General features: G+C 37.7%; 1 protein-coding gene across 5 annotated transcripts; it reads left to right on the top strand.

Annotated features, from left to right (window-relative positions):
- Positions 1–29,424: 29,424 nt before the first annotated feature.
- Positions 29,425–70,648, top strand: NUP58 (nucleoporin 58). 5 transcript variants are annotated; one of them, XM_082700723.1, is made up of 16 exons: positions 29,426–29,768; positions 34,741–34,883; positions 36,345–36,380; positions 38,671–38,820; positions 39,477–39,614; positions 42,239–42,349; positions 46,748–46,772; positions 47,884–47,949; positions 48,268–48,442; positions 53,296–53,375; positions 55,632–55,750; positions 56,176–56,258; positions 59,797–59,998; positions 65,438–65,536; positions 67,138–67,233; positions 68,502–70,648. In XM_082700723.1, exons 1-16 carry the CDS (start codon positions 29,662–29,664, stop codon positions 68,669–68,671), a joined length of 1,800 nt encoding a protein of 599 aa, XP_082556849.1. In that variant the 5' UTR covers positions 29,426–29,661; the 3' UTR covers positions 68,672–70,648. The 5 variants fall into 5 exon arrangements, with proteins under 5 accessions (XP_082556851.1, XP_082556852.1, XP_082556853.1 ...); XM_082700725.1 differs by lacking the exon at positions 39,477–39,614 and having other exon boundaries at positions 29,425–29,768; XM_082700724.1 differs by lacking the exon at positions 36,345–36,380.
- The last annotated feature ends 1,441 nt before the right edge of the window (positions 70,649–72,089 follow it).

Here is a 72,089-nt window from a genome sequence, read left to right as displayed (position 1 = left end):
ATGAACTATTTTCATTCTGAGCTAGGTTTCCCATTTAGAAGCATGCCTTGAAAAGCAGAAACCATGAGAGAAATGTCTGGGGCCATGAGACACCTTTACATGCTTTCATTTTTCTGGATAGTCTACGTTTCAACTATTCTAATGGGCATATTATCAAATATTAAAATTATATCTTCAATATTCTCATTTCTTGCTAACAAGTTAGGTCATAAAAGAGTTCTTTAGGCTTTATCCAGACTGTTTATTTAGTAAATAATGATTTAAAGATGAAAAAAGGAAGGCATGTTCCTTCTACCAATGAATAATCCCCTATAATACACGGCATCCTTCTTCTCCGCCTTACCCTCTAAGTGTAGTGTGTGTGTGTGTGAGTGTGTGTGTGTGAGTGTGTGTGCGCGCACATGTGCGGACATGTATGTGACAGAGTGGGCCGGGGAAGGTTCCGGGGCTGTGCTCTTGTTCTTCCTTATGTCCCCTCAGTGGACAGACACTGTCGCTCTGTCCCCTTGGGCATTTTTAGTGACAGCATTCAGGAAACCCCTCTGTTGAACAACTAATTCATTTCCAGTTATTTGACTCTCAAAATGTAAGCGATAAGCACGTCTGTGCCATAAATGTCTGTTTCTTTAGGAATGATTCCTGTAAACACCAACACTGGAACACGCTTTACCCACATTTTTAGGGGACTGGCTGCTGGCTCCTTTATGCTGTCTGCATTAGGGAGAAGCATTGCTTTGGAAAGGAGGGATCCAGGATTCTATAGATGAGACCTGAAATCATGAGGAGGACAAGCCAGCAGTGATGACGTCGTGGCCCTGGGAGTGACCATAGAGCATTGGGGAGGCTGCCCACAGCACCCTCATATGTCCTCTCCCAGATGCTCCCCTGCCCCGTGTCCTGGAACACACCTCACCCATGCCCTGTCTGGTGACACGCTCCAGCCACTCCAACCCCCCCGGGCTCAATCACCCAGACTCTCACTGGAGCAACCAGACCCTGCTCCAGGCCAGCAGAGGTGCACAGGCCAGGCCACTCCTCTCGGCTTGCTCCCTGTCCTTCCTGGCTGAACCCCATCCTCTCAGGGACGAACCTCCAAGGACAGTGCCGGTCAATGGGTGACAGACAAGTGTTCATGCAGATGGAGTTTTAGTGGCAACAGCAAGAGCCACATGACCTGTGTGAGCAAGAGAGGCCTTTACAATGCACGTCGGCTGCTCATGGAAGCTGCAGGATGGACAGAGCCTCAACCAGGGCCTTTGGCACTGGACAGAGCTCATCCACACCCTCAGGATCTTCTGGCTGTGACCCCCTGACCCTGCCAACTCCAACCTTGGTATCCCTCAAGTTAAGCTTGTGTGAGAGAGGGGGCCGGGCTTCCTGCTGACACCCCTCCTCTCCCACAAAGTCGGGTAAGGGGGAGTCCCCTTGATCTGACACTCTAATAGAGGTCGTCGTCAGTAACTCCTGTCTTGCCCGCCAGAAGATGGAGCTAACCAGGCACACAAGATGGATCTTCAGAGAGAGGACATTTGGGGCTCTCCCTGCAGGAAGAGAGAGAAACACCAGCGAGTGGGACTCAGTGAGAAAGGGGAGCTCTGAGCACTAGGGGAGGGGCTGCCGTGGGCTGTGCGCTGCCTTACTGGTCAGGGGCTCAGGCTTCGTGTTGGCTTGCAGGGAGTGCCCAGGCTTCATCCCACCAACAGGTCCATCAAAAACCAAACTGACCTCCATCAAACATTTTCAACTCCAGCCACGAAAAGGCTCTGGGGCCCTGGAGCCAAGGAGGCCTAAGGCGCTATGTACCAATGGTTCCACAGTGGCGGAAGTGTGGGACAGGCGTGATGGAACTGGGGGGCAGCTCATTTCCCTGCTTTGTGGAGAAAGAGCCCCATCACAAGGCACCCCAATATTTGTTCTAAAAACAGGTGGCAGCACAGCGGGCTCCAGCTTGCCAGTCTCCACACGGAGGACTGTCCATGTCCAGGACACTAGCTCTGGGGGACGTCCTGCCCCAGGGCTGGCCTGGGTCTGATGGGTGAGCACCAGTGTAGTGGGATCCCATACTGGCGGGCAGGAAGGCTTTCTGGAAGGACGACTGGGTCAGGGGAGTCTGGATTGGCAGGCTGAAGGGACACAGTAGGGCAGAGGCCCAGAGCCCACGACGGCAACGTGCTCCCAGGGGGCTACTCTGAGCAGGTCAAGCTGAGGATTACTGAGTATCTTTTGAGAGCATGAATCATGACAGTCAATCCCCCTAACAAGCCCATGAGGAAGGGCAAAATGCTGTCTCTGTTGGACTCCGAAGGAAACCAAGGCTTTAAGAACCTGCCCCTCTCCATGCTCCCCATTGAGTCATAGGCAGGATTTGAACGCAGGGCTTGCCAGGCTTGTGGGCCCGACCTCACAAGAAGGTTGCGTCCAGATGCTTCAGAAGGGACTTCTCAACTCTGAGGTTCCATGAGCCTTTGTACCCAGGGAGAAACCTCCTCCTGCCCAGACACAGGCTGGCTGGGACTGGGAGAGTCCTCAGTGCCAAGGCACAGCGTCGTCAGACAACAGACCCAGGCCAAGCCCCAGTCAGAGGTGGCACCACTGCCCCTTGAGTTCAGGGAGGTCTCCAGGCCGGGGGTTGGATGTGGAATTTTGTTTCCAGCGAAACAGACTGCCCGACAACAGGGACGTTTTTTCCCAGCTGAAAACATCTCCCTGTTGAGAGAACATTCCTGGAGAGGTGACTGGCTGTAAACACATCCCTCAGTCAGTCTGCATCACGGCTGACTTTTAAGAGAATGGATTCTGCCGCGGGGTAGGGCAGAGGGCTACGGAGTAGATGCCGGACAGCTGGGGAGTCCCCGGGCTGCCTAGTTTGAAAATGTCACTCACGTAGCTGCTGGCATCTCTCCTTGCTGATAAGTGCTTTTCAGTGTTTTGAAGATTCTCTCTGTGCGTGTGATGTTCTGTCATCGGGCTCCACTATGTCCATATGTGGACTTATCTGTATCTATACTGCTTAAGACCTTGTGTGTCCCTTCAGTCTAAATGCTCACATTTGCTTTCTCTTTGCTTTGCTTTTCATCATTGTAACTATATCTTACATTCAAAAGAGTGCTTAGACCGTGTGAGTAAGGAACGCAGTCCCTGTGTATCCACCACCAAATTAAGAGCCAAACCTTCTCCGGTATCTTAGAAGCCCTTGTGTGCTTTTCTCTGATCACACCCCTTTCCTCCCTACGAGAGGTACACATCGCGTGAATTTTAAGTCAGTAATTCCCTTCTTTTGCTCAAAGGGTGCAAGGGTCTACCACAATTTTATGTGTTTCTACACATTTTTTAATTTTATGTATTATTCTACTTGGTATTATTGGAATCCTATATTCTCTATTCTTCTACGACTTGCTTTTTTCGTTCACCATTTAGCTTTTGAGCTACATCCTTATTAATGTATGCAGTTCTAGCAAGTATATGCAGTTTAAGCAAGTATATGGACTTCCATTATATAAACCTCCCAGCAAATAAATGCTTGTAGAGTGAGTGGACAAGTGAATAAACTTACCTTCACACATTGCCCCACTTTTGACAACCGAATTTTGCTCTCTCATGTGATCTTTTCCCAACCGTGGCCTCCAGCACAACTCCTCCGTCTTGCCCAGCCCCGTTCCTCAACTGGCATCTGACCCAGCTTCTCTCCACTATAATAAATCCCTGAGCTTTATTTCATTTTAAATCAAAGTTACACTTCTTTGGGCAATCTTTGTGATTAATCAATGAGCTAGTCAATTACTTTTAAAAGAAGACTATAAGGAGCATGTGACTAGGTGCCTATCTAGCAAGATATCCCCAGCGGATGGACTCATCTACTAGAATACATCAAATATTAAGGAGCCCACTGCTTCATAAGGACACCCACTCCACTGGTAGCTTTCACCTTGAAAGCTCTTCCTTCTATTGAGCTGAAACTCCCTCCCAGCACATGCACCTTGGATGGTTATTCTGCATCATAAGGACGCAGTCAAGGAACCTATCCCCACTTCAACTCATCTACTCAAATGCCTGTGAAGTATAAGGAGTCCCTTTTGTCCCACTTCCCTCTGTACACACTCAACCCAACTCAAGATCTTCCCTTTTCTGCGTTCACAATTTTTTCTTCCTTTTTCATCATTTCTTATTTAATAAGATTTCTAAGTTCTCTCAGTTGGCTGATCACTGTCCTCTGAACTCCCTCCTATCTATCAATATGACATATGATATGATCTCAGGAAATGATTCTCCTGTCCCCTGTTCCCAAGTCTCATGACTTGCAGCATTTATAGTCTGTATCAGTGCCTTGTGACACATGGTAGACTATTTTAGATGTAAACATACACAAGAAACAGTGGAACACCAAGTAATTCCTCTATAGCCACACCTTGGACATCCTGTGCAGTATATAGATCTGGGGAAGAAACAAGCATTAGAAAATCCTAAAAGTTCTATGCTGAACAGCCACGATGAAGTTCAGGCTCCCTGTTCTAGGTGAATTTGCTGTCTAATAGGAATTATTTAAAAGGAGATGAAAAGTAAGAAAAACCTGAAAAAATAAACAAAAGCCTACAAAATAAAAATACAAAGAATGCTACCTAGTGATTTCGTGAGCTCTGCAGCTTTGCAGCCCTCTCTGATCAGTGAACTTGAGAGGGGTGAGCTGTTCGTGATGGCCTTCTAGGGGAGGGGCTCTTGCCCTGATCCTCAGGTGGACTTCCCCTGGTGCAACTGCAGCTGGCCCAAGCAGCAGAGACGGGCCCTGGGTTCCAGCAAGTGCCGCTGTTTTACTCCCTGAAGGCTTGCAGCACCAATGGCTGAGGTGACTGTCACCGCACCCTGCTCCCTACCCCGGAGCTGAAAATTCACACCCAGCTCTTCAGTGAGCCCGCACAGAAAAAAACATTCCACCGGTCTTATCTCCTCGGATTCTGTCAGAACTCTGGGTTCAACCTGCCAGGGACGAGGCATTTTTATCATAGGCACGTGACTGAGTTCCAATTCCAATTGTTTTGTTTTGTTTTATTTTTAAAGATTTTATTTATTTGAGTGAGAGAGTGCATGAGAGCAGAGAAGGTCAGAGGGAGAAGCAGACTCCCCAAGGAGCTGAAGCCCTATGTGGGATTCGATCCCAGGAATCCGGGATCATGACCTGAGCTGAAGGCAGTTGCTTAACCAGCAGAGCCACGCAGGAGGTGGGAACCACCCACTCCAGGTTCTATGGATTCCAGTGACACAGACCAGCACCAGACCTGCGAGGTGTCGGAGGTCTCACCAAGCTCCTGCTTCTTCTGGACCTCTCCCAGGAAAGTGATCACCCAACTATGCTGTGATTCGGACTACAGGGCTTTACAAAGTAGAAAGCCAGGACGTAGCTTCCTGGTTTTCAGCCATTTTCCCTAACTGGTGTCTGGGAACTCGGAAGCATTCGGGCCCCACCTGGTCTTCTGGGGACCCCCGGGATCCTGAGATCATGCTGTCACCCCTGGGCTATCACCCCGCTTCACCCCTTGAACACTTTTAAGCCAGGAATGTCCCAGACAGGGGTAGACACCTAAGTGTTTCAATCATGCACCTGGCTGTCGATGGAAACTTTGTAGTAGGCTCCTTCAGGTAGGTGCCTCCCCTTGGATGTATCCATAGCCCTATCATCCGCATAACTTTTTCCCACCCAAGGGCCAAGGGCCAAGGGCCAAGGTCACTCCCTGACTAAGGGATTTCACTGAAAATTCGAAGCCTAAGTTCTTGAGAAGCTACTACCCAGCCCTTTGTAGGTGGCGCTGTTGTCTTCTGGGACTCCAGAATATGAGCACTGATGAACACATGTGTGCACACAGGAGCGAGTGTGCTTGTGCAAGTTACTAATTGATTTATATATTTGGCTGCTCCCAAGTTGGAGGTATAAATATTTGTAACTGTTAGAGCTTGTTGGATAGACCCCTTTATTATAATACAGTACTCTTCTTTATCTTTTACTACAGTCTTTGGTTTAAAACCTAGTTTTTCTGATGTAAGTATGGCTATTCCAGCTTTGTTTTGATGTCCACTAGCATGATTCATTAGCATGGTGTCCATTAGCCTGGTCCTCCAGCCCCTCACTTTCAGTCTGGAGGTGTCATTTGGTCTAAAATGAGTCTCTTGTAAGCAGCATCTTGGTGGTTTTTTTTTTCTTTTTTAATCCATTCTGAAGCCGTGTGTATTTTGATTAGAGCATTGAGCCTATTTACATTCAGAGTAATTACTGATAGATATGAATTTACTGCCATTGTATTACTTGTAAAATCGCTGTTCCTGTAGATTGTCTGTGTTCCTTTTAAAAATGGTTTAAAAAGTTCCTGTAACTTTTGGTATCTATTTCCTGCTCTAAGAATCCCTTTTAGTATTACTTGCAGAGCTGGTTTAGTGTTCATGAACTCCTTTAGTTTTTGCTTATCTTGGAAACTCTTTATCTTTCCCTCCATTCTTAATGATAGCTTTGCTGCTTGGCTGTGTTATTTTTCCCAGTCAGCGTGTTGAATATATCATGCTGCTTATTTCTGGCCTGCTATGTTTTTGTGGACAGGTCTGCAGCTAACCTTATGTGTCCACCCTTGTAGGACCTTTTGCCCCTAGCTACTTTCAGAATTCTCACCTTATCTTTTTTGTTTTGTGAGTTTCACTCTAATATATCTTGGTGTTGACCTGTTCTGTTTGGGTTTTGAGGGGAGTTCTCTGTGACTCTTGGACATAAATGCCGGTTTCCTTCCCCCGATTAGGGAAATTGTCTGCTATAATTTGTTCAAATAAACTTTCTGCCCCATTTTCACACTTTTATTCTTCTGAGACTCCTGTGATACAGATAATATTGCACATTGTTGAATCACTAAATTCCCTAAGTTTGTATTCATGATGTTTTCTTTCCCTCTTCTTTTCAGCTTTGTTATTTTCCATAATTTTCACTCTGTATCACCTATTTGGTTCTCTGCCTCTTCCATCCTCATTGTGATTACATCCAGTTGGTTCTGCATCTCAGCTATAGCATTTTTATTTCAGCATGACTAGTTTTATCTCTGCAGTGAGGATTTCTCTGGTGTCTTCTATGCTGCTATGAAGCCCAGGTAGTATTCTTATGACTGTCATTCTAAATTCTTGTTCAGATATATTGCTTATATCTGTTTTGAGAAATCCCTGGCTGTGATTTCTTCTGCTATTTCTTTTAGGGAGAATCCCTCTGTCTTGTCATTATGTCTAGGTTTCTGTCTTTTGCATGTCATGAAAGAAAGTTATGTTTCCTGCTCCGAAGAGGAATACTATATTAAGAAGGGGTCACACACTGTCCAGGGTCTTGCACTTCAGGAAGTGTTTCTGTTGGATGCTGTGTGCACTCTGATGTTGTGTTTTGGCTGCCCTTTTCCACAGGTCAGTTTGCTCAGACTTCCTCCTTGCTTGCAGTGGGAGGTGGTTGAACCTTTCACTAGGTGTGCTTTGATTTGTTTGTTGAGATAAGCCTAATTAAAAAAAAAAAACTAAAAAAGAGGGGGCTGATCTTAGAAAAGAGAAAAGGAAAAGGAAGAAAAAACAGACAGACAAACAACTATAACCCTGATTCCAAATAATGAGAAAGAAGGAAGGAAAAGGGGGGGTGGGAAGGCTGATCCTACAAAGGCAAAAAAGAAACAAACCAACAAATGAACAAAAAACTATAAGCCTAATGCCAAAGGAATAAGAAAATAAAGAATAAAGAAATAAAAGAATTCTTAAGAAAAGAAAACCTGGTCCTATTTCCACCAGAACTGAAGCTGATGCTTTAGAGCACTCTGTGATTAGTAGACCTGGTACATGTGGGGCAGCGTATGTTGTTCTGAGGGAGAGGCCCCCTGTGCTGGTTCACAGTCAGACCTGCCTTAGGAAACATGCCCCTGCTGGGTGCACAAGGGCAGGGTTTGGTGTAAGGGACTCCAGCCTCCCCTGGAGGTTCTGTTTCTCTCTTAAGTCCAACCATGGTGGGGGCGGGGGGAAGGGAATGTGTGGAAGATCCTATCACCCCACCCTCTCAACCTGGGGGAAAACTCACAGCTGCTACTGTTTAGGAGGCCCTGATAAAAAAGTGAACAACTACTTCTCCTGTGTTCCAGGCTTTCATCCTATCACTGCACCTCAACTTCCCTGTGCCTGGCCATCTGCACACCCTATGCCACAGTTATGTGTTTTATCTTTGTCCCATGGCTGGTATTGAAAACTCCAAATCTTAAAGGACCCAGCAAGGTGTGGACCTGCTTCTCTCCCTAGGAGGAGAGGCTTGCAGCTTGCCCAGCACCATTCTGTCCCATAAAAGCAGTCACACAGAGTGGAGTCTGTTGGGCCCCACAGTGGAAAGCTGTGACCAGCATATCTGCCCTCTACACATGCTTCTGTCCCCTGCTGCTAAACAGCCACTCAGTGGCTCCTAGGGGGCCTTTTGTCCTCAGAAAAGCAAAATCCCTCTTTCACATGTACTCCAGGAGGGGGACTGATTTCTCTCAGTGCCATTCAGGGGATCCCCTCCCCCCAGCATATTGCAGGAACCCTATATGCTGTTCTTTCTCCTGCCCTCTCCCTCTCTCCCTGGCTTCACTCTAAAAAAATGGCTCCCTCCCTTTCCCAGCACCACAGCTTTTCTCTCCCCTAGTTCATAGCTCCAAACCTCACATCTGCCACTTTCCCTCCAGTTATGCAGATTATTTTCTTAATCCTCAAATCTATTTCCTAGTTGTTCAAAATGATTTGATGTTGAGCTCCTCTGTTTGAGGGATAAAGCAAACCCAGGGTCCCCCTGCTACTCTTCCAATTTTATCTTTCTTCTCAGTGACCTCTTCTAATTGAGCATATTTAAAAGTGCACATAATCATTTTCTGCATACTTTTTCCCCACTCTGTACCGATGTTGATGCTACTGTTAATTCACTTGTTCAATCATTAATTAAACATATATTGAATGCCTACTATGTCCTAGGCCCTGAGGGTACAGTAGTGAAGTAAACAAATTAACAAATATTTACCCCTCAGGGAACACATCTGTAGTGGAAAAGACAAAGCAAATAAATATGTTGTGTGTCTGATATAAATTCTGTGGGGAAAAATAGAGGAGGGAAGAGGACTAAGGAGAGCCAAGATGTGGATAGGGTTATAATTCTAAGTGGGATGCTCAGGGAAGCCATCACTATAGCGTTACCATTTGGGCAAAGATCTGAGGAGGTGAGGGAGCAAGCCATGGGGACATTTGGGGAATATTTTTCCAGGATGAAGGAACAGCAGTTGCCCATTTTGAAGCAAGAGTATGTCTCACACTTTGGGAAAACTGAGGTAGGAGCAATAGGAGAGAGGTCAGAGAGAGAGAGTTTATAGGCAACCATGGTTGTGTTGTCCTACCTATTTTCTTAAAAATTGGTAACTATCCTTCACTACTTAATCTTTTTCCTTTTTTTCTTTCCTCTTTAACTCTGGTAAGTCACCAAGTGTTAGTGATCCTAACCCTCTTCAGTTCAGACCTTTATCATTGGTCACCCAATTGATCTACTGCTAGCTGCACACTTGATATTCAGCACCCATTCAAGAGCTATTTTTCAAACACTGTCTGTATTGCAGGGCTGCACAAGGTATTGTAGATACACAGGCCATCAAGCTTGCCCTTAGAAAATTCACAGTATCTGGAGAGAAAATCAACAGGCAGTTGGTCACGTGACAGTGAAGTAAGTGCTTTGAGAAGGGAAGTACAAGCAGACTAAGTACCACATGGTAGATGGGTAGCTCCAATTTTTGAGGGTTAGTGCAAGCTTTCCAACAGAAATTATCTTCCTGTTAAGCTCTAAAAGATAAGTTGAAGAGTTAGACCCTCAAAATGAAAAGAAAGAATTTCCAATCAAAGGGACCACTTGTACAAATGCCCAGAAAAGAGAGCCGAATGTGGTTTAGTGTTACCAGATAGAGGACAGAAGAGGATGACTCAAAATCAAGCTGGAGAAATACAAAGGAGCCAGATCAGGTATGATCTCTAGAGGCCCTTTTAGGGTGTTTGGTTAATCCATCTGTTACCAACATCATCAGTTTCAAACTTGAATATAATACATAGTTTATCTCCGAGAACTGAAACCCACCAATGATTCCTTAGTGGCTTTGTGCTGAATTCAAGCTGTAACAGGCACACGTGAGGTTCTTTAATCTGCCTTTGCCTCTTCAGCCTCAGGTCCCACAAGCCCCACTCTTACTTTATACACCAGCAGTGCGGGACAGTCTCCAGGACCAGAGAAGTCTCCAGGACCTACCAAATGCTTGGAATGCTCTTTGGCCCTTCCCAATCTCGTGAATTCATGTTTATCTTTCAAAAATAATCTCAGAGGTCATCCCTTTTTTTTTTCAATATTTATTTATTTGAGTTAGAGTGAGTGAGCCTGAGCAGAGGGGCAGAAGGAGAGGGAAAGAAAAACTCAAGCAGACTCTTCACTTAGTGCAGAGTCTGACACAGGACTCCATCCGTCAACCCCAAGACCATTAGCTGCCCTGCAAACAGGAGGTGGGTATTCAACTGACTGTGCCATCCAGGTGCCCCTCAGAAGTCATTTTCTATACGAATCTTCCCCAGAAAATTCAAACGAAGTTAATCCTTTACTCTTCCATGCTACCACCCCACTTCTTTGTGATCTTTTCATTGCAATCGCCTTCATCTGTAACAGGTTGTTTATATATTAAACTTCTCCACTGGTTTAAGCTCTTTGAGGGTCTCTGGGTTTGGTTTTGTCTGTGTATCCTTAGCCTGACAGTTAGCCACACTTAATAAGGCTCGGTTAATTTACACTAAAGAACAATGAGAATTATCTATAGGAAAGAATGAACACTAATTTATAGCTCATTTAAGTCACACAATTGTGATAGAGCTCAGCATATCTTAGCAAAGGAATCACAGACTTTTTTTTAATTCTTAAATTCAGTTCAGTTAGCATATACTGTATTACTATTTTTAGGAGTAGAATTTAGTGATTCATCAGTTGCATATAGCACCCAGTGCTCATTATATCAGGTTATGTCCTTAATGCCAATCACCCAATTACCCCTTCCCCCCACCAACCTCCCATCCAGCAACCTTCAGTTTCTTTTCTAGAGTTCAGCCTTTCTTATGGTTTGCCTCCTTCTCCATTTTCATTTTGTTTTATTTTTCCTTCCCTTCCCTTATGTTAATCTGTTTTGTTTCTTAGATTGCACATATGAGTGAAATCATACAGTATTTGTCTTTCTCTGACTTACTTCACTTAGGATAATACACTGTAGTTCCATCCATTGCAAAAGGCAAGATTTCATTCTTTTTGATGGTTGAGTGATATTCCATATAACACAGGCACACACACACATAACAAATCTTTATCCATTCATCTGTTGATGGACATCTGGGCTCTTTCCATATTTTGGCTATTGTAGGTATGGCTGCTACAAACACTGGGGTGCAGGTGATCCTTCAAACCACCATGTTTGTATCCTTTGGTTAGATACCTAGTAGTGCAATTTCTGGGTCATAGGGTAACTCTCTTTTTAAATTTTTGAGGAACCTGGGTGCCTGGGTGGCTCAGTGGGTTAAGCCGCTGCCTTCGGCTCAGGTCATGATCTCAGAGTCCTGGGATCGAGTCCCACATCGGGCTCTCTGCTCAGCAGGGAGCCTGCTTCCTTCTCTCTCTCTCTCTGCCTGCCTCTCAGTGTACTTGTGATTTCTCTCTGTCAAATAAACAAATAAAATCTTAAAAAAAATAAATTTTTGAGGAACCTCTATACTGTTTTCTGGAGTAGCTCTACCAGTTTGCATTCCCACCAGCACTGTAAGAAGGTTCCCTTTGCTCTGCATCCTCACCAACATTTGTTGTTTCCTAAGTTATTTATTTTAGCTATTCTGACTGGTGTGAGGTGCTATCTGGTGGTGGTCTTGATTTGTATTTCCCCGTTGGTGAGAAATGAGCATTTTTTCATGTGTCTGTTGGCCATTTGTATGTCTTCTTTGGAGAAATATTCATGTCTTCTGCCCATTTCTTGACTGGAATTTTTGTTTGTTGGGTTTGAGTTTTGTAGGTTCTTTTTAGATTTTGGATACTAGTCCTTTATTTGATATGTCATTTGCAAATACCTTCTTCCATTCCATAGATTGCCTTTTAGTTTTGTTGACTATATCCTTTGCCATGCAAAAGCTTTTTATCTTGATGAAGTCCCAGTAGTTCATTTTTGCTTTTGTTTGTCTTGCCTTTGGAGATGTGTCAATCATCCAGAGTTTTGTCTTCTCTTAGTCTCTCAGTTCTCTCATCTGCTAAATGAGGATGATAATACCTATACCCTAAGATTTCAGTGGTGATGAGATTTGGAACATATATGACATAAACTAGATACTTAGTTAGATGTTCATGATCCGGTGAGATTTTTATGAGTTGGACAAAATGTTATTTTATCCCTTTCAGACCTGTAATCACTGTGATCAAATTATTATAGATTGTCCCATTCAACATTAATAGGAGTCTAGGTATTATGGATTCCTAGCATCTGACTTATGAAGACATAACTAATGCTGTCTTTGTACTGTGCTCATGCTGTGTTCCTCTGGAGAGGCGGGCTTAATCCTGAGCCTCCATGTTGCCTTTATGCCAGTGGCCATTGTCCATGACAAAAGGAAGACAGTTTCCCAGCCTCCAAACAAGGAACCTAGAAAATATTTTCTTATAAAAACTGTGCTATGAATTCTATTAATTCGTTATTAAGTTTTCCCCCCAAAGCTATTTTATTTTTAACATAAACAGTTGTGCATTTTTAAACATACAAATGTATTCACCATATTTTTTATTGAAAATTGGTCTTTTTATCAAGGGGATCCAGACTAGTTTATCATCCTCCACATGTTGGTCTTTATTCTGAGCTAGCATTTCGAAGACTGAAACTTCCGTCGGTCTGTTCCATGTCCACACCAAAAGATTCTGTACCCAGAGGACTTGTAATGAAGTAGTATTACATTGTTGCTTAAAAACTTTGTATGGATTGAGGAAGAACTTTTCTCATATTATTTATATGTAGTTTGGGGGAAAGATGAGAAACAATAAAAATGGTAGGAGGGTAAAGGACTTTCAATTAGAGTGCTGGGTAATTTTCAAAAAGATTCATGTTCACTTCCCCTTTTCCATAATTTGCTTGATTTTAGAAGGTATGGCTTTTAGAAAATAGGTCTATCTTTGAGATTGATGGTTGCTGTAAATTTTTAAAATTGTAGTGATTCACATATATTTCATGTTAATGAAATTGCTAAGAATAGTCTAAGGCAGCATTCTTAATATATACCTATATACAAACAACTTTTCTTAACTGTTCTTAGTAAAAAAACGAATTAAAAGTAGAGAGGTACAGATTTGAAATATGTTCATGTTGGGATGTGGTGCAATGCTTATAATATATCCTACAAATATTATTTATGTGAAAATGTGTTGTGGAGTTCAAATGAAAAGCTCTGCAAATTGGAAAAGTTAATATTTCAAAATTATTTGTGTTAAGGACATCTGAGAGGAAATGATGAGACCTGGATCCTAGCCTTTTTATTACTGACTGTGACCTCTGGCAAGTCAACCTTTTAGCTCTTCTTAAAAATGAAGGCAAGGTCTAGGAGAGTACTAAGTTTCCTTCCAGCTGTAAATTTCTGTTATTGTTACTAAATCTTGATATGAAGAATTAGTCATGCTATACATAAAATTGTTTTACTCAAGAATTATTAACAGCATGAAATTTAATATTATAAATTGGTCTTTTAAAAAATAAAAATTTGAGGTTTTTTTTCCTAAATATTTGTTGTTTTATACACTATATTTCTTTAGCAGACTTACTTTTTCTGAGAAAGAAAAGAAAATATTCTTCTCCTCTTTTTTTTTTTTTTTTTGAAAATATTCTTCTTAGGTAAATCTCTTACTCTTCATATTTCCTGTTGCCTCTCCCTCTGCCTACCTCCCCCCCACCGCAAGCACCTTTCCCACGCATACACACTGAAAGTAATCCTGACAACCACACAACCCACAGAGTAATAGCAGAGGTACCCTGACAAATTCCAGGCATTATCTCTGCAGTAGAAATAGACCAATACTTGGCAACTGTGTTGTGAAAATATAATTCAGAGGAAGTAAATACATGCACAATTGTCTCAAATAGTATGATTTATAGCCTTGCGCAATTTAGGGGAGAAAAGGCATTTCTTCACTTACACACACACACACATTTTAAACCTTTTTTCTCTATTCTCTGTAAAAAATAATGAACAAATTAGTTTCACATCTACAAATATTATTTTGGGTACAGATACATAGTTTACATACACTTAGCTTTTACACCATGTTTAGCTTTCAGAAGATTATCACTCTTGAATAAACCCACTTTAGTGGGCAGTAAGTGACCAAAAGTGCCCTTAGGCACTTAGCCCATAGGGCTCAAGTCTTAGCCTTCTAGTCTGTTGTAGCAGTCCAGAGACTGGAAGGGCTAATCCAGTTTACAGGGTCAAGATCCAGAAATAATAATCCATCAGACTTGCATTTCATTAATTATGAATTAGGAGTTTTGGAATTATGGTGAAGCCAGGACTTGGACCTGAGCTCTCCTAGTTGCCACCTATCACCTGACCTTGAGAAACATAATTGCTATGGCACACTCCAAAGAAAAGACTTTGAGAGTCAAGTCAGACAAATACTGAGAGGAACCAGAAAAGCTTTAAAGATGAGAAATAATTAAATCAGAAAAATCCTACTTAGGTTGGAGAAGCATTTCTTGGAGAAAGTGCTTGTGGATTCTCCAAATGACATTAATCCATAGTTCATTTATTTTATAACATGTACCTTCAAGTTGCAATAGGACTGTACCCATTTACTAGTAAATAGTTTGGTTATTTGAGATGATGTTTCACATCTCTTGTTCTGGTGGGTGTTTGTCCTTGCTGTGGTTTGGTACATTATAGGGATCATGAGGATACTTGCATTTTTTCCTTTAATTTCTGGTTTATTAATTCTCTCATCAAAAATCTGCACAATCACCACAGATGAAGTCACTGCCAAGTGTTTCTCCTTCTGTTGTTGAATCTCCAGTTTACTTTTTGCCAGCACCATATTGGCTTTTTAGTCCCCCTGACTTTCTTCATTCTGCTCTTGCATTTCTTTCACTCTTTTCGTGAGGTCTTTTTCTTCTCATGCATCCTCTGTCTTGCAACTCAATTTTTGGGTTCATTTTTCTTTGCATTATCCAAGTAATCCTAAGTCATACCAAAGTCAGTTGTCTTGGCACCACTGAAATGGGTTTTGAATCCAAATACAAAGATGACATCTCTTGTGGTCTTATGCATTTTGGCTAGTTTTTCCCAAACTTTTGTCTCCTGTTCTGCTGCCTTTCTGGAGTGAAGAACATCAATGACTATTTGTTTCCACTGAGATAGTCTGATGGTGTGAACTTCCTGGTTCAGATAGTTATTGTGTCATTCATGATAGTTAACCAATCTTCAAAAGCCAAGGAGGAAACCAAGATTATTTCTTCAAAGAGTTAAATCATGGGCTGATATTATTCCTTGATCTTGTTTCCTAGTGTCTCAGTACCCAGCCTCCTGTTTTGTTAGCATTTTGAGTAGAGAAGTTATACACTATACACTATAAGAAAGTGTACACCCAGAGAGTTAAGCAGAATAGTGAAATTGTGGCAAAAGGGCCATTTATATTTCTTACAGGACATAAAATCCAGAAGTTAAAATCTAGGGCCTAATGAATGGGGAGTCTAATGAGGTACTCTTCCTACATAAAGCCAGGGACATATAAAAATACAACCAACCCAAACCATAGAATACATCAGAAAATTTGCATTGACATTGAGAAATTGCCTGTCTTGGATATATCACAACCACAAAAAAGTTAATAGATGGATTTGCAACCTATATTCTTACTACCCAAAAAACTTCTCCCAAATGTCAAACTGTGCATATAATTGAAAGTGTTTGCAATTAGTAGTGCCTAAGAATTTTATTACAGCAAATACAAATTCTTTTTGATTGGACTGTCTCTGTACGATAGGTTTCAAATAATTCTCACAATTAGTTTTCAAAGGAAAATAATTCATCACAACAACAACAACAAAACTAGTACACAAGGAAACAATTCTCAAGAGATCATTGGCAGTTACAACCTGATGGCAATAAAAGATTTTATAATTATCAGGCTTTGTTTATAAAGCAACTGTTTTATTTCAAGAAATTAAAGCCCCTTAAAACATCTGCAGTGTATGGGAAAATGATTTTTGAATGATATAGAAAATATGAAGAAGAACCAAATATAAGTTCTACAACTGAAATTCAAAAATTGGAGTGGAAAGCTCATTGGGTGAGTTTAACAGATGAGCCCAATTAGAAAAAGAATTAGAAAACTGGAAGTTACTAAAAGAAGATTATCCACAAAGAAAAGGAATACAGAGAGACAAAAAGATTATATGAAAAGAGGTTAAGAAAAATGAAGGATAGAATTAAAAGATCTAAAGCAAACTTGATCATAGTTTCACAAGAATAAGAGAGAAGGAGAGCGACTGGGGCAAAGATAATATTTGAAGAGACAATGCCTCATTTTTTTTTTCAGAATGCATGATAGACACCAGTCCACGGAATAAAGCAACCAACGAATTCCAAGTATATTAAAAAGAAATCCAACTCTAAACACAGGCTAGTGAACTACTGGTTCACTATGGTGAATTCATTATGGCAACACCAAAGACAAAAATGGGGATTTTAAAACCATCCAGAATAGAAGTACAAATTACCTCCAGCAGATCAGCAATTAAACTTCCAGTAGACTTCTTATCAGTGATAGAAGCCATGGAACATTGCAATGGTATCTTCCATATACAGAAAGAAACAACTGACAATCTCAAGTACTTTTCCCAGGGGCACCTGGCTGGCTCAGTCAGTGCGGCATAGGACACCTGATCTCAGGGTTGTAAGTTTGAGCCCCATGCTGGGTGCAGAGATTACTTGGAAAAAAAATCTTTCAAAAAATGAATATAAATAATAAATAAATAAAATACTTCTCCCAGTAAAAAATATCTTCCAGAAAATAAGAGTAGGGAGGAAAATTCATTTTTCCAACAAACAAACAAAAAGATGGAGTTTGCCATGATCCATACTAAAGCAAATTCTAAATTTATACTTCAGAATAAGTAAAATGATCAGAGATGGAAGATCTAAGCTACAAAAGAAATGAAGATTTTTTTTAATGTAAAGAAATGAATAAATGTAAATAAACACTGACTGCATAAAACAATAATACTCAAGTTTTATAAAATTGAAAAGCAATTTAAATATATGAGTGAGGACTGAAATAAAGTATCTTAGGATCCTTGCATCATCTTGGTAGAAATTAGGAATGCTAGTTAACTTTCACCTTAAAAAGTTGTGTGTAGGGACGCCTGGGGTACTCAGTCAGTTAGAGCATCTGATTTTTTATTTTAGCTCAGGTTATGATCCTGAGTTGTGAGATCAATCCTGCTTAAGAGTCTTTCTCTTTCCCATTTCCTCTGCCCCTTCCCATATATCCCCACCCTGCTCTCTCCTTCTCTTTCTCTTTCTCAAAAAAGAAAAGAAAAGAAAAAGGCTGTTTATAGCTTTTAATTGCTAGGGAAACTGCTTTTAGAAATAACATATAAATTCCAATTGAATAGAAGATGAAAATCGAATTGTATTTGCCACAGCATAAAAATAATGTCAGATGTCAATGAACAAATTTAACAAAATACGTGTAAGATATTTATAGAGAATGTTATAAAACTTCAAAATGGATGGGTGAAAAGGTATGTTGGGGTAGATCTATCTCAATTTCTCTCTCTCCCCCTGCCAACACACACACACACACACACACACACACACACACACGAAGACCTAACTAAATTGAAGGGATGCACTATATTCATGGAATAGAAAAGTCAATTTTAAAATATATCAATTCTTTCCAAACTAATCTATCTATAAATTCAGTGTATTGTCAATCACTATCCTAACAGGTTGATGTGTGTATATATTTTGGGGGTGCAGGGAAATTGTCAGTATGTATGTGTAATGAGCTGATTCTACAACCTATATGGTAATGTAAAGGGCTAAGAATAATTCTGAGGAAGAACAAGAAGGCAAGACTTTCCCAAATTATAGTACTTAAGGTGGTATGTTGCAAGTATTGCCAAACAGAATGAGAGTCTGGAAATAAAAGCACATATATGTAGCTATCTGGTTTATGAAAAAATGTGATATTACAGATCAGTGTGGGGAAACTCTCTTTTCAGTACATGGGGCTGAGAAAATTTGCTATCTATATGGGTCAAAAGATGAAATTTGATTCTGACCCCACACTATGCATTCCTATGTTGATTGAAGACCCAAGTGTGAAAGACAGCATTATAAACTTTTGGAGGATAAGTGAGAAGAGTCTCATGACTTTATTATAGAGGAAATTATTTAAAACAGACTATACAAACATTGTAGACAATAAATTGAACCGTACGTAAATTGTACAATTCTATTCCTTAAAAAAAAAAAAGACAACAATAAAGCAGTACAAGGACAAACCATAGAGTGTAAGGCAGGTTTTTAAAAACTATTTTATTTATTTGAGAAAGAGAGAGAGCATAGGGGGAAGGAGCAGAGGGAGAGGGACAAGCAGGCTCTGTGCCGAGCACAGAGCCCCACATGGGGCTCGATCCCAGGACCCTGAGATCACAACCTGAGCTGAAATCAAGAGTTTGAGGCATAATCAACTATCCCACCCAGGCACCCAGAGTGTAAGGCAGTTTTAATACATATAATATACAAAGGATTCATATTAAGAAAATATAAAGAACTTCTATAAATAAATTAGAAAAAGGCAGAGGCTCCACAGAAAAATGGGAAAAACATTTAAACAGGACTTCACAAAATAAGACAGACAAAAGTTCAGTAAGCATATATGAAAGTATTTAACTTTATTTTTAATCAGGAAAATTCAAAAACGTTGACACTAACATGTTTTGGCAAGGATGGATAACAGCATGGATTCTCAGACCATGGTTGCTGTTGGGGTGTAATTTGTTACAAAACCTTTCAAGAACAATTTATCTTCCTCTTATCCAGTGGAACACATACATAGCCTAGGAACCATCAACTCACTCCTAAATGTGGATGCTAGAGAATTTTAAACATATGCAATAAGATACATGTCTAATGTTTATAGCAACCCCATTCTAATAGCCCCAAACTGTAAACAATAGCAACAGTAAAATAGGTATATGGTGATATAGTCATAAAATGGAATGCTATGCAGCAGTGGAAAGGAACAATCTTCAGTTACATATAACAAGGATTAAACTTAAACATAAGGTTGAACAGGGATGCCTGGGTGGCTCAGTTGGTTAAGCAGCTGCCTTCAGCTCAGTTCATGATCCCAGCATCCTGGGCTCGAGTCCGACATCGGGCTCCTTGCTCCGCAGGGAGCCTGCTTCTCCCTCTGACTCTGCCTGCCACTCTGTCTGCCTGTGCTCACTTTCACTTGCTCTCTCTCTGACAAAGAAATAAATAAAATCTTTCAAAACAAAACAAAACAAAAGAACATAAGCTTGAACAAAAGATGCAAGGCACTGGGGCACCTGGGCGGCTCAGTCAGTTAAGCATCTGATTCTTGATCTCAGCTCAGGTCTTGATCTCAGGTTTGTGAGTTCAAACCCCACTCTGGGCCATACGCTGGGTGTGGAGCCTACTTAAAAAATAGTTTCAGAAAACTATACAAGACACCAAATGATGCATATGGTATGGTTCCATTTATATTACAGTTCAAAAATAGGCAAAAATTCAACTATGTTTAGGGGTGAGCATGTAGGTATTGAAACTGTAAAGAAAAGTGGAGAATATATCCTTACAATAGCTAGGATAATGGTTACCACTGGAGTGTGATTGAGGAAGTCAATCACTAGAAGTCACTTCTAAGTCTCTTGCAGCGCTCAGTTTCTTGATGTGAGTGTTGGTTACCATGTGACGTTTAGACATGAGGGTATCTAGTTATACAGTACTTGTACACTTTGTACTTTCTTCCTCAAGTATGATATTTTCACAATTGGGAAAATCTATATAGTAGGAAATTTGAACTTTTTCCCAAAATAATATACGATGCTTTTAAAAGTTCAAGAGTAGCATAAAACTTATAACAAAATGTGGTTATCTCATGCTTCATCGCTATTCCTACTTCCCCCAAAGCACTCATTTTGATTTTTGCCTTTTTCCTCTTTTTTTTTTCTTCACTTCTATATGTCTAAGTAACTTGTTATGGGACTCTTTCCTTTTTTTTTTTTTTTCCGTTTTTAGATAATCTTCATTTACTTACTTCAGTGAAGGTCAGAATTTCAGTATCTTACAACATAGGTACCTGCTCCCAGACTTATACCTATAAAGGTATTCCTAGAAAGGTATGCAGACACTTTACAGTGGAGAAGTTTGCTTAGTTTGCATGAATTCAGAGCAAGGGAAAAAATGGTGTGGATAGGCTGTTCTCATTCAGCCAAAGTCTTGATGCATCTGTAAATCCTATTGGGAGGAATCAAGTGCAGGACAAGATAGTAGTGTTTCTGGGCCAGGGAAACGTCTGGCGCAGCCCTGAAGGTTCATTATTATAGGGGTGTATCAAGTAAGCCTAATTTAGGCTTTATTGCCGAAAAAGTCTCCTTCTGAGGGTCCTGTTGTTTTTTTAACTACACATTTGGCCAACTAAGTTCCTGTAAGTCATGGTCTAGACACCAAACTGTGTCTTTCTATGGAGTCCTTAAATGTTACTTCTTTGATTAGTTTTGTTTTGTTGCATCTAGTTATAACTTCCTTTGTCACCCAAGTTCTAGGGGACACCTAAATTTTTCCTTGTATGTGCCAACAAAAACAACTTACAATAGGGATGTGACTATTGTTATTGGATGACTTTAATGAAATGGCATTTTCTTAATTAAAGATGGTAGTTTTTTGCATCAAAAATAACAAACACAATAAAGCATTAAATAAACAAAAATGATACTTTGAAATAATGAGGAATCAGAATCTCCTGCATTCCTTTCTCCCTAATGCTTGTTTGTCTGAACACTCTTAAAAAAAAAAACCAAAACACTTCCCCTACAAAATGTGTGAGAGTTGTCTGATACTATGATTCATGTGAGATAACATTAATATTTTAAAAGCAAATGTTGTTGCTTTTATAATTATGTTTACTATTTGCCACCTAATGAGATATCATAAGAGCAATTATATTTCTTAATTCGGTTGTTTCTTATATAAACATAAGTCATTGAAAGAATAAGAATATTTCCTTTGACTCCATTTCTTAACTTTTAGTTTTAGGTATATTTTTGCAGAAGATGAAATCTATGGTCAGAATTATTTCTGGAATCAAAGCAATCTAAATTCAAATCTCATTTCTGCTGTTCACTATCTGTGTGAGTTTAGCAAAATTATTTAATTTCTCTAACTCTCGGTTTACTTATTGGTAAGTAGTAGTACTTAGCATCATCTTCTCCACTAAGTTATTTGTGTTAGTTAAATGATGTAATGAAGAGAAATCCTCAAGCGTAGTGGCTGGCCTCAACGAATGCTCAATAAATAATAGGTGTGAGCACGTGTGTTTTAAGAATGCATCCCAGAATCCCTGGAGATGTCTGTGTACTTGCTGATCCTCATCCTCCTCTTCAGCCCTGGGTTTAGGAATTTATATGGATCAGGCTGTGTTCCTTGAGGAGAATGGGTGACGGAATAAACATTTGTTCTTATCAGAGTGACTGTACATTGTATGCAAGTGATCACACTCTGTATTCTATACCTGCGGGTGAGGACGTGCACCTGGCCCAGCAAAGTGCATGTAGCCAAGTTAACCGATATGCCTCAGTCTCATACTTGGAGGGAGAAATATTATATTTCCAGAGGTTAGTATAACTTTCATTGTCTCCGGATTTGAGAGTTCGGAGGCTGGCTTGCTCCTCATTCTGTCATAAAGATTACTCATCATTTTTCACTGTATCCTGAAGGTGTGACTTTCTCTCTGAATCCTTTAGATGAGCAAATATTGATGATTTGCCCAAGTGGTATCCATGTCTGATCTTTCTGTCCGTTCACACTGGTTATTAACATTGGTGGATACAGTGGTCAGTCATACTGTATTCTGCATAATCCCTTCATTGAACACTGGATTCTTATGGGGTGAAACAGGTAGTAGCTTTTTCTTCACAGTTACCCTTCAAGGCTGTTTTGTTGGTTCTCCTTTTACCTCTCAATAACTTTGCACGATTACTCTGGGTTTTAGAAAAAACTTATTTTTAGGAGTCAAGAATTTAGTTTAACATAAATATAAATTTGCCCCTCTATCCTATTCAAAGACTCTTTTTCCCTATACTTCCCTGGTTTGATAACAGTGGTGTTCGAGGTAGGGACAGGGTGGGGGGAAACTGTTCTGCTACGTTTGTTTCACTTTCTCCGCGTTTGTTTACTGGCCTTTTCTCCTTGAGGGCTGGGTCTCAGATTCTTGTGTGGCAGATGCCTGAATGCCCCTCTGTTTCCCTTGCGCACTCAACCAGTTAGTTAATCCTTCCCCCACTCCCTGGGACCTCCAGATCTTCTCAGTTCCAAAATAAGTGCAACTCTCCCCTGTTCATTTCTTATGAACTGTCTAGCTGTCACTTTCTGATATACTTGAGACCTGGCTATTCCTTTTTGTGGGAGGCCACAATAAGGCTTGAGATGAGGACCAAACCAGGCCCTGACTTGTGCCTCCTTTAAAGGCTGAATAGCCGAACAAAAGCCTTAGGTCGATAAAATCGAGTAGCATTGAGAAAGGGTCTGTGCTATGTGTTATGCGCTCGCCTACCCGACTTCCCACATGCTTGCTAAACAAATGAGAACAATTCGGTTGGGGTCATAAGTTCGTGGCTGGTCCTTGCTGCCCTAGTACAGCCCATAGATTACTTTCAGGTTTGCTGTATCAATACAGAACAATTGTACTGTCATCAGCCATTTGGCATCACAAAGTCTGCTTATAGTTCATTGTGAAACTTATTATGGGAACTCGTGGTTGTTTAACTAGACACAGATGTATTTCTTCTCCTATTATCACTATTTATATGGCCTTAATGCTTTGAATAAACTTAGCACTGTTGGACATCCTCCTCAGCACTCCTCCTGCCCCATCTCTCTGCTTCTCGAGTTCTTTTCTTCATCCTCTTACCCTCACGTTCCTGGTCGATTTGTCATGCCGGCCACGACACCTTTTCTTCTAGATTCACTTGAAACTTCTCTGTATCCAAGTCTGTCTCCCATGTCTCAATAACAAGACCTACCAGTAACTCTGTCAAGACCTACCAGTAACTCTGTCTTCCCACATCTCCCTGCACATGTATACACAGTTGTGCTTAAACTACTTTTAGAGGATTTCTATTCCTTGTAACCAAAAGAGGTCTAATCAAGCAGTGGGAAAACTGGTCAAAGAGAATTGAGGGAAATTTTGTGCATGCTATGGAATAGTCTTATGAATGTATTTCTGCTCCATGACAGTGGATACTTAGTCCATCAGGTACCATGAACTGTTTCATTAAAATTTGAGAACAATAAATGCAGATACATTCTCCCTTTTGGGCTCCTATGTTTTTGAGACTAGAACTCAACTGTGCTCTCTGCTAGCAGAATAAAATTAGATAACAGGATATTTTATTTTTGCCTTTATCACTGTATAGTGATCCTATAGATAATATAGACCTTGGTTCATAATGGCTATTTCCTATTTCTTCAGTAACACATAAAAAATTTATCTTTTAGTGTGGGTTCCTACTTAAACTGGTATATTAAGTTTAGCTATGAATAACAGAGACCCAACTATGATAACTTAACACGGAAGTTGATTTTTTTTCTTTCATTTAAAAGAAGTCTGAAGGGGGAATTGGGTGACTTAGTTGGCTGAGCACCTGCCTTAAGTTCAGATTGTGATCCCAGGATCCTGGGATGGAGCTCCATATCAGGCTTCCTGACCAGTGGTAGAGTCTGTTTCTCCACTCTCTCTGTCCCTCCCCCTGCCTGAGCACTCTCTTTCTCTCTCAAATAATTTTTTTTACAAAATCTTTTTTTTTTTAAGATTTCATTTATTTATTTGACAGACAGAGATCACAAGGAGGCAGAGAGAGAGAGGAGGAGGAAGCCAGCTCCCTGCTGAGCAGAGAGCCCAATGCAGCGCTCGATCCCAGGACCCTGGGTTCATGACCTGAGCCGAAGGCAGAGGCTTTAACACACAGAGCCACCCAGGCGCCCCTAAATAAATAAAATATCAAAAAATAAAAGAAGTCTGAAGATAGACAAATCATGACTGATATGATGACTCAATTATACTATTTTTCTGCTACACCCTCTGAGCACATAACTTTCATTCTTAAGTTTCTCACAGACCGAGATGGCTGTTGAGACCCAGCCACGTGTGTAAGTACCAGGCAGCAGGCAAGAAGGAGGAGAATGGCCAAAGGGATGCATGGAAGCTCCTTCTTTAAATGAGTCGTATTCATTCATGAGGTGAGTCTTATCACAAGTTTCCCACATACTCCTAATTGGCCACAGGTAAATGTTTCCCACAAAACCGGGATTTTCTTAAGGAAAAAGGGAAGCATGAAAATGAATGGCAGCGAGAGAGTTCCCCTTATTTATTTTATGCCGACATTGTCAAGTTTCTTTTCCTGGTTTATTCTTATACATTATCATTATCAGCTCATGAAAGCAACCTTTTCATGTCCCATTATCCACACTCACCAATAGGAAGGACATCATTTCAAACCTAATGACCACACTTTAACTATAATTAGTTTCGGGATGCCTAGCTAGTTCAGTTGATAGAGCATGTGACTCTTGATCATGAGGCTGTGAGTTTGTTTTGGTTTGTTTAGTTGACAGAGAGGGAGAGAGAGATCACAAGTAAGCAGAGAGGCAGGCAGAGAGAGAGGGGAAAGCAGGCTCCCTGCTGAGCAGAGAGCCCGTTTCGAGGTTTGATCCCAGGACCCTGAGATCATGACCTGAGCCAAAGGCAGAGGCTTAACCCACTGAGCAACCCAGGTACCCAGGGTTGTGATTTTGAATTCCACATTGGATGTAGAGATTACTAAAAAAAATTTTTAAAACAAATAAATAAAATTAGCTTCATGTAAGACTCCCTGTATTGCTTTTCCTTTCTTTTTTTTTTTTTTTTTTTTTTTTATTTCTTGGGTGATGAGTGAAAATTTAATCAGGAAACAGATCATTATTAGATCTATTCTTGGAAACTTCTGTTTTAGATTTAGGCTCCAATTTTTTAGTATGAAAAATAGATTTAGGCTCCAATTTTTTAGTATGAAAAATTTCAAACCTATAGGGAAGTTTAGAGAGCAGTACAATGAACACCCATCTATCTTTCTTGTAGAGTCAGCAGTTATTAACATTTGGTCGTATTTTGACTGTTGATCTATCTTTCTATAAGTTTTGTTGTTGTTGGATCTTTTTTTTTTTTTTTTTTTTTTTAAGATTTTTTTTTTTTAAATTTATTTAGTCAGAGAGAGAGAGCGAGCACAGGCAGACAGAGTGGCAGGCAGAGTCAGAGGGAGAAGCAGGCTCCCCGTGGAGCAAGGAGACTGATGTGGGACTCGATCCCAGGACGCCGGGATCATGACCTGAGCCGAAGGCAGCTGCTTAACCAACTGAGCCACCCAGGCGTCCCTGTTGTTGGATCTTTTGAAACTTTAATAGGATTTTTGTAAAAAGTTAGGACACTATATAAAACTTTAAAGACAATAGATCCCCAGGAATAAATTCAAGACAGAGGTCAACTGATTATATATAGGCTTTAAATCATAATTTCTTTCTTGGTTATTTCAGAGGATCACACCATATATATTGCGTATCCACTTAAATAGACTTAAGATTCTAGCTTCTTTTCTATCTTAGAACTTCTCAAATCATGCTTCTCAGAGTTATCCTGATCTGAGCATACCACGGAAACAAGCTTTTTTAGCCATTTTAATGCAAGTTGAAATTAATGTTTTTTTTTACAATGCTATTGCCTTTTGGATTATTCAGTTTGATTCTGACATTAGCAACATCACCATACAGCCAGTAACTCTGCAAAAGATGGTTTTCTTAGCATGATTCTCATAATATAAAAAAAAAAAAAACAAAGGGAAGGAATGTGGTTTGTTACATAATTTAGAATCTGAATCATTTGCTTCCTCCTTGGAAAGTGGTAATTCCCATAGAATGGATATACGGATTCAGGTCCCCCAATGTCAAAGAGGAATATGGGAAACATCCTTTGGAATAGAAAGTGTTATTCTAAATAAGGACAGTTAAGCCAAATGCCTGTGCTGCATGGTTTTGCCTGGATGCATAGACTTTAGGCTTAAATAGGCATGAAATTTACATGGACATTTTACATCAAGCTTTCCATTTAATAACCACATTACTGGCTTATAGAAACTTTCTTTGGAGTTCTAGTTCTATAGAATAAAAGAGGTAAAGTGTTTTTTTTTTTTTTTTTTTTTGCTAATATGACAAGCAGAAGAATTTATATGAGAAAAGGTCTTTGAGGTCCAGTCTTACACTCGGTGTATCTGGAGCCATGTTATAGATTGTAATACTGCTGTTCATTAAGTAGTCTGCTTTCCATCCCTGCAGCGCTCCTCTCCGTGGCAGCTCAGGGGTTACTTCTGCACAAGTTAAACTACTCTGCCAGATGCAAGACAAAAATGCCATACTAAAACTTTTATGAAGTTAAAGGAATACTTTATCAATTTGAATGGCTCCCCCCAAACTCAAACTTTTATCTAACTCAAACTTCTCACTTTCTTTTATAAACTTATATTTTATTAATTTAGCTTTTTAAAAGTAGACTTCACACCCAACATGGGCTTCAATTCACAACCCTGAGAATCAAGAGCTGCATGCTTTGCCAACTAATCCATCCAGGTGCCCTTGATAAACTTATTTTTAAAACTGTTTAAGATTTACAGAATGATTGAGAAGTTAATTCCGATATGGCCCACATCAGTTTCCCTTATTATGAATATATATTAGTCCCTACTAAATTTTTTTTTATTTATTTATCAGAGAGGGGGGGGGAGAGAGTGAGCACAGGCAGACAGAATGGCAGGCAGAGGCAGAGGGAGAAGCAGGCTCCCTGCTGAGCAAGGAGCCCGATGTGGGACTCGATCCCAGGACGCTGGGATCATGACCTGAGCCGAAGGCAGCTGCTTAACCAACTGAGCCACCCAGGCATCCCAGTCCCTACTACATTTTTACATGCACTTTCCTTCCAGCTAACCTTACATGTTTTATTAATCAACATATAAACTGTATGTGCCATGCATTTGTTTTTACAAGATTTTATTTATTTATTTATTTAATTGACAGAGAGATCATGAGAGAGAGCACCAGCAGGGGGAGCGGCAGGCAGAAGGAGAGTGAGAAGTAGGCTCCCCGCTGAGCAAGGAGGCTGGTGCTGGGCTCCATCCCAGAACCCTGGGATCGTGACCTGAGTGGAAGGCAGACACTTAACTGACTGAGCCACCCAGGTACTCCTAGGCCAAGCCTTTTGAACTTACTAATTTTATGTTGATAGTCTTCAAAAGTTGTGGAAAGAATACACAGTGGAAATAAAAGATGTTGGTAGCCACATTCTATCTTCCTCCAAAAATCATCTGGATCTTGTTTTTTCCAGTCAAAATACCTACTTTTTTTCCTCATAGTCCTCTTAGTAACCCTCTTATAAGTTATCACTGATAATAGCATTTTCTAGATCACTGAAGCTCTAAAACCCTTGATATTTCATTTTTTCCTCCTCCTGTTCAGTCACTATGAAATTTTTCTTTAAATTACAGTTCAAACACATCACTTTTTAATTATTCCAATGGTGATATCTATAATATCTAAAATGCTATTTAGGTTTTTAAATTAAACAAACACAGAGGTAATGTGTAAGTGCTCGGGCTGCTATAACAAAATACTACAGTCTGGGTGGCAATCGAAATTTCTCAGAGATTTGGAGGCTGAGAAGTTCAAGATCAAGGTGCCCATCAGCTCTCCTCTTGCCTAAGAAGGCTGCCTTTTAGCTGTATCCTCAAGAAATGGAGAAATAGAGGTCTCTAATGTTTCTTCTTATGAGGGAATCAATCCCATCATGAGGGCCCGAGCCTCGTGAACGCATCTAAACCTAAGACCTTCCATAGGCCCTATTTTCAAACACCATCCCATTGGAGGTGAAGGCTTTAACACATGAATTTTAGAGGGACAGGATTCAGTCCACAGGAGGCAGCAATGCCCAACCTCAACACTAGAGAAAGTGCTGCATTAAGAGGAATTGTGAGGCCCGAGCTTAGATTTGTCTTATGGAGGACGAATGCTAGCCTAAAGGGCCACTGGGTGTTTCATCAAGGCAGTGCAGGGGTGAAAATTGTGTTTTAGGAGAGCAAATCTGGTGGTTGCTTATGGGATGAATTTTACTGGAAGAAATCACAACTAGGAAAAGCATTTGCGGGAGTAATGTAACAATCTCTGAATAAAGACCCACATTATGATGACAGCACTTTAAATGCACCAGACATGAAGCTTCTCCTGATGCTTCTACAAGAGGGGATCTCTTCCTTAAATCTACATTTTTCTTATGTTTAGGGGTTGCTCTTGGAACTCTTAAATTCCGCACTATATTGTGCTTGTTTCTGTACTTAGCCCTTCCACCTGGCAGTTCCTCTGGTAGGTAGCAAAGAGGCGTCAGAGCAATGTAAAACCCAAAGCCAGAAGGCAGCCATCGCCACGATGGGCCTGGAGACCCAGACTCCTACCCAGCAGGATACGCTGCAAAAACTTCGTGGACTTGACCACATCGCTTGACGTCCAGGGGGTTTGCTCAGCGCCACCAACGGGATCGGCCACCCCCCACCAAAGGACGCTCTCTGAGCTTCCTGGCTGGCAACTCGCAATGACTGCGCTTATCGGGCTCCAAAAGCTGTGAAGCGGATGAATGAATTGCTCTCAGTTCATTTCCGAACTGTCAGGGAAAGACAAGCTACCCCTCCTCCTCCGGGAAGGGACGGCAGCGGACCATGGACTGATGTCGCCTCCTTTCCTCTAACAGGGCTTGGACTGCTCAATAGGGCCCTCCCCACCTTGGGATTCCACGCATCCTTTTACCAGTAAGGAAAGACATAAGCAATAATATTCAACAGGCATGAAGTACAGATTACATCACCACGTATGCAAATACAGAACTAAGGGAACGGTTTTGCGGTTTAACGCCAAGCGCCTACCCTTTAAGAGGACTGGAGTCCCACCCCGCCCAGCCCGACTCCTCCCAGGGTGCCCTGCGCGAGAGTGATCCAGCCCCCCATCCCAGGGTGCCTTGCGCGGCGGGCTCGCTCCCGGTTACGTGCGCGCGGAGGGAGCCAGAACGTGCTCTCGGGTGGTTGCCCCACCCACCTCGGCCTTGTCTGTTCAGCCTTTAGGGCTTGAAGTTCCCGCCAGGTCGCGGCTGGGCAAGAGCGATGCTGCCTGGCCCGCCTTAACTTTGAGGAGAGAGGAAAGTCCAGAACCCCTGCAGCTTCCTTTCGGCGCTGAGCCCCGGCAGCCATGTCCACGGGGTTCTCCTTCGGGACCGGCACGCTGGGCTCCACCACCGTAGCCCCCGGCGGGACCGGCGCAGGCGGCGGTTTCTCCTTCGGGACGGGGACTTCTAGGTAACTGCGGTTCCGCGCCTTCCCGCCCTGGTCCTCTCCGTGAGACTCCCGTGGGTGGGCCCGTCCCTCTCCCTTCGCGCTGGGTTCCTTTCTAGTGGGTCTGGAAGAAAGAAAGACAGACTTGCGCAGCGCCAGCCTCATAGTCCTGCCGTTTGGGGACCTGGTCGGGAGGGTGGTCACAGGGGTTGTGAGGTCCCCAGAATCCACAATGGTTCACCCAGTGTCCCTGTCGAGTGGGGTCTGGCTGGGTGAAAGGGCCTGGGGTTTCACGCTGAGCCCTAGCAGTGCGGCAGTCTGAGGCACAGAACGGAGAACGACATTGTGGGTCATTCTGGGGTTTCAGAAAAAGACAATAGAAAAATTTTAAGGGGGACAATTAGAGTTTTATCGCTGAAAATTCAGAATTCATTGCAGGATATATGACTTTGGACATTCCACTGCTTTAATGATTTCGTGGTATTCTAAACGAGCTCACCTCTTTGTACCTCATGGTCCTTTGTTACTGTAGTTTTTTGTTTTAAATACGTGTTGCAGCATTTCTTGGTGGTCATTTTGAACAGTGTGCGTAGTAGTATTCGTGAGTGTTATGGTGGAATGACTCACATTGTCTTCTAGTTACACTGAAAAATGTAGGTAGCATATTTATCGTTTTTGTGCAACCTGCTAAACCACCGCTTCAGGCGATGACGAAATACAGCCAGCAGAGGTTTAGAAAGAAACATTAATGAGAGTCAAAGGTCATTTTCATGGTGAGATATTTAAATTTTAGAACTCAGTCTTTTTAAGGTAAAAGGGGAGGAGTTCATTACATCAAGAAGTGTGCATAGAAAATGTTACAAGGTATCTATCTCCTGAGGCTTGAGGGATGTCATTGTAGAGTAAAAAGCCAAAAGTATCTTCCTTATATTAAAAAGGGGAGGTACAGGGGCGCCTGGGTGGCTCAGTGGGTTAAGCCTCTGCCTTCAGCTCAGGTCATGATCCCAGGATCCTGGGGTTGAGCTCCGCATGGGGCTCTCTGCTTAGCAAGGGGCATACCCCCTGCTTCTCTGCCTACTTGAGAGCTCTATCTCTCTGTCAACTAATAAATAAAATCTTTAAATATATATATATATATAATTTACCAAGAAAAGTGGGGGAGGTACAGACTACATAGTCAAGGAAAAGTCTGGGAATTTCCCTTAATACCTCCTTTTCTCTCTGCACCCTTAATCAGCAAGGCCTGCTAATTTTAATTACCTAGTTTCCATTTGCTTCACTTCCAGTGTCACCGCCCTGTTGCAAGCTCTTGTCATTCATGGAGCAGATATTTATTGAACACAGTTCCATATAATGGACTCTGTTTTAGATGGTGAAATAAAGAAGGGTACTGGCTCTTTCTTCCAGGTTTTCAACCAGTAACCCTTCTCCGATTTGGCGAAAACTATTCCTATCATCTCCTACTTAGATTAGTTCAATGGAATCGCAATTGCTGTGTCAAAAATATCCTTTGATGTCAATCTTTTTTAACAAGGTATGGTCAGTCATTTTTAAAATTCCCCTTGCCTGACTTGAATGATTTTTCATTATCCTTGGAATGGAGTTAAAATAAATCTTACCATGAACCACAAGCAAATAATCTGGAACCTTGTCAGATTCATCCTGAGCTCATCTCCTCATTTCAGTTTGATCTAATTCAGTAATACAGACTTACTGGGAAAGGAATTATTTCATCTCAGGTACAGGCAAAGAATAACTGAAACAAAGTTTCAAAGAAAGATACTTCCCCTTAATTTAGGTGATGCACTTTGATATTTTCTGTTCTGTTCCAGTTCATTTGTTAAGATGCCATTTATGATATGCTAAGTTGATTTTATACTCCTGATGACTCTTAATCTTATTTTGAAAAATACTGCTGTATCAACTTTGGCATCTTCTCAGTTCCTCAGGTAGGCTTGGCCAAACCCTTTCCTGCTTGAGGGCATTTCCCTCTCATTAGAATTACCCTCCCACCTCCTTCCTCCTATGCCAAGCTAGTGTCTACTTTTGGGACTCAAATGCTGGCATCTCCAGAGAGGACTTTTTAGATCTGCCAGTGTAGAGGAGGATTCCATCTTTATCGTACACTGTAACATAGCACTTATCACAGTTGTAATCAGTTCATTGCATTTTTTGTTGACTTATTTTCTGATTCCAGCAGTAGAATGGAAGCTCCATGAAGTAAAGACCTTTTCATACTTTTTTTATCCCCAGGAGACAGTGGGGCTCTACACATTTTTTGAATGAATGAATGTTTGATTAATCCCTTTCTTTCACTGATTAGAAACTTCCTGAAGACAGGATCTGAGTCTTAAATTTACCACTCCATCCTCTGTCCCTGTGACAGTCCTGGCACATAAAGAGGGCTTTAATATTTGTTGAATTACTGAGTAAAAGAATTACAGTGATCAGCTAGAAACATGGACACAGTCTTTAGAAGGGCCTAGATAAAGTCTTTAGAAGGGCCTAGATAAAGGGCCCTTGGTTGGTTGGTTCAGTTGGTTGATCTTGGGATGGTGAAAGCCCCACACTGGGTGGAGAGATTACTTTAAAAAAGAAGGAAAGAAAGAAAGAAACTTTAGAAGGGCTTGGATAAATGAATGAAAGGGAGACACTGTCTCAACATTTGTCTGGTGGAGTACTGGTTTGGAGACCTGACTTCTCCTAGTGCCATCTGATGATTTGGTCTCTCTTTTTTTTTTTTAAAGATTTTTATTTATTTATTTGACAGACAGAGATCACAAGTAGGCAGAGAGGCAGGCAGAGAGAGAGGAGGAAGCAGGCTCCCTGCTGAGCAGAGAGTCCGATGCCTGACTCGATCCCAGGACCCTGGGATCATGACCTGAGCCTAAGGCAGAGGCTTTAACCCACTGAGCCACCCAGGTATCCTGATTTGGTCTGTTTAGATAAATCATTTTAGGGAAGTTACTCTCCAAGCCTCAGTTCCCACATCTGGAACAGAGTTGCTGATGAGTAAAGTACTTAACATCATATCTGGCACTTGGTCTAAGTGCTCCCTAAATGTTACTTTCTAAGTCCACATTATGGCATGCTGGAGAAGTTAAAACAATATTCCTGACCTGTTGGAGTCAAGTGTAACACATTCTGATGAGCCATTGGCAGATAATAGTGGGTTGAGGCAAAACGTGGTCCTGTTTGGGGTAGCTTTTAAATAAGTTTCTCTCCTGCAGAAAAATTTTTTGCTTTCTTGAGTAAGAAGATACCACTTTAATGTATTTCTTCGGTAATGTTTTCACATTTAATTATGAAACAGTGCCCTGTGTCTTCAGTTATCTTAAGTTGTCAGGAAATTTTAAATATTTTGTCTAAAAATACATAATTTCAGAAAAAATAAAAATACATAATTTCATTGTGCGTCTTTCTATATGAAATAGCAGTAAAACCAAATGGGATCACTGAATTATTTGGGAGGGAAGAGCATAATTACCATTTCCTTAATTTGAGGTCTTCACAATTTGCCAATAACATTTATTAAAATACCTTTTTAGCTCAGTTGATTAAGTGTTCACAGTTTTGTGCTTTGTTGGTGAGACCTTGCAACCCTGTTTTGCCAAACTTCTGTACTTTACATACCTATGTTCCTAGAGATCATTTTAAAATCAATGATAAACTAAGACATAGGGACCGCTCCCTTTTTTTTTTTTTTGACCCCCTACTCAGTGTTGATGACTGGTTTTAAGTTCTGTTCCCTTCACAGTGATTGGCTGGTGTAATACATTGTATAAAATGTGTTTAGTAGAATTTATTAAGTTCCTAATGATGACAGTAATAACATTTATTAAGTGAAGTTAATTCACCATGCATAATCTCTCAATCTTTTGCAAAAAAACTGTTAAGTAGGCACAGTTATTAACTTTTTGCGTATAAGGAAACAGAGGATCAAGAAGGCTAAGTTATGTCACACAAGTCCCAGGACATTGGAGAGCTGGCACTGGAACCCAGCCATAACACCGCTACCTCCTTAAATTGCAGTGTCCCAGATGTAAGCTTTTTAAAACTGACCTTGACTTCTCTTGGGATTATGTCTGTTTGGAAGGGCAGGCAAGACAGAATAAAGATACCTATATAGGATGAATGGGAGCTCCCATTATGTTATATGTTATAGTCTCTTTTAACTCTCCTGTACAATTTTTGGAGTGTCAGGTTGTCAAGACATTTTGTTTATTTTAATAATTTGTTCTCCCACTATAGATAGCAAATATGAGCACCTGAGTTTTGATAAGAACAGTTGAAAGTCGTGAACTTTGTTCACATCACTTGCTATCACCAGCTGTTCTTTTTGAGCTTTCAGAAACTCTGAAGAGAATTTCTGCTTATGAACACATAATCTGGATAGAGGGTAATTTTTACTTTGTATTTTACTCTTGCCAGGTTATGTTTAACCCTTTTCCTCTTCTCTCCCCTACCCCAATTCTTGATGCTGTTTTGGTGACAAGAAAAGTAACTGTATCCCCCTGTCCCTGACTAAATCCATGAATATGGTGATAAAGCAACAGAGAGGTGGCAAAGATCACTTAAAGAACTTTTCTGAGTATGTTTTATTTTTCTTTATTTAGTAGTTGGGAAAGAACAAATGTATTTAGAAATGTGAACTATACGTGAGTCATTCAAGAGGAAAATGATCCACATTCATAGGATTGCTCTGTGGCCATTTTAAAATATGCTAACTGTCAATAAAACTTAGAAAAGGAGAATATGTGATAATGTTTATGATTTCCTTGGGATCTGAAATCTTTTGTATGTGACTTATTTTTAAAGAGAACAGGAGAATATTTGAATTGGGTTGGCTAAAAATAAATTGATAGTTCTTTTTGTATTCTATGGCAATATATTGAATATGTGAAAAGAAGGTGTTTAACCTTGAAGGGTTAATTTTTATTTTTCTTAAGGAAATACTGGCTCCAGTAGACTTTATTTTGTGTTTTTTATAAATAAGCAACCCTTCAGTGGGGCTCAATTTTGGAACTCTTGGAAGCACTGCAACTCCTGCCACGACATCTGCTCCTTCAGGTGGTTTTGGAACCGGGCTCTTTGGATCGAAACCTACCACTGGGTTCACTCTGGGAGGAACAAATACAGGTAAGGAGGATTGTCACATTTCAGGGAGTAGCTATGGGATATTCTTTTTAAGGTTCTGGTTTATATCTCTGCCCTTTATAGGGATTGTCATTGGTGTCAGACCTAAAAAATGGTAAATATTAAGATGAAAAAATATATAGGGATGTGGACTTAAGGGCCAGTGGTAGGCCTAACATAGGTTTTGATCTATTCTAGTGTAAACGAAAACACCCATTTAGGGGTTCTTGGATGGCTCAGCTGGTTAAGGGTCTAACTCTTGATTTCCACTCGGGTCATGATCTCATGCTTGCAGAATGAGACCTTCTTTGGGCTTTAAGCTCTTTGGAGAGTCTGCTTGAGATTCTCTATTTCCCTATCCTCCTGTTGCATACTGCACCCCCCTCCCCCAAGCTCTTTCTCAAAATAAATAAATCTTCAAAAAAGAAGAGAAACAAAGTTAAAGAAATGCGATTTTTTAAAGAAAGATTTTATTTATTCATCAGAGAGAGCGAGAATAAGCAGGGGGAGCAGGAGGCAGAGGGAGAGGCAGGCTCCTCACCGAGCAAGGAGCCCATTGCAGAACTTGATCCCAGGACCCTGGGATCATGTTCTGAGCTGAAGGCAGCCGCTTAACCAACTGAGCCACGCAGGCATCCCAAGATCTCTTTTCAAAATAACTTCTTTTTTGGTATACTTAACGCAAAGAAGATATACCTCTTTAAATATAAAGAATTAATTTAATTTTTACATTAGAGTATATAATGCAGTGTTTCATCTTAGTGAAGATAAGTAAGTTTACCAATTTGGACGTTAATTTAATTTAGCATATGTAGGGCAGTCAGCATCTTTTCTTGCTATAACATAATAATTTACCTCCTAAGAGACCTTTTAAGTTTTTATATTATTAAAACAGTTGTTTTGACATAAAAGGGCAAGAGGTCAAGGTTTTTGGTAGACATTTCGATAATAAAAATCTGTTTTTTAATACTTAAAGATATTTGGTTATTAAAAATATGTTTCAGTAATGCTGCCATTTCAAAAGCTTATTTTTCTATTTACTCTTTATTCTGTACCCGCAGGGCCTCTTGGTCTCTGTTACCACTTTATGCATTGACATTCCAGCTTTAATTGCAACTTTTCACAGCCACACATAGAAAATGTAAGAACTGCAGGAATGCAGGAGCCTCCAGTGAGCTCCTTGAAACGACTTTGTGTGCCAGTGTTGGCTTAGAGTAGCTTTTTTTCTCCTTGCCTAATGTTGTTATAAGCAGTAGTTGTTTGCATTTATAAATCTTATTCCCTATATAATTATATATAGCCGGTAATATGAAAACCAGTGCTCTAGGAAGAACGTTTCTATTAGCGGTCATGGTAGAAGATATGATTATCCTGAGGATGACTCTGAGTCTTGCCCTTGTAATAATCCCCCCAAAATGTCATCTGCCATTGATGATTAAATTTTATTTCTCTTTTTGTCCCCAGGAATAGCAACAACTATAACTACAGGATTAACTCTGGGTAAGAATTTTTGAGGAAAGATCCCAGATCTGTGGTTTTCTTCTCTTCTCTTTCTTATTATCTCACAGAGCTGGGGTATAGAAGGAAGCATGTAAGGAACCGAATAGATCACAGACACTGACTCATTATCAGCCTTTCAGTACTAGAGTTTTTAAAAAAGTCAATGACTTTAATTCAGGAAAAAACCTTTAAATACAGAAATGGTTTTTTCTCTGGAGGTTTATATTACATTGTATTTTTATAGTCATTTGAACACTTTTAGTGGAAAAAAAAAAAAAAGGCAACAAACTCTAGAGCAGAAGTCTTAGAATTAAGCCCTGGTTGTAATTCCAAATCATTGTGAGGTCTTAGGTAGTCATGTAGTATCTGGCAGCTTTTGGTTATCTGTAAAACAAGGGTAGGACTGAAAGGTTTTTGGATTTCTTTCCAGCTCAAAAACGCCATGGTTCTCTGTAGCGAAACGCCAAAGGGAATGTGAGTAACTAGTATGACAGTTAATAATGTCAAAGGAAATGAGTGAATGAAAGGACAGTGAGGAAACTCAGTTAAAGTTATATTTATTAATTTAATTAACATTTGAAGTAAACTAAAGATTGGTGGACTTTGTTCATTTGGATGCTACTCACCTGTGACCAGCAGAAAGTGTAACCCATCTCTTCACTACCAGAGTTTTGGACAGAATTGGCTTCGGGGCAAGCAGTTGGATTCTCTTCTTTTCTGAGATTTTAGAACCCATACAGGATTTTAGAGCACTGTACCCAGGCAGGAATTTCTGGTTGTGGTAAGGGCAATCCAGAAGTTTAATTTCTGGAAGCTGCTTCTCTCAGTGCCTTTAGGGAAAGCCAAAATGCAGGTCATTATGTATTTCCTCATTTAATAGTTTGGAACAGCTACTACTTCCTAACTCTGTGGCCTTGAGTATACATAATGCTTTGAACATTTAGTATTAGCTGTGGTGTGGTGATGGTACTGGTGGTGCAGGTGGTACTAATGATGTCAAGAGCATCAGCATGAGCATGAGTAAGGCATTCAGTGGGTGATGAGGTGAAGCTGGCTGGCAGGTATAGTAACATGTTCTTGTATGACCTGATAAGGGCTCTAACATGTATGAAAGGCATGAGGGAAGTAGAGGAAGATAAGAGTAGAAGTTTATTTTGGGGGCAGGAAACATCATTCCTGATGGAGACGTGCAACAGCCCAGTCATAAGGGGACTCAGGGAAGTAGGAAAAGTACTTGGTTAGAATTTAGGATTCAGAAGTGGGAATGGTAGGGAGAGAGGGGGTGTGAAGAGCAGATTGGAAGTAGATAGGAAAGGTGGTTGTGTGCCACGCCTTTTGACTCTAGTGTAGAGATAGTATAGAGCTAATAAGAGCCTTCAGTCAGAGAGAATCACCAGGGTATTATTTTTTTTGGTGTTCCCTCTTCTTTTTAAAGTAAATGAAATAATTCCAAGAATAGATTAAAGTTTAGAGGTACTGATAGCACAGAAACAAATTAAGAGGTTATAATTGTTCTTGAGAGGAAGATGACCCGAGCTAAGGGTTTTGAGGATGCTCGTAATCCAGAGCTATTTCTGCAGTAGAATCAGCAGGATTCGTGGCTAGTAGAATGCAGGAGAGAGAAGGGATGTCAGGGGTGATTATGGTTTCTGGCTTGAGCAACTGAGTGGACCACGGCAGGGGGTTTAGGAAATGTTTTGTGTAGGGAGGCGTAGAGGTGCAAAGTTAAGGGACATCCTGGTAGAGCTAACCAGTGGAGACTCTGGTAGGTGTAGATTTAGACCCGTGTTGCCCTAGCTGAGATTCTGTAGTTGGGAAGTATGGGAGCAGGCCTGGAGCCGTAGGCAGTATCATTTAAGAACTGAACAGAGGAAGGAGATGGACAAAAGCAGACTGAAAGGAGTAGCCAGAGTTGACAGAAGTAAAGGAAGAGGAAACAGTAGAGAATGGTGGTTTAAATAGCGTTGGAGGGGAGGAATATTTTTCTGTTGAGTATAGAGCAAAGGAAGGGTAAGTGCTGTTTTAGGTAAATCCAGGGGTAGAACTGAAATTGGATTTCAATATGACCACATTGATGGGACTTTTTCTTGCTTTTCCTAAGATCATAGCATCCTCTTTTAATTATTCACCATGATTTGGCTCCAACTTCTATATTTTCCTTTTTCATACCTACCCACGTATCCTTCTAGCTACAAAAGTAGGGACACGAACTTTTAGGTATCATGATTGAAACCGGTGTAATACATATACAGTCATGGTAAAATAGGATTTGTTTGTTTGTTTGACACAGGAACGCCAGCTACTACATCTGCGTCTACAACAGGTTTCAGTTTAGGATTTAGTAAACCTGCCGCATCTGCCACACCATTTGCTCTCCCTATTACTTCTACCTCAGCTAGTGGTCTTACTCTTTCGTCTGCTCTGACGTCAACTCCAGCAGGTGAGGCAGAATGGAAAAAGTCACGTTTTGTGGTTGAATTTTGTTGTTTTTTTTTTTTTTTTTGGCTAGCAAATATAGGGATCCACCTTATTCAAGATAACTTCAGTTTTGGAAAGTTTTTATTTTAATCACTCAGCAATTAGGATCCTACAAAGATCATCATTGGCTTTAAAGCAGCAGGAGCCATCCTGGAAGTTGATCTCTGTTTACAGAGCAAAGCAGGGACAGGGTGAGAGGTAAAATGTAAAACTATTAATATTCACTTTGTTTTCAAGGAGCATATTGGTGACAAGAAAGGATAAAGAATTTGCATCAGCCTTGCCTGCCTTAGGATTCATACCATTTTGAAGGCGAATTTGGTATCCTGGATTGAAAACTCTTTATTATTCTCTGGAATCCATTACCTTACACCATTCTAGTGTTAACTAGAACTCTTATTTGTGTCACTAGCGTTTCCTTACGGTCTTATTTCTCTTTATTCTTAAGTTTATGTAATTTTATCTTTAGCAAGTAGTTTTTTAGGAAAAACTAGAGTGAATTTTATCATGGACGTGAGGGCTGTCTGTTTTGTTGGTGGTGGGGAATGTTTTGTATTTTCTCCAATGTTCTTAGAAATGATGTTTCCTTTTGAAGCCTTACCGTTTTACTTTCTGTAGCATCTACAGGATTTACCCTAAATAATTTGGGCGGAACAACAGCTACAACTACTACCCCATCAACAAGCCTTTCCTTAGGGGGAGCCTTAGCTGGTTTGGGAGGTTCACTTTTCCAGAGTTCAAATACAGCCACATCAGGTAATTCATGGTATTCATTTTCCAAAATAGTAAATATTTATATTTAAATTTACTTTATCTGTATTTTGACCTTTGGAACAGACCACTTTGTCTCTTTAACCTGAATGTTTTTTTTTAGTATGAAAACTGAATTATAAAATAATGGTTTTCATGCATAATTGGACAGCTTAGCCATATTGTAGATAAAAGTTTTCTGTTTCTCAGTATTGACTGACTATATAAAGAAACAAAGAAGGGCCTGCTTAAGGAGCCTATAAACTATTCTAGAGAAATATAGTAATAAATGGCAGTTGTAGAGTCTTGGATCATTTGGTATCTAAGTTCATTGTAAAACAACTTGACCTTTTAAGCCCTGGTTTTAAGAATGGCTTTCCATTACAGGCATCAGGAAAGGGTATTAGCGTGCTTCGAAGAAAAGGTTTTAGAACACAAGTATTAAATTTATTCTAGTCAAGCAAAATACTAAAGTATCAATTCAGTTGGCAGAGAATACTTCATATTTTCCATCTTGGATTGATTTTTCATTTCTTTCTTATTTTGAAATTAGCTTCATGTTAAGGATTTTGTCGATGTTTTGAGTATTAAAATATACTATAAATATATTTATATATAAATATAAATGAATGAATAATAGAGGAGACATGATACTATAAATAATGTAATATAATACCATGTAGGAGTGAGAAGAGCTTTCCTCTGATTTGAAAACATTGTATAATTATCTCACATAGCAATATAATATCAAGAATTTCTCTTTAACAATTTATGAGTTAGGAAAAACATATTTTTTGGCTTTGAAACATGTTAAAATCATAGCATTTCCAGTAATATATAGGTTCTTGTATAATGGCTATTTTATATCAGAAGTTTTACTCAACACCTCGTAGGTGTCTAATACTTGGTCGTGTGGGAGAGATGAAGGAGAATGACCTAGTGTTTTCTATTAAACAGCTCTTTCATGTCCTCTGTTCAGGTACTAAATTTAGTGAAGAAACTCTGGGTCAGTGGAAGGGGAAAAAAGGAGTTGGTGAAGAAAATCTGTAAAAATTTGTAGCATTCAGGTTTGCATTATCTTTCAGGTACTTGTCTTTGTCACTGTAGTCTCACCTTGTAGGTATTCAAAATACCTCCTAATAACTGAATCACTGGATGACTGTAACATACATTTCTTTGTAGGATAAGTATTTAAACATCTCTCCTAAAGAGTCCTATGAGAGCAAAACACAAAAATAACAGAAAGGGGAGGTAGAGGATTGTTTTTGTGTCTTGCTAATAAGTTTTTAGGCCTGCTACAATTTTTATTAGGCTCTAGACACATGTCAGTGCTTGATTTATGGTTGTGCTAACTAAACATACCCCTGGTTTGTTTTTTTTTAATGTACATTTATTTAGCTGTATTTTTTTTTTCACACATTGTCAGTATTTAAATCCACTCTTCATATATCCCCTGCTTTTATTCAGTACATCTACTGTTTCCTCTGTTTAAAGTAAATAGCATCTGTCCAAAAAGAACCACAGTTATGTGAGCTTGGTAATGCATGGACTTAGATGATTTACCAATGCGTGGTCTTTAAAATTTTGCTACTTGATTTACAAGCATACCTTCATGACTTAAGATTAACTGTAGTTTAGCCCCTTCAGTTCCTTTTGTCAGTGAGGTCGGATTTAAATAAATGAAGTCCATTTCTTTCATTAAATTTTTTTTGAAAAAGCTTGGGAGTATGAAATTTGATGTTTGAACTGTAAGGCTTCTAACTCTCAGTTCCTTAAATTTCATGAATAATGAAATTATTTGCTTTATAAGATTCATAAGATTTGCTGAAATCTTATAAATCATTACCGGATTATTTTATTTATATAATTTATTTATTTGTTACCAGCTTTCCTGAGGTATAATTGAGAAGTAAAATTGTAAGATATTTAAAGTGTAGATCATAGTGATTTCATATATACATGCACATTGTAAATGCCCATCAAGTTAAATAACACATCCAATACTTGATAATTTAAAAAGTATCCAATTACAAAGCATGACTAGAAGATAAGAAGTATTCACCTGGAAATATACAAACTAAAACTGCTTTTTTAGGAGGATTTAAAAAAAAACAAGTAGTATGTTTACATTTATTGAATTAACAAATAAACTCTGACCTTTTTAGTAAAGAAAAATTAATAGACCCATAAATACAGAGAACTTATGGTTGCCCGAAAGGGTAGGGAGGACAGGCAAAATGGCTGACGGGGAGTTGGTACAACCTTCCAGTTATGGAATCAGTCACAGGGATGGATATAATGTGAGGTATTGTAATAAGGTTGTGTGGTGACAGATAGAGTAGTGACACTTGTGGTGAACATAGCATGTATAGGGTTTTCAAGTCACTGATGTACACTAATGTGACATTGTGTGTCTACACTTTAAAAAATTACCTAAAACATAACGAAGTTAAAATTATATTATCCAGACTACATACACCATTAAATCCCAGCTTTAGACTTATTCCATGTTATTTGCTTAAACCAATTATGAAGAAAAATGGGATCCAGCTTGAAAGCATTTGAGAATTTTGTCCATTGAGGGAAAATCATTGTAAAGACTTTGTAAATTATATTTGGTTTATTTGTAGGACTTGGACAGAATGCTTTAGGCTTGACTTTGGGAACCACAGCAGCTACTTCAACTGCAGGCAATGAAGGTCTTGGTGGTATAGATTTTAGTACCTCATCGGATAAAAAGAGTAAGTAATGTTCTGTTCCAACAGTAACTTAAATTTCTATGTCAGTAAGATTTTTAGTTACATGTTCAGTAGTAAAGTTTTTACTTTTAAATTTACTTTATATCTCACAAATTTTTTGTGTATTATGTGTTTAAGATTTTATTTTCATAGAAAACTGAGTTTTGTTTATGCATACGGTTATGTAGCTATCAGTGTGTGTGTATTAATTCATGTTCTTAAGTTGGGATCATGAACACATGTATGGTATATAAGTTGATACTTGAACAACATGCTTTGAACTGGTTAGGTCCACTTATATGTGAATTATTTCCAGTAAAAGTGGAGTCCTGTAAATGTGTTTTCTTTATGATTTTCTTAATATTTTCTTTTCTCTATCTTATTTTATTGTAAGAATGCAGTATGTAGTATATATCACATACAAAGTGTGTGTGAATAGACTTTATATTGTCAGTAAACATTCTGGTCAGCAAGGTATTAGTAAAGATTTTGGGGAGTCAAATTATGTGTAGATTTTCAACTGCGTGGGTGTTTAGGACCCTTAATCCCTGCATTGTTCAAAGGTCAACTGGATTGCTTTGTAACCTGTTCTTTCTCATATGTTATATCACCAATATTTGTCTGTTCAGTAGTTCTTTAGGAGTGTTTTATTGCTGCTTAAATCAGCTTTATGAATCTATACATCATTAATCAGCCGTCCTTCCATTATTAGTGTTTGTATTCAGTTCGTATATTCTAGGAAGTATCAACATATTGAGCATCTTTATGGGGAGAGGCAATGTGGTATTGTAGCTTAAGGGGATAGACTTGAGCTGAAATCTGGCTTCAAATCCCCTCCACTGTTGATAAGCTCTGTGACCTTGTTCAAGTTATTTATCCCTCTGTGTGTAGTTTCTTTATCTGTAAAGTGGGGGAAAAGAACATTAACTACTCTACATTGTTGGTCCAAGGATTACAGTTTATAAGACTTCAGTAGAGCCAGGCACATAATAAATGCTCCCTATGTGTTTTTCTTATAAATTTTCATTCATATTTTTGATTATTTTTTAAAGACAAATACCTAGAAACTGAATCACTGGCTTAAAGAGAGGGAGAGTTTTGGAGACTGGTAAATATTGTAAAATTACTTTCTAGAAAGAGTTTACCAATTTATTGCCCACCAGCCAGTATGAAAATACCCTTCTCACTGTGCTCTTGCAATGCTGAATATTCTTTTTATAAAATTACCAATCCACATTCATTTTGAAAGATGTTTTAGTTTTGTTGATTCCCTGTGCATGATTTTTTGTTTTGTCTTGCAATGTCTCTTCTGCCTCTGATGAAACCATGTTTCACGTATTGCATTGAATCCTCTGAAGAACTTAGAATGAGTAACAGATGAAGGTGTCCATATATCTGTGTAAGAATTTGTTATTTGGATGTGGTTTTTATTATGTAGGCGATTCTAGGGTGAAGTACTTTTTTAAAAGCTGGCTATCCTAAAATCCTTTTAAACTTAGAAAATTTAGGATAACTTTGAATGAAAATTGATTTTTATTTTATTTTACTTTTTTTTTTTTTAAATTTTATTTGACAGAGAAGAAGAGACAGCTAGAGAGGGAATACAAGTGGGGAGTGGGAGAGGGAGAAGCAGGCTTCCTGCTGAGCCAGGAGTCTGATGCAGGGCTTGATCCCAGGACCCTGGATCATAACCTGAGCTGAAGGCAGATGCTTAACAACTGAGCCACTCAGGTGCCCCAAAAATTGATTTTTAGACATAGGGGTCTGTCTCTTGTTTTTACTTAGTTTTCTTTGTAGCCGCATCAAAATTAGAAGGAATTATTTTAGATGTTTTAGCAGCTTATTTTTTTAATTAGCTGAAGCAGTCTGGTACCCTTGAATTACTTTGATTTTAATTATGAAACTGGTTCTCTCTTTATTGTAATTGCTTTTAAGCTCCACATGAAAGACTAGATTGAGGCAAAGGAGTAAGAGAAATATAAGGAGTTAATCTCCCTTCGCGCCCTTCCCCCCATGCCACTCCACCTTCCCCCATTGTCTTCCTCTTGTGTTGTGCCTCAGATTTGAACCAAAGGAGTATGTAGAATAAGTGCACATGACCTGATATAGCACATGCAGTTCCTTTTAACCTGCTATACGTGTCCAGGGGTTCTTTATTAATCTAAAGGATTTCTCTGTTTCCTTAGCAGCTGCATCAGTTAGCCTGGACCTGCTGTATTGGGTTTGATAGATGAAGAGGGGTAGGAAGCAGTGGTCTATAAGTGGGGGCAGCATCGAGTAAGATCTAGAGACAAGGATGCTCTTTACTCTTTTGAAGAACTGCTGGAAAACCAGCGAGCTGCAGCATGGGAAGATCAGATTCCAGATGTCATAAAGGGAAGGGCCGTGTATGTCATCTTAAAGAGTTTTGTAATTACACGGAGGACAGTTGAGACCCACTAGGGTTTTGATGTGAATAATATGACATGAGATACGTGTTTGAAGAAGAGCATTCTGGCAGCCATGTGGAAGATAATGTGCAGGAGGGCAGGAACAGAGGTGGAGTGCTGACAGTGAGCTTTGACAGCAGTCCACAGGTATTACAGATGCCAAGCTAGATGGACTAGTCAGGTCCCACGGTCGGCCACAAACAGGCCTAAGTTTTATATACGCAGGTTTGTGTGTATAGAGACTTCTGTAAATATAATAAAAATGGAATATCAAAGAGAGAGCAAAATAGGACGCTAATGAGTAAAAAAGTTGAAGTCTGTGGGAAAAAAATTAAATCCCTCCTTTATCTTACTGTGTCTCGTCCAGTCAAAGGCTTGCATCTGTAGAACATGGATATCAATTTCAGAAATGTTAAACTATGAAAGAGAAATATCAACATACAAAGTAAGGAAAAATAAATTGTAGTTAGATTAAAAAGGTAAACAAAAGAAACCCTATGGACAAAGGCAAAAGGTAAAGGACAGGTTGGAAGTAAAATACTTGCTGTTTAGATGCTTTTTTTGTTCACATTTTAACATCCGAAATTGAGATGTATCTTGAAATCAAGGTCTCATTTTAGAAATAGACACATAAAGTATATGTATGAGATAATTAATATGCTTAATGTTGAAATAGCTCTGAGAAGTCAGTGAGAAACATACCTCAGATATACCTCAAATAGCCTGAATAGACCATTCACTCAAGGAGAAATAGACTTGTCTAATTAATATTTGAAATGTTTTACTTAGTACTGTCAGAAATATGAATTTAGATGATAATGAAGTGGCATTTCTCACCTATGTACTGGCAGTGATTGTTTCAGAAAAATGTCCATTGTTGTTGAGGGTGTGACGGAAAAATTACTTATTCGTAGTAGGTGGGAAGATAAATTGGAACAGTTGTTTTCTCCCACTGAGCCACCCAGCCGCCGGAACAGTTGTTTTAAACGATCAGTTTGATAATACGTAGGTTTTCCTTGATGTAATCTTTGACCTATAAATTCCTCTTTTTGTGGAATACAAATAAAGTCATGCACAAGTATTTGGAGATAAAGGCATTGACTGTAGCAGCATTGTTTATATAGTAAATGCATATATGTTAAGAAGAGGGTTGGGCATAAAAGTTCTGGTACAGCTATGTCATCAGTATTCTGTGCTCATTTAAAATCATGTTAAGTGACATGAAAAAGACTTCATTACAACATCCTGAGAAAATATGTGCACATAACTTATGGTCATCCCGATCACGTTTAAAAATGTGTGTGTAAGTGCCAAAAGAGGTTGAAAGAGGAACCATTAAGGTTCTCTGATGGGATGAAGTTTTGTGTGTTCCTGTATTTTCTTCATTAAGTAGGTCTTATTTTGCAGTGTGACATAAATTCTGGCAAAGCAGAAAGTGAGTCACTGCATTTTGCTACGGAGCATTTTTTACTTTTCTACTTTTAGACATACACTAATAATGATAACCACTAAATAGGTGTTCATGAGAAAGTTGTTGATATATCTGCACACTTTAAAAACATCATCTTAAAAAATTGCTGCTTTTGTAAAATATTTAGAAATATGTAGTCTGACATATTTTAGTATTCTAAACTGATAGAACCTAAGAAAGCATCAAGTAGAACTTGCAGGAGGTCAACTGTGCTAAGTAAGAATATTTTTCATAGAAGATAGTTGAAAGAGGAAGAATCTCGCCCTTTAAAGAAATAGATACAAATCAGCTACATAACTATCTGTTTATGTGTATACAAACATGTCCCCATAGTATGTTGTTTGGAGTTTGTGACAAGTGACCTCATATGATGTCTACAAGTCTGTCTGTAAAATGCTTAGAAGTTTCTATTTATACCTAAGTTTGTGTTAAATTAAAACTTGAATTTGGAATACATTGTTAAATGACCTGTTTTTACATAAAGCTTCTTGAATTTTCTAGGTGATAAAACAGGAACAAGACCAGAGTAAGTTTACAATTTAACTTTTAAAGTATTTTATTTGAAGAATTTTATTTGTTAATTTATAGGCAGGTGGTCTCATCGGAACCAAAAGAAACTATATAGACATTTAGAAGAAAAATTCTTTGAATCAGTTTTTGTCTAAAGTAAAATAATAAACATATGCTCTGGAAAGATTTTGGAAGGTCAGATCTTTAATTTTTAATCATTAGGAAAGTTTATAACCAATTCTTTCTGGAATACTGTATGCTCAGTTTTAGGTATATGTACCTTTTCTATATAAACTACTATACCAGTCCCATTTATTTTCTGATGATGAAGAGGGAGAAAAGCCTCTATCTATATACATCAGATAGGTTTGAAGATCACTATTTTTACTAGCACTTACATTTTCTCACCTAATTTGTATTGCATTAGATAAAACATTTGTAAAAAAATGATCAAGTTCATGCCTCCAAAATATCTTATGTATACTTTAGCCCTATTACATAAATGAGAAAGCTGTAGGAGACTGAGGTTTGCTTCGGGTTCTATCAAGGAATTAGTAGCAGATCTGTGACTGAATTTTGACTCATAATTCCATTGCAGCCTGCCACATTTCACCTATTCCTATTCTCTTTAAATATTTTTGATTCCCTTAGTCTATCCCTAGGTTTTATTTTGTTGAAGAATAAATTGAAATTCTAAAAATCAAGTAAAATATAATGAGAATCTCATTATGAGAAGTTTGTAGACTTTCTTTAATGAATGCTTTAATATTTTTGAACGAAATAAAAGGTCAGTCATAGAACTTTTGAGCCAGGGGAACTTAGTTCAATATTTAATCTCTTGTATTTTCTAATTTTTTTCTGAAACATTTGTTCAGATGCATTTATGTGTACTTATAATAGGTGCCAGTCCTTTTAGAAGAGAAATATCCCTGTCAGATGAATTGTTAAAGCTATTTTAAAGATTAGGAAGCAACATTTTTTTATAAAGGGATTTGAAATCAACCATAAGAGCTATAAATGGGGAATATTTTTTTTATCTCCTCCCCTTTAACACTTATGTAGTGGAACTCAGCTGTCAGCTTTTTAGAACCTCAATGGCTTTAATCTATCTGTGGCATTTTTCTCAGGGATAGTAAAGCACTGAAGGATGAAAATCTCCCTCCTGTCATCTGCCAGGATGTTGAAAACCTCCAGTAAGTGTGTCATATGTAATTAGATATATCATGTGGAAGAATGTTAGCATACTTTAAGGGCAACATCTCTTCTTCCTCTTAAACATTTTAACTTGGGTTTGGGTAAAAATTTTAATATTTTTATAAACAAAGCAGAATAATGGGAATTAAAATTCTTTTATTGTCAATTTGAAAAAAGCATGTGAACTGAGGATGAATTTTTAATATTTCCTTTTTAAAAAACACTAGGAGTCTGACCAGCTTATAGTAAATATGCTTTTTTCCTATAGGAAACCAAAGGTGTATTTTTTTGGAATTCAGTTTTATGTATCTTTTCAGGAAATTTGTGAAGGAACAGAAACAGGTACAAGAAGAAATTAGTAGAATGTCTTCAAAAGCCATGCTTAAAGTACAAGAGGATATTAAAGCTCTGAAGCAGCTTCTGTCACTGGCTGCCAGTGGATTACAGAGGAACACCCTCAATATTGACAAGCTGAAAATAGAAACTGCTCAGGTAAACTAACTTAAAGTAATTTTATTGTAGGGTTTTGTTTCGTTTTATTTAAGTCTTATAGGTTATAAGACTTGATACAGATGTATTGTAAGAAAACTGTATAGTATGTGTGCTTTTTAAAAAAAGATTTTATTTATTTGAGAGAGAGAGAAAGAGAGGATGAGAGGGGGGAGGGTCAAAGGGAGAAGCTGACCCCTTGCTGAGCAGGGAGTGAGTTGCAGGACTCAGTCTTGGGTTTCAGGATCATGACCTGAGCCGAAGGCAGTCGCTTGACCAACTGACACCCAGGAGCCCTAGCTTGAGAATTTTTTTTTTTTTTTTTTTTGAAGATTTTATTTATTTATCAGAGAGAGCAGGAGAGAGAGCGAGCACAGGCAGACAGAATGGCAGGCAGAGACAGAGGGAGAAGCAGGCTCCCTGCCGAGCAAGGATCCCCATGTGGGACTCGATCCCAGGACGCCGGGATCATGACCTGAGCCGAAGGCAGCTGCTTAACCAACTGAGCCACCCAGGCATCCCTAGCTTGAGTACTTTTAAGTTGCTATGATACTAGTAGTCACTAGTTTGTATTGAGTTCTGATTATTTATGAGGCAGTATTTTAAGCAATTTATATTAGTCCAGTTTAGTTTTCATGACAGCTCTGTGAGTTAGGCCGTCTTATCTTTGTTATATAAAGAAGAATATGGGCAGAGAGGTTGTTAATAAATGGAAGAGGTTGTCAATAAGTGGAAGAGCTGATACTCTTAACTAGCTTGTTTCCTAAGAGTGCTTGCTGGCTAAATTGGTATATCGTACAAGCAAGGTAGAAAAATATGTTTTTAAAAATCTGTCATTCATTAAATAAAAACTATATTATGCTTTTTAAGTATTAAAAATTCTGATGACTTGCCAGTCTTATGTCTTAGTTAAAAATGTTAATGAGGCTTGTGTTTTTTGCCATTCATATGTACTTGTTTTTTCTTTCTATGGCATAATATATGTAAAATATGTAATACATTGTTCTTCTCTAAATTGTTGGGGAAGAGTGATTGTAGATGATTTGTTTTATATTTCACAATTATAAAATATACTTCTTTGGGTCATGGCAGTCTAGAAATCTTTCCCTAAAGTTTTCTCTCATCTGTTAAAGAACTTAATGTGAAACACCTTTTTAAAGATTTATTTATGTTTTAGAGGACATTCCCTCGCCAGTGGGAGGGGCAGAGGGAGAGGGTCAGAGAATGTCCAGTAGACTCCATACTCAGCAGGGAACCCAATGTGGGGTTCGATCTCATGACACTGCACCGTCCGGATGCCCCTGTGATACGCCTTTTTAAAATATGGGCTTAGGGTCGCCTGGGTGGCTAAGTGGGTTAAAGCCTCTGCCTTCGGCTGAGGTTGTGATCCCAGGGTCCTGGAATCAAGCCCTGCATTGGGCTCTCTGACCAGCAGGGAGCCTGCTTCCCTTCCTCTCTCTCTGCCTGCCTCTCTGCCTACTTGTGATGTCTGTCTGTCAAATAAATAAATAAAATCTTAAAAAAAAAACAAACAAAAAACATGGGCTTATCAAGAGTGCTATGCGCTTCATAAATAAAGTGATACTACGTTAAGTAAAAATTCGAAAGATGCTTATATGTCCTTTTTTATTGAAATATCATTGACATATAAAACTATATTAGTTTCAGGTGTGCAATGTAATGATTCAATATTTGTGTATATTGCAAAATGACCCAACAAATTTGGTTAATATCTACTACTATACTTAGGCAGAAAAACTGTTCCTGTTGATATGAGAACTTTCAGGATCTACTTTCCTAGCAACTTGTGAATATACAATACAGTATTAACTATAGTCATCATGCTGTACATTAAATGCCTAGTTACTTACTTACTTGATTTAAAATGAGAAGTTTGTATGTGCTTATGTGTCTTCAAGTCAACTATTAGAGAATACTTTGTGATATTTTTAATAAAAAGGTGTTATTGAGTAGCTACTCTAAACTATGAAATTTAAGAGGAATTCAAAGCCTTTATTTTCTGCTTTTAGATTTCCTGATTGCCTACAAACTTCAGTTAAATAGGATTAATGTATTCTCCCATGTTTCTTTTCTACTTATTCCTTCTGTATACATCATCAGATATGTTTGCATCGTCTTTCTAGGAGGAAGGAAATGTCACTTATGCTTTTAGACAGTGGAGAATGTTTAGATTCTGGTTAAACATTACATAAAATTATAAATTTCATGTGAAATGTATTAAATTATATGGGAAGGGACATTAGCACAGTAATAGAGGAGGTAAACTCAAGAAAAAGAGAAATGAATGCTATAATGGGATCCACTGTAACTCTAGCACTAGATGAGTTCATTCATAAATATTTGTTGAATACCTTTTATTTATTTATTTATTTATTTATATTATTATTTTTAAAATATTTTACTTATGTATTTGATAGAGAGATCACAAGTAGGCAGAGTAGCAGGCAGAGAGAGGGGAAGAAGCGGGCTCCCTGCCGAGCACAATCCCAGGACCCTAAGATCATAACCTGAGCCGAAGGCAGAAGCTTTAACCCACTGAGCCACCCAGGCGCCCCAGAATTGAATACATTTTATGTACCAGACTTGTTAATAGACTTTCAGAGATAAAAACCCAACCCCAAAGATACTAAAAGACTAGTTGTGTAAATGAAATAATAAAAGATTGGGTGGAATATAATGGTGGCAAAAAAAAAGAAGAGGATGAGTCAAAGAATGTTTTCATAAGAAAAAAGTCATCTAAATCAATTTTAGAAAATTTTTACAGGTGACGTCAAAGAAATTTGATCTAAGATTCTTACTTCTAATTCAGGAATTACTGCTCTACCCTCAGTCTAGTGAATTATCAATTGAGAAAATATTCTTACTCTCTTAGTGAGGTAGTTATCAGTATTCCTTAACCCTAAAAGTTTTTCTTCAAAGAAAACCTTTTTGGGAAATAACAGGCAATTCTGAGGAACAGTGTTGTGATCGCAAAGACCAGAACCTTATGGAAGCAAAGTCTCTTAAATTCTTAATTTTTTGGTAATATAACTCAAGAGTTTAATTAAGAGTTTAAGTATTTAAAATTTCTTCTTTTTGGGTAGGGCAGGTGTCAGTGGTTTGTTGAGGTTACACGTAGTCAGTTAACATTTTTAAGGATCTGTTACAAAGCACTTCAGCAGAAGTGTTCAGGATCAAAAGACTTAAAATATGCTAGGGAGAGTGAGCGAAATCAGTTGGGTAACATGTTCCAGGGACACGGAATGATAGAGGCACAAAGGGCTTAAGTGAGCATTTTTATCATCTGTCCAGAGTTGGGATACCTTTGTGCTGAATCTTGAACACGAGTGTTACTGGGCAGGTAGACTACCAGGCAGAGGAATGGAGCCATGAAATAGGTATGTTTGAGGATCTTTAAGTAGTTTGGTATCATAGAAGCACTGAAAATGAGTCTTGGCCTGGCCAGAGGTAGGCAGGGTTCAGAGTTAATAGTCCAGAGCCCTCCAGGGCATTTGTCCTGAAGTCAGATAGGATGGAAGTCTGAGATGAAGAGTGAAAAGGAGGGTGCCTGGGTGGATCAGTGGGTTAAAGCCTCTGCCTTCAGCTCAGGTCATGATCCCAGGGTCCTGGGATTGAGCCCTGCGTGGGCTCTCTGCTCAGTAGGGAGTCTGCTTCCTCCTCTTGTTCTCTGCCTGCCTCTCTGCCTACTTGTGATCTCTGTCTGTAAATAAATAAAATCTAAAAAAAGAAAAAAAAAGTGAGAAGGAAATGGAAAGAACAGGTAGAGACTGTTAAAGACTTAGTTTGACAGTAAAATGAGGGCAAGAGCTTGCTGTAGGGAATATAAAGTTAAGGTACTTTTTTTTTTTTTTTTTTAAGTAAGAAAACTTAGATTAAAAATCAGTGAGGTGTTAGCACACTGGGATGTAATCTGGTAAAACCAGAATATCAGTCTTGAAAAACCACTGGTTAAAAGATTAGAATTGCACTAAAGAACAATAGAAGGCAATATAAGAATGGTTAAGGGTATAAACTTTAAAACGGGGCTGCTTTGATACAGTTCTCAGGTATTCCAGCTTACATGGGTCTGGACAAGTTACCTCATGTCCTTGTAAGTTCTCCTCTTCATTGGTATTAGGGAGATGTCACAAGGGGGATGTCATGTAGATTAGAAGGTTGTTATTGAGGATAGACCATGATATAGTACACATAAAGCCTTTTAGCATAGTGCTTGGTACGTAGTAAGTTACCAGAATTTTAACTGCTGCTACATCAGCCTTGACATTATTACTGCTGCTATCTTGCCTTTTTAAAACAGCATTTTCTATATTTGTATATTAAAGATTTTTAAATAATAGCAGTCTTTTGCTGTAGATGAATTAACTTCATGAGTTTTACAGAAGTCCATAGTTCTTTTTTTTTTTTTTAAGATTTTATTTATTTATTTGTCAGAAAGGGAGAGAGAGAGAACATAAGCAGGGGTAAGTGGCAGGCAGAGAGACAAGCAGGCTGAGCAAGGAGCCCAGTGCGGGATTCAATCTCAGAACCCTGGGATCATGACATGATCCAAAGGCAGTCGCTTAACTGACCTAGCCACCGAGGCACCCTGAAGTCCTTAGTTGTTAAAATAGATCAGCAAGTCATTATAAATTTATCATAAAGTTTTTTAAAATATGTACTTTGTCTTGTTTGGGAAGAGGTTTTAGCAACTTGTAAAGCAGGTTAAATAGAGCATGTTCTCATAACGTGTGTGGCGTTGTTTGAAATTTCAGTCCAGGGAAAATTTTTATTTTTTTTAACTTTTTTTTGTTTGTTTGGTTTTTGTTTTTGTTTTTTAAAAACCTCTGATCTATTAGGAGTTAAAGAATGCTGAAATAGCTTTAAGAACCCAGAAAACACCACCTGGACTCCAACATGAAAACACAGCTCCTGCTGAGTAAGTTACTGGATTTTCTCACTTTAAGAAAAAAAAACAATCCAATACATGGGCTAAGAATTTTTAGTTTCGTCTGTAGCAGACCTCGGTTAATAAGCACTTAACATTGATTTCTCCATTTAATTCTCATAATAACCCTAAGAAGGCAGTTCTTACCTTCATTTTATTGGAAGGTAACTTCAGCTAAGATGTAAGCTTTTAACCACTATTATGCAGTTATACTTTATTTACCTGTTATTTACAGGGCCTATTCCACAATATTAAATTTTGCAGGTAGTAGAATCTTCTATTTTACCAATAAGGACTTTTTAATTTAAAAATAATTTTATGATAGTCCCTTCTTTAAAAAGGGCATTCTAGAAATAGTTGAGCCCTTTTACTTATTTGCTTAAAATGTTTTGTTCACATAGGCAATAAGTCTTCAGGAAGAGCAATTAGAAAATGTAGATAAGTTAAAATTGAAAAAAATTCATCTGTAATCTCATTACCTAGGTTGTATATTTGTGAAGTTGCCATGTGATCTCTATCTTGTCTCTTCTTTATATCCTTTTGTGTTGCTAGAGATAATAATAGCTAATATTTATCAGATGCTTACCATATGCCAAGCGGTATGCTTAGCATTTTACCTGCTTTATCTCATTTTCAACCAAACCTCTACAGTTGTTATTCCATTCTTAGAGATGAGGAGCCTGAGGCATGAAGAGGTGAAGCCCTGAGCTTGTGAGTGGTATAGGTCTGTCTGACTTCTGATCCCTCACTTTCTCTTTTAACTTTTTATTAGATATAATTTCAGGCTTATAGAGAAGTTTCAAGGCTAAAACAAAGAATTCCCATATATCTTTTATCCGGTTTCCTTACATGTTAATATTTTTACTATATATGTTTTATTCCTTTGCTCTTTATGTGTATATACATATTTTTAGCCCTGATCAGTTTTATTTGCAGACATGATGTCCTTTATGTTAAAGTATTTTAGTTTGTATTCCTTAAATGTAATATTCTGTTACATAACCATAGTTCAGTGATCAAAATTAGGAAATTAACAAGGATAGTGATGTTCCTCTTATTCAGATTGGCATGGTCTGTGCTTTCTCACTGGACTGCCTCTAATATTTTATCCCTCTGTCTTGTTCTCCATGCTGCCATCAGAACTAGTTTTAAAATGGGTGAATTGTATCATTTTCCACTGCAAAAAGCTTCTATAGTTCTCCATTTCTTACAGAATAACATTCAGCTTGCTTTGCATGCTATTTAAGGTCCCTTTTTATCTTAGTAGCAGCATTCTCTGGTTGAATTTATCAGAATACTAGTAGTACTACACATTCTTTCTGTAAACACTGTAGTGTTTTCAGATTATAAATACAAGAACCTTAAGTGCTTCCTTGTAAAATCTGGTTGACAGTTGCACTCTTTTAAAAAAAACTTTTTATTTTGAACTTATTTTAAACCTTAAAAAAACCCTGCAAAAATGGTAGTACAAAGAATTTCCTTATTTCCCTTACCTTGCCAACTTTAACATACATACCGTGTAACCACCAGGATTAGGAGATTAACCAAGAATAGAAAATTAATATAGGCATGATATTGTTAACCAAGCTACAGAAATTACTTGAATTTTATTGACTTTGCCACTAAAGTGCTTTTTCTTTTCCAGGATCTGATCTGTTTTCTACCAGTGTACTTTTCCGATTCCAGGATCCTATTCACTTTGCCATTAGTTGTTATTTCTCCTTGATCTCTCCCAGTCTGTAACAGTTTTTCAGTTTTGTTTTGTTTTCTTTAAGATTTTATTTATTTATTTGACAAAGACGGACACAGTGAGAAAGGGCACAAACCGGGGCAGTGGGAGAGCGAGAAGCAGCCCTACCGCCAAGCAGGGAGCCCAGTGTGGGGCTTGATCCCAGGAACCTGGGATCGTGACCTGAGCAGAAGGCAGACGCTTAACAGTTGAGCCACCCAGGCGCCTCAGTTATTCAATCTTTATTTGTCTTTCATGACCCTGATTCTTTTAAAGAATATAAAGCTACTTTGTAGATTATCCCTTAATTGGGATTTTTCATGATTAGAGTAAGGGTGTGCATCTATTTGTGATAACCTGTTAGTTTTTCTTTCAATAATATTTGTGCTCTGTCATTAGGTTGTCGGACTAAGTCAAAGGCCTACTTAAATGGGGGCATATATTTATTTGGTATTTTGAATGTAAGGAAAGGAATATTTTTAAAACTTCTGTCTGACTCTGTAAATGTTTTCATGTAGCTACTTCAGAATCTTGGTTCAGCAGTTTGAGGTACAGCTTCAGCAGTACAGACAGCAGATTGAAGAACTAGAAAACCATCTTGCCACTCAAGCGAATAACTCACATATAACTCCTCAAGGTAACATACTTTCTGTGGTGATTTTTTTTTTTTTTTGATAGCACTATTTTTTGGTAAGAGAAGTTACGGTGTTATTACATAGTAGATATTTTAAATAACTACTAGTAGTTGTCTTAAGCTGCCATAAGAAAATTTCCTTAAAGCCTTGATTAGATCTTTATTCTCTCTTATTAGAAAGTGCACTATGGTGAATTGTTACTCTGCTAACCAGGGCAGAAGTCTCAGGGCCTCCTCCCTTCTGCCAATGACTGATGCAGACACCCCACTCTCAGTCTACTCATTGTGCTGTCTTGTCGTGTTCATGCAAATATTCATGTAGTTTTCTCCTCTTAGACTTTGTACCAAAAATTGGACTCAAGTTACAGAAAAATAATACTGATTGTGTTACATAGATATTTGTGTGATAATATAATTTTCTTTTATAGATTTGTCAATGGCTATGCAGAAAATTTATCAAACATTTGTAGCTTTAGCTGCACAACTTCAGTCTATTCATGAAAATGTAAAGGTAAGTTTTCATTACCAGTTCACATATCTGTATATCTAGACCCAAGTGAAGTGAAGTATTTATTTGCAGAGCATTCGTGCCTATTATAGGACTAGCTAAAATTACATGTAAGTGAAAAAAACTAAAACTAAAATAATCCGTAATCATGCTCACACCCAATCACAGATCTATTTTTTTCCCCAAAAAGATCCAAGTATTCTTTTTTTTTTTTTTCTAAAGATTTTATTTATTTATTTGACAGAGATCACAAGTAGAGGCAGGCAGAGAGAGAGGAAGGGAAGCAGGCTCCCTGCTGAGCAGAGAGCCCGATGGGGGACTCGATCCCAGGACCCTGAGATCATGACCTGAGCCGAAGGCAGCGGCTTAACCCACTGAGCCACCCAGGCGCCCAGATCCAAGTATTCTATGCAATCAGCTATTTTAACTTTTTTCAGTAATACATTGTAAACAGCTTCCTGTGTTAATACATATATTTCTTCAACATCATTTTTAGTAGTTACGTAGGATTTCATTGTATATACGTGTATAGTTTCCTTACCCAATCCTCTTTTGTTGGACATTTAGGTTGTTTCCATCTACACCTCTATAAGCAGCACTACAGAAAATAAACATTCTTAGTTAGCAAAATCATTTTGCACTGCTTTAATTTTGCATATAATTTAAATACTTATTGGTCATCAAGTACTTAAACATTTTTCCCTTTTAAATACAAGGAACTATTTGTGTTTATTAAATAATAAAAATAAAATAATTTGTCACGGGATATTTTGTACCTTGTGTGATGTTAGTTTTTAAAATTTAAGTAAATGTTAAATATAAGTATACTTTTTCCAACTAGTTGGGCAAATATAATTAAATCCTTTCTTGGAGTTACATAGTTAGAAAAATCTTTAAAATTCTAAGTGTCCAAACCGGAGTCTAAATAAATTAGTAACTGCATAAAATAAAGTTTGAGATTACCATTGTTTTCATTTTTATTTTAATCTGTTCATGATAATAAATGTTTTAAAAAGTTAACCATTTAAATTATACCATGTTTGAAATGAACATAATTTGGACCTTTTTCTTTAATATCTTTAAAATTCTAAACCAAATATTTTAACTTGTTTAGTTTTAGGGATGCCTGGGTGGCTCAGTCGGCTAAGCGTCTGCCTTCAGCTCAGGTCACGATCCCAGGGTGGTGGGATTGAGTCCCATATCAGGCTCCTTGCTCAGCGGGGAGTCTGCTTCTCCTCCCACTGCTCCTGGTGCCCCCTCTTCTTGTGCTCTCTCACCCTAGCCCTTTCTCAAGTTGATACATAAAATCTTTTTTTTTTAATTTTTTTAAAAGATTTTATTTATTTATTTGACAGAGATCACAAGTAGGCAGAGAGGCAGGCAGAGAGAGAGAGGAGGAAGCAGGCTCCCTGCTTAGCAGAGAGCCCGATGTGGGGCTCGATCCCAGAACCCTGAGATCATGACCTGAGCCGAAGGCAGAGGCTTAACCCACTGAGCCACTTAGGCGCCCTGATACGTAAAATCTTAAAACAAAAAAGTCTGAATTTTTATCAAATATTCTTGAAATTTATAGGTCTGTAATAAATATTACTTTAGTTTTTTAAAGGGCTAAAGATGATTCCTTATTGGTGCTTTGAAGTCTGTGTTGTGCAGATTTTTTTTTCTTAATTTTTGTTGTGAAAGTTTTTCAAATATACGCATATACAAAAAATAGGGCACTACTGTAATGAATGCCCAGCTACTCACCACTCAGTTTCAACCATTACCAAGATCCTGCTGGTTTTGTTTTTTCAATTTTCCACACAGAGTTGCTTTTCTTTCTGAAATATTTTAAAGCAAATTCTAGACATATCAATTGTAAGTATACATGCTTTTTCAATGGCAGTTTCTGCTCTCTGGTTTGAAAACTACCCTTTTCAGTAACATGACCATAAAACATATGGATTCACACAAAATCTCTTTTGATCATGTTGTATAAACTAGACCTGACAACTTGATCTACTCTTTTTTTTTTTTTTATTTTGTAATGCACATCCCTAAGAACCAAAGGATGTTCTGTGAGCAGATTTGCTATGTTGCGGTTTATTTTTCAGCTGCTTTTAGTGAGCAAACTGTGATTTCTAGACTTACTTACTTACAGAAATTTCCAGTGAGTTGGTTTTTTATTTTTGTTTCTTGCGTGTTGTTTTTTCACGAGATAATCTGCTGAAACAGGCTTAAACTACCTGAGCCAGCCAGTCTTCAGGGACATTAACAAAATTGGACCTTGTATCAGTAATTATACAGTAATTATATGGCTGAGGTCAGTTCTTTTTTTTCCCCCTTTTCCAGAAACCAGTTGTCTTTCAAGTCTCGAAGGCAGGTCATTATTTTCTAGTATAAGTAGAACTAAAATTTATGGGCTGTTGGTTCCAAACATTGCATGGGTTTATGCATATATATGTGCACAAAGAAAAGGGAGGATGGACTCGGAGAGATCAATTTTAATAAAATTCATTCTTCTGGTATCACATACCCTACATCTGACTGGATTTCCTAGTTTTCAGTTCTTGGTAGGCCTGCTTCAATACATTATAGAGGTAGGAAAGTTTGGAGCTGGAACATCAAATACTGATGACTGCACAAAATAGGGGATGGTAATGTTTAAATACTGCAAATAGCAGTAAGATTTCTAAATACTCTACATGTTAAGACCAAAAAGACTAATAGTTACTAATTTCTGCTGAGAATGTAGCAAATCTGAAAATTCTGCATTTCTTCACATTGTTTAAAACTGATCTAAATTAGATTAAACCTTTAATGAAAAAAGTATTTAGTAATTCTGATGTGCAGTAGAATCACTCCTATTAATGGCTTTAATTAAGGCAGATTTTGCACCGTGTGAACCAGTCTACTTTATGAACTTGGTAATTTCTCTTTCTTACTCTGAAATTATAAGTTCACTTTCCCTGCCCCAGCCCCTGCCCCTCTGCCCCAGTTTGGAGACACAAGCTCAATATGAATCATTCTTATGTAAAATAGTCAGATAATACTGATAAGTGAAAGCTCTCCTTAAAGCCCCCAAGCTCTCTCTGGTAAGGACCTTTTATTTTAACCTGTGTCACCTGGGCCTTTTAAAGAAGAATTTAACAGATACATATTTAGTACATGTTTTTAGCCTTTTGAATCTAAAGTTATCAAAAGGTTGGGTGTTGGAGAAATATGAAAAACTGCAGTATTGAAAATGGAATTTTAGATATTACTTTACTTGTTTAAAAGCTTTGCTAACTCATTTTTAAAGAGAGCATCATGGAGCCAGAATATTTTAGACTGTTTATTGGAAAGACATGACAAAAGTAGGGAAAAAAAATAAAAGAGTAATAGAGCTTGCATGCATCACTTCCCACACCATGCCCCACTTTGATTTGCTCTTTAGGGTGAATGTATAGTATTGGTGGTGTCTCATCTGTCTGCAGACTTACGTCCTAGTTAGATTATTCATATAATACCAAAGTCAACAAAGAACTTGACTTACTAACTGTCTCTTTTTTCTTTCATTTAGGTGCTAAAAGAACAGTACCTTGGCTACAGGAAAATGTTCTTAGGAGATGCTGTAGATGTGTTTGAAGCCAGGCGAGCAGAAGCCAAGAAGTGGCAGAATGCCCCCAGAGTTACTACTGGACCCACCCCTTTCAGCAACATGCCAAATGCGGCAGCCGTTGCCATGGCTGCAACACTTACACAGCAGCAACAGCCTGCTACAGGTCTGAATGCATTCAAGTTATAGCTTCTTACTGTTCAAATGCAGAACATTGATGTGCATTTTTATAAGTCTTCCTTTTGTGTTAGCACTGAAGAAATTTCTATGAGTAGCTGTTCCAATACAATCTAAAAATTGTGATGGACACAATTATAAACATACCTGATAAAAAATGCAGGGTAGTCTTAGCAATAATTAATACATCAATTAGATAATGAGTATTGTGAATTACTTAATGTTACTTGCTGTATTGCTATAAATGCCCTTTAGAACATGGTGTTTCACTACCGAATTACATTTAAGAATATTAGATTCTAAAATCGTGATTGTATCATTTATTGTTTTAAAGTCAGAGATAATCCAGCCATACTTTGCATTTTTCATATATGATACTGGTAGATGGTGCATTCTCATTTCCTCATTCATAGTGATTGCAGAGTACCCACATTTAGGATGAAGTACATTGTTCTGACTGAAGGTGTGTTAAAGATCATTTGGTTGTTTTTATGCATAATGACTGGAAACAGAGTACAGGTCCCCTCTTAACCAAATTTGGAAGAAAGTACATGCTAGAATTATATGTACCTTTTCAGAATGAACAGAACAGTAGCAAGAGCAGGAAAAAGATGTTTTGCGATGTTCTGCATTGCATATTAAGAAGTTTGAATGGGGAAGCTGGGCAGATGATGAAAATAATTGGTGAGATACTGGGAAGCAGATAATTTAGTCCTTTGGTTTAATTCCACTTCTAACGAGAGAAACATTTTTGTGGTCTAGTTCTGCATATGCAGTTTGGTCCTGTGTCTTTTGGAGATTATTGTCTTTACTACAGTCTGTTTTTTTGGTCAGGCTTGAAGTGTGACATAGAAAATATAGTGTTAATGGATATTGATTTTTTCTTTCCTCATTCATAAATTTTTGAGTAATGCTTAATTATTCTATAGCATGTGTCTTTCTGAGAGTTCCATATAGTCCAATAGTAAATTACAGTACAAAAAGAGTAAAAAACAGGTGTACCTGAACTGCATTTCAGGCTGCCTCTACTAGGGAAACATTCTCTGGTTTTCAGTACTGGCAGTTTAAAAATTATTCTTCACATTTGGAGATGACAGAATTGACTTACCATCAGTGAATGGCTGATGATTGGTTTATGCCAAATTGTCCACATTCCATGGCTGGACCTATGTGAATAGTGGCTCACAGTGGCACTCTCTAGTACTTCTCTAGCTGGCTGGAGTGTAGGATTCCATTGTCAAGTTATGGAGGGAAAAAAATCGGTATGTGGCTGATTCCCATCAAGTCAGTATAGGAATCAGTTCCATAATTAATGATTATCAGTTCTCCTGATTATGTAACCAGCTAATCAAACCAACATAGTATCAATTTACTTTTTAGAGCCAATATTAATCCTACAATAGATCAGATAAGCGTGGGTTTGGGTTAAGTATTCTTAAAAACATAAGGGATTTCCATTTTAATAAATACAACTTGAGAAAGCTCAGTTACTTAAAGTGTCATGGCATAAATGAATTAATTATATTCTGTGATACACAACTAAATTTGAAGCAAAACCACTTGTCAGGGTTGTTTTTAATTTTCTCATGTAGACAGTCTTGAGAGGTCATGCATTTTGGGCTCATGGACATATGAAGGTAATATGTTTGTTCTATAAATATGAGTGCCTGCTATGTACTAGGCTCCCAGGATACAAAGGTAAACAATGTGAGTTGAGTATGTTGTTTGCTCTCTGTCGTGGTGGAGAATGTTAGCTTGATTTAGAGTAATCATCTTGAGGAGCCTTTGCTCATTTAATTTTATTTGTGACTTTTGCCAGGCTTCAGGGAGACTTGACTGCATTCTATGTTCCCTGCAGTTTTCAAACTCACATAAGGGCTTCCTCATCGGCTGGCAGGAATTGTAATTTATCAACCTAAACAGTCTCAGATTGTTTTCATTTTGAGTTGTGTGGATTTTTAGAACTGAGAAGCTGAACAGTAGTAATAACAATTTTGCATTATGTCTTCTCTTTTTGTTTCTTCAAAGGCCCCCTCAGCTCTGTAGTGCATTCCTTTATGCATCTTCTAGTCAGAATGTTAGTTATTCCAGTCGTGTCACCACTACAGGGAGATGGATGAGCTTTCTTAGATACCTACTGATTTCATGAATTACAGCCCGTTGAGGAATTTTTACATTGTGCTTTGTACTCAGTGACTTATTCTTTATGTTTCAAGACTTTGAGGATGTCTTTTTTTTTTTTTTTAAGTGACAATAATAAAATTTAAAGACCATCTAGATTCAGTTAGGTAAAGCTGGTGTGCTGTTTTTATACATCATTGTTGATCTGTGCAAGGTTTGAGTTGACAGGGATTTTGCTTTCAATTGCATATGGGTTCTTGACTTTATTAATGTAAAAAGTGCAGATAGCCTCTTAGGCTGCTACCTTCTGAAGGTGGTTTCTGCATAGTCTTTCTTGGAGGTGGAGGTATGGATTTAAGTTACTTCTTTAACATTTCTTTGGTGTTTTTTAATGAAAAAAATATAATAGAGATTAGGCCTGCATGATTTATGGTTATTGCTTCTGAAGGTTGAAGAGAATTGATGAAAAACCAGCAGGCTAATTATGTATGAAATAAGCATCAGTACATGGATAAATGACATATTAGTAGATCTTGAGTACACTTGTCCACCAGTGCTTTTGAAGCCTCTTAAAAAGCTTAAGACATTTACATTAGGATTATCAGTAGAATTTTAACTTAGGATAGATTGTTTTGAACTAATGTGTTGGGATTAAGTTTTGCTGTTGTGTTTTGACACTTTTAAAAGTTCTTGATGTTTACACAATAAGACTATTCTCATGTGACTTAGCTGCTATTTTTAAGGAGAGCTGAGACATTTTGTTAGGAGTTCCTAATTTCTAGCTTTTAGTGTAGGTTTGGACATTTAAGATGTAGTGTTAAATAGGAAACTTTTAAGTATTTCATTTTAGTTTCTTGTAGTTTTGTGGTTTTGTTGTATTTAACAACCAAAGGAACATTCCCCTTTAAATCAGTAAGTAAAATTTTTCAAATTGGGGAAAAGGCATTTTTTTGTTTCTAAGAAAAATTATTTTTAAAATATGACTTAGGAATAATCACACTAATAACATTAGGTATTTTGAGTAATTACTGAAAATTACTAAAAAAATTTAGCACTTTAGTCCTTTTCCTGTGAATGCAGTTTTACTTTTAAGAAAGTAGAATTTATTCTGGAAAATATGAATTACAGTGCTAAACTTGATTTTGTTGTGTGTGAATATATTATACGGTAACTTTTGTAAAATGTTACTCTACATGAAGATTTCACTTTGGGCAATTATTGGGATATATTACTACTAACTTGATTTTATTTATGGAACTAAGCCTCTCATTGAATGACTATTCAGATTTTGAAACAGAATTCTTGAATTGTTTACGTGACTTTTGCCTGAAGGATTTAGATTCTGCTTTCTAATAGTGAAACTAATTTATATGGTGGCCAGAGTGTAATATATGCTAATACTTTGGCATGGGAGATATTTATCATGAGTTTTTAATATTAAAAAATGTTATACATTTGCCTACTAGTTTTATAAATGATGTTGCCTTCAGAATTTGTGTGAAGGTACAAAACTCAAAGTATCATGTACCTGTTGTGCAATGGAAAGTCTTGTCATTGTCAGAGTTCTTGATTACCAATATCCTGAATATTGATGATTAGGGTTACTCTTAAAAACAGACCCACACACAACAAAAAGCATGTTATTTGAGTAACTCTTGCAACTTGTAGGGTTGAGGGCTGTGGTGTGCATTATTCTTTAGGGTCTTCCACCAGCAGTGCCTCCTATCAACATGTGACACTTAAGTCTCTCAGTGTTCAAGAAACTGGACGTGTGTTTTCTACGTATTATTTTTGTTAGAAGTAAGAGGGTAATATGCTTAGTTTCTTTTTCCTATAGTAACATTTTACAAAAGAGCTGCTAGGCAGGTATTTTATTCTCAAATTGATCTCAAACTGGATGTAAAAATTTAAATCCTTTTTTAATTTATTTTTTAATAATAGTATAAGAACTCCAGCTGCTATTCTTATTCTTTATTTTCTGGGTAGAAGCTATTTGAAAAGTCCAGTTTCTGTCCCAGTGTAGCAAAATGCAGTTTCCTCAGTTTTCTTTTTCTTTTTTTTAATGCTTTATAATTTTACACTACCTTTTGAATATACAAACCTCATTCTTCATTGAACAACTTGAAGGCTTTGATTTTTTTGAAAAGTTTAAATTTCAGTCTGTGTATTACTTTGGCAGTTCCCTCAACTTTGAGATGCACTGATCACTGTGCTTGAAAAAGACAAGACTGAAGATTGTACTATGAAATCTATTGAATAATTTTCATAAATTATTTATCAAATGAGAGATTTTTAGATTTTTGTATTCTGCTTAGTTAAAGAAAAAAAAGTAGTTAAAAAGAGAGGCTAGTAAGTTTGATGCTATTCTTGCCAAACAAACTCAGCCAAAATCTTTAAAGTAACAAACGGGAAAAGGATGACTAATTGTTCTGCATCTGAGTACATTTTCCAAAATGTTGGAAAGAAACTTCTGAATTGAAATCTTGAATGTATTGAATCTGTCAAGGTACACAGCGGTGCCTTTGTAAATGTTCATTATCTATCTTATTTAATCAGGTGATAAGTGGTGTAATGTAGCAGAGCTTAAAATAGAACTCAGTTATCACTTTTTGTGAACAAGTTGGAATTGTCATGTTACTGTGTAATTGATTTGCTTTAAAATGAACAATAAATTTAATAAAATAAAACATTGTCTTGTTTTTTATCTACTTATTGCATATATCATTTATATTTCTTATTAAAAAGTGATGCCTAGTTTTTTGGTACTTACTCTTATGAAGTAACATGATAGTTTTGCCATGTTAGTGTCAGTCTCTTTGATCAGTTGAGACTTGACTCTAACGTTTTAAAAAGGAAAAAAAATAAAAACCTTTACTTATTACACCAAGTAATTTTATCAGAAAACAAGCGGGGAGATCAAAAACCATTCTAGAAGTAAAACTAAAAGAATTATAATTTACAATACATTAAAGATTTCAAGTTATTTAGTAGGTTAAATTAACATTCATCTATCAGTGTGGTAAGCCTCTTAATTGTGTGGTACAAACAAGTCACTTAAAAACAATTTTTTTTTTTTTTTTTTTTTTGGAGAGGTAAATCAGTTAGTATAGATAAATCAGGCTGGGGAGACATCCTGATAATTGAGTTTTAGCAAATAGAATTTGTCAAAATTAATCACTGTTTATTTAAAAAATAACTTCATAAAGAAACTTTAATCTTGAAAGAGTAAGGCAAATTTGTTTTTTTTCCCCCCCATTTTTTTTTGTTTTGTTTTGTTTTTGTTTTGTTTTGTTTTTTGTTATACCAGGGCCACAGCCATCTCTGGGAGTTAGTTTTGGAACGCCATTCGGCTCAGGTATTGGCACTGGCTTGCAATCAAGTGGCTTAGGTTCTTCAAACCTTGGAGGTACACTTTCACTTTTCTAATATTGCATTGGACTATTATACATTTGAATTTATACTAGCCTGTAAAAAAATTCTAAGAAGGTCTGCTATTTTGGAAGAGAAAGTTCCATCTGACAAAAACAGTTCTCTCCAAACATAATTAGTGCATTCTAGTATTAGATTTAGAACTTAAAAAAATCATTTCATCTTTGGTGAATAGTGAATATAAAAGAGTAGTAAAATTAATTGGTAGAGACATTCATATTTTCAAAGCAATGTGCTAAAATGTGAACTTGAAAATTACTTAGTTTTAATAAATTTAGTTAACTTAAAAAAAATCAGTAGTCTTAATAACATTGGTTTGGAGTCCAAACTACTTCTGTACATACATCCTACTAATCGTTATCTTCTTTTTTTGTAAATGAACACTTTAAATGGGGAAATAATTTTATTATAATAGAACAGCATGACTTCTGACTTTTCCTCAGCATTTTTGGCATATTTGCCTTATGCATACTTGTATATATAGCAATTAATAGTTTTATAAGTTAATTCTAACTAGTAAGGTAAGCCTTCTGCAAGTCATTATGCTAAATACAAACGTATTTGCAATTCTCTGGTATGGGTATTTGAAGGTAGAGTGTATTGTAACAAGCATATTATCATGTAATGAATAAGGTTCCCTTATTTCCACTGAAATACATCATCATAAGAGGGAAGCCAGTGAGCAATCAAGGTAACAGTGTAGTAGACTCTATTGGAATTAGTAGAATTATGGCAGACAACAGATTTCCTATGATCTGTAATCCAATTTGCTATATTTCTTAGCATTATAGGCCATAACACTGTCAAACTCAGTATTTTAGATACACTATTGCAAAGTAGCCTAAGAATAATTTGAATTTTATTTTTAGGGCACTTTTAAGAGAATGGAAACAAAGTCTTTACTTAGAATCACCTCTTCATCTTTATATAACAAAAAACATTTCTTTATTTAAATTGTACATAGTATTACTAAGAGAAAAACCATGATGCTTCCGCTCTGAATTAATCAATTGCTAATGTCAGCTGGTATGTGACAGGAGCCTACTGTTACTGAGTAGATTTAACGTGGTTGACTATGTTGTAATTACACAGTTTTTCAGTGGTAAAGGTTTGTAAGTGAAAACGTTTTGGTAAAAAGCAGAGTAAAGTTACCTTTTGGTACTTGGTGTTTAAATTGTTATGCATGCCAGGTTTATTTATGAATTTAGTCCGTCTTTTTTTGTTTTTATTTTTTAATGAACTGTCCCTAAGTAGATAGGTTTATATCTGTTTGACATCATATTTGGATAGCTACTAACATTACTAGTTCATTTGGGAGAGAAAATACTAATATGATCTTATTCTTTATAGCTTTGTTCTTTTAAAAATTATGGGTCATAAATTTAGTCTAGATACATAAAAAACGTTTATTTCAGAATTAACCTGATTCTTCCACAAGTCTTATGAGAGAGTAAATCGCAGATTTCTGTAATAGCACTGTATTTGTTAGATCTTTGATAATATTAGGTTTTACTTGTCAGTATCCTTTAACCTATGTTTTACATACCATTGTATATTTCTCTATTACCCTTCCACTAGGATTTGGAACTAGCTCTGGTTTTGGATGCAGCACCACAGGGGCCTCCACATTTGGATTTGGAACAACAAATAAACCCTCAGGAAGTCTTAGTGCAGGTTTGTGTGTTTTTGGCCTGAATTTCAGGCAAATTTAAAGATACAAATTATTTAATTTAAAAGTATAAGTATTGTTATTTCCAGTATCCAAAAACAATCCCTGATTCAGTTTCTACCCCCTGATTGAAGCATGCAAGCGTAACAGATCACATAGTTTTAATCTCTCTTATAAACTAAAAGTCAGGTTTGTGAAATATTTCTAACAAGACTTACTAGTTTGGTATAAATTGTGTCCTCTTTTAACTAAGTGGAGGGTCTTCTAAACCCAAAGACTAGTTTCATGGTTAAACAAGTCTCTTCATTATTATAAAAATGAACCCATCGTTATAAAAGTTTTAACCCATTTTTTATCATTATTTATTTAGGAGAATAATTTTTCTCCCAAAGAAATGTTCTTTTGTTATCTGTCCCTTTGGTTTTAAGAACACAGGACTTAGAGATGATTGATTGGTTTCTTTGTTCATTTGGGTATATAATTTTTTGAGTCTTTGAGGAGAAAATTCCAAATTTCTTGTCCATTTTCTCTGTATTTGTAAATAATGGCTTGTTTTAATTTTAACATGCAGTGCTTAGGGATAAATAGCATGTCTAAAATAATGACATAATATGTATTAAATTATGTTTAACTTGAGGGAATTTTAAGGAAATTCTGTTTAATATTAAGTGGCATTTAAAATCAGCAGTTCCAGAAGAGTAAAATAACAGTAGAATTCAGTGGTTTGAGGATTATAATCTAAATATGGTACTTTTAAGTAGGCAGTGATAGTTCTTGATCTTAGTTTTGCAAGAGTTCTTACAAAATCTGAACAATTGCTACTACTCTTTGGTATGTTCACTGCCCTGAAAATCGTGGACTAACGCCTTCTTGGAGGACTTAGGATTATAGGAGTGGGCTCAAAGGTCATGAAGTCTCTCTTCTACATGTTGGTAATGTGTTTCTAGAGGGGCTGAGGAGGAAGGCACCATGGCATATTTGACTAACAGCAAAGTATCTGACAACTTGAAGTTTTGTGTCTAGTTCAGTTATTTGTGGTAAGGTTTCTCTTTCGGCCTGGATCACTAAACTTCTGTCTTTAAAGGTGCCTCTTAGTTGTTAGCTAGATTATTTTCCTGTAAAATTCCATGTTACAAATTTAGGGTTCTAAGATATTTGCTGTTTTTATAGATTATATATTCTTTTAGCTAGAAATTTATCTCTCATCCCCATTTTTTGTATTTGTGTTTGTGATTTAACTTCTGATATGAATATTTTCTTCCCTAAACATAAGGCTTTGGCAGCTCAAGTACATCTGGGTTTAACTTCAGCAATCCTGGCATCACGGCATCAGCTGGTTTGACATTTGGGGTGTCCAATCCTGCCTCTGCAGGTTTTGGAACAGGAGGACAACTCCTTCAGTTGAAGAAACCTCCAGCTGGAAACAAAAGAGGAAAAAGATAAACATATGGGTTGATGTGGTTGAGAGAATTCATAGCAGCATCGTTCATTCTATGAGTCTATTTTTCTAAAATCGATGCAGTAATTAAATTGCATCCCAGGAGATTTATAAAGTTTTGATATTTTTCCCTACTCCAGAATCTGAACTTTGTTCTTGTTTGCCATGCTAAACATTTTTTTTCTTGTGAATTTTAAACCCAGTTGTGTATTTTCATTATTTTGATTGTCAGTGTAAGAAATGTTCTGATTACATCACTGATTAGGTAAAACCTATTTAACCTAGTGTCATAGCAATGTTTTTGTTAATAAGGTTTACACAATGTGAATATATGCACATTTGTTTCTTATACAGATGGTATGAACTCTAAGTCCTATATTAGAATCAGTTTGTTCCTTGATAAAGGCCTTTTGAACTACACTGCAGGGCATCTTGTGAATACATGTGTAAATACATACAGAATAATACACACAGGTGTGTGTTCATATAAAATATATATTTACGACCTACAACTTTTGCCTCAGACTTGTTCCCCTTTTCTAAGGGTATTCTATTTTTCACCTTTTAAGCTTCAAATCCTCAGTGCTTGTAGAATGATGAGCTAGAGGTACCAGGTCATTGCAGTTATTTGCTTAAAGACTTAGTAAAATGATTACTGGTGTAAATATTTGACCACCTCCACTTCATTGCCCCCGGTCTTGCCATTTTTGTTTTCACCTTAACCTTTAGCAACTACTCTGAATGAGGAGTGCTGTAAGAATCACTGAACAGACTTTAACAACTTTTATTATCCCATATACCCTCACATTGCCTATATGAGATGTTTTCTCATATCTGAGATGTACCTTCAAGAGCATATTTGAACTCCAGACTGGAGTCTGGGGGCAAAGAGCTATTAAGCCAAATTGATTCTATGCAGGTGAAGGATGCACTATTACTTTAGTGGAAACTTTTCTAGCTATTCCAATACAGAGTTCTTTCTTATAGGGCTATTGATATTGACACCAAATGGAGTGGTTTATCAGCCTCTTAATGTCTTAAGTAAGTGCTTAATTTGGAATAGAGAAACAATATATTTTAAGAAAAAAGTATTCTTTGTAGCAGCTATTAACTATCCCATTTTAACAGTGAACCAGAACTCCAGGTAATAACACATAGGCATGTCAGATTGCATCCGTGTAATATTTGTCTATATTCGTATTAGTGACATAGAGTGGGTGGAAAAGAGGGCCCTTGGAAGAACTGCCTTAGCCATGATTTCAGACAGAAACCGTTAGGTAGACCTACTTATCTTTCAAGTACAGTTTTCAAATGGGATGTGAACATGGAATTTCATTGAAAATAGTTTAATTTTTTATATAGAAGGTTTTGTACATAACGCGCATCAAGTGAATATTTTCAGAATCATTTTCACCAAGGCACCTTTTTTTCTAAAATAGGTATTGCATATATATATATACACACACATATATATTTTTAGTATAATGTTAGTTGGGTTTGATTATTAAAGTGTTGTTAAATCTGTTTTATTTATCCGCTTATAGCAATGATTGGCTTTTTGGAATTGAAACTTTTGCGCCTTGATGCATTAAAATAAGGAAAATGCTTTGTTTCTGAGCACTGAAGTTGTTTTTATTTTTGCATACTTCTCTAATACTCCAATCCCCAGATCCAGATTTGGGGAAGGGTAGGAAAATGTAGGATTTTGTGTTTTGAATTACTGTTGGAATTAAATACCCAATTACAGCAAACTTTTTTTTAAAAAGGATGTTGCATTGTGTTGCAAAAATCTGAATATTTATATTTCTTATTTTTTCTTTATATATTTTACATTTTAATATGTTGAACCACTGGAAATTTGTAACAGATCATTTTGTGATAGGAGTTTAAACGTGTTGTCATTGTCACCGTTGTCTTCACTCTGTCCAGAGCCTATCATTATGTAAACAATAAAATTTATTGTGTCAGTTGCTTTGAATCTTTATAGGTGTCAGTAGTTGCTCTTAATATGTAATTTTCTTTTTATTGCTCTTTTATTCTCTTTGGTCAGTTTTTAGTGTTTTCTTTTTACCAGGTTAAATATATTGCTTCTTTAAAAAATTGTAGAGTGAACACAAGATAGTAAGTTCTTTGTCCCTTGCTTTTGTTCTCTCAAGATTACAAAAACACACTTAGTTATTTAGAAGAATAGTGGGTAGAATGTGAAAGTCCCCTTCAACTCCCCGGCCTTAATCCCACTTTCTTCTCTTATCTACTCTTCATAGTTTGGTGTCTTTCCTTGCAGACCCTTTTAAAAAATGCCGTTTTCCACATAACATGTACAAATGTTCATTCTTTCTTTCTTTTTTTTTCTTTTTTTTTTCTCTCTTGTTTTCTCACATTTTATTATTCTCTCTTAGGTCCTTTTTCTAATAAATGGGTTAAAAATCTGTATGCCCTGTGATTTGCTATTTTATCCTTTAATGATAGAGCACCAGTGCTTTTCCATGTCAGTCCATGTAATTTGCTTTTTATGTACCATCCCGTTACACATTCTCTGTAGTTGAGCAGTTTGGTTCTTTCCAGTATTTCAGTTTTACAGAAAAACCTGTAGTGAATATCCTGTATGTGGCTCTTTGTACTTATGCTTAATGTTTTTTTGGGATTGATGCTTGAAGAGGAATTCCTGAAAAGGCATACAGATTCTATTTTTTAATACCAGATTGCCTTCCAAATTTGCTGTGTAAGTAATAAATTTCTGCAGCACGAGTACCCATTTCCAAGTATTCTCTGTAACCCTAGATATTATCAACCCTAATAATAAGTATTTGTGAGGTTGAGCTTTTTAATATGTCCATTTTAAAATATCTATTTGCATGTGAATGTAATTGCCTGTTGATATCCATTGTCCATTTTTATACCAGGTTATTTAGTAGGGTTTTTTTTTTTTCTTAAATCTCTGTAGATAGTGGGTGTTAATATTTTTCTTGTGAGGTAGTTTGGATTCCTGGAGTCAGCTGAGTTCAGACCCTTGCCTTGAACCTGTGTGATCATGGTCAAGTTGTTCACTTTTCTAGACCTTTAGCCTTACCATCTGAAAAGTGACAATAATAAAGATGGGTAGTTGTATTAATAATAGAATCTGTTGTAAAGCACTTGGATGGCATCAGCCCCTGCTACTTTGCAGGCATCACTGCTCTTACTCCTTACCAGTACCTCACTGCTGGTGAATTACTAGAGCTGGGTGCTTTGTATTGGTATCTGATTGGGCAACTGCCCTATCCTACTCTTTTTTTTTTAGTATTTGTTTTTGTTGGGGGATAGCGCTATTTTAGGGCACTTTTCAAATAAACTTGAGTACCTATATTTTCCTTTAAAAGATCTTATTGGGATTTTGATTGGGTTTTTACAAATAAAATAGATTATAAACCGGGGAGAGTTGAC

This window comes from Mustela nivalis, assembly GCF_964662115.1.
Source record: "Mustela nivalis genome assembly, chromosome: 15".
In the NCBI taxonomy this organism is placed as follows: Eukaryota; Metazoa; Chordata; class Mammalia; order Carnivora; family Mustelidae; genus Mustela; species Mustela nivalis.
This window is presented reverse-complemented; position numbering and strand designations above follow the sequence as displayed.

What these genes read in the sequence shown, in the direction of transcription:
- NUP58 (XM_082700723.1), top strand. Translation starts at nt 29,662, where the DNA reads ATGTCCACGGGGTTCTCCTTCGGGACCGGCACGCTGGGCTCCACCACC. An exon ending in AACTACAGGATTAACTCTGG is followed by an intron (nt 36,381 to 38,670) that starts GTAAGAATTTTT and finishes TGTTTGACACAG; the next exon opens with GAACGCCAGCTACTACATCT. An exon ending in CTCAGGAAGTCTTAGTGCAG is followed by an intron (nt 67,234 to 68,501) that starts GTTTGTGTGTTT and finishes CCTAAACATAAG; the next exon opens with GCTTTGGCAGCTCAAGTACA.